At 46.1% G+C, this 71,258-nt stretch overlaps 3 protein-coding genes across 4 annotated transcripts in view; 1 reads left to right on the plus strand and 2 right to left on the minus strand.

The window, feature by feature from the left end:
• The first annotated feature begins 477 nt into the window (after window positions 1-477).
• On the plus strand, window positions 478-30,110 carry LOC310671504 (keratin, type II cytoskeletal cochleal-like). The gene is made up of 9 exons (XM_083427667.1): window positions 478-1,628; window positions 3,199-3,407; window positions 17,020-17,080; window positions 19,713-19,808; window positions 21,895-22,059; window positions 23,300-23,425; window positions 26,722-26,942; window positions 27,880-27,914; window positions 28,922-30,110. Exons 1-9 carry the CDS (start codon window positions 1,221-1,223, stop codon window positions 29,107-29,109), a joined length of 1,509 nt encoding a protein of 502 aa, XP_083283793.1. The 5' UTR covers window positions 478-1,220; the 3' UTR covers window positions 29,110-30,110.
• Window positions 30,111-39,821: 9,711 nt separating this feature from the next.
• Window positions 39,822-51,143, minus strand: LOC310671266 (keratin, type II cuticular Hb6-like; the record flags this gene model as incomplete). The annotated part of the gene is made up of 9 exons (XM_083427011.1): window positions 39,822-40,114; window positions 41,180-41,211; window positions 42,433-42,653; window positions 44,063-44,188; window positions 44,880-45,044; window positions 46,222-46,317; window positions 46,466-46,526; window positions 47,805-48,013; window positions 50,871-51,143. The coding sequence occupies 9 exons, from the start codon at window positions 51,141-51,143 to the stop codon at window positions 39,822-39,824; spliced, it is 1,476 nt and encodes a 491-aa protein (XP_083283137.1).
• Window positions 51,144-57,519: 6,376 nt separating this feature from the next.
• The window catches only part of LOC310671488 (keratin, type II cuticular Hb5-like), a gene marked incomplete at its 5' end in the record, with an annotated part of 15,539 nt that continues 1,800 nt past the window's right edge, over window positions 57,520-71,258 (minus strand). The window contains 9 exons of one of the 2 annotated variants that reach the window (XM_083427634.1): window positions 57,520-58,205; window positions 58,597-58,628; window positions 61,368-61,588; window positions 62,158-62,283; window positions 64,228-64,392; window positions 64,842-64,933; window positions 65,601-65,665; window positions 67,150-67,358; window positions 68,569-68,681. In XM_083427634.1, the coding sequence (XP_083283760.1) occupies window positions 57,943-58,205; window positions 58,597-58,628; window positions 61,368-61,588; window positions 62,158-62,283; window positions 64,228-64,392; window positions 64,842-64,933; window positions 65,601-65,665; window positions 67,150-67,358; window positions 68,569-68,649 (1,254 nt within the window). In that variant the 3' untranslated portion in view covers window positions 57,520-57,942. Of the gene's footprint in view, window positions 58,206-58,596; window positions 58,629-61,367; window positions 61,589-62,157; window positions 62,284-64,227; window positions 64,393-64,841; window positions 64,938-65,600; window positions 65,666-67,149; window positions 67,359-68,568; window positions 68,682-71,258 lie in introns of those variants that run through there. The other variant, XM_083427633.1, reaches the window with a different exon arrangement.

A 71,258-nucleotide genomic window follows, 5' to 3' on the forward strand; every position in this document is an offset into this window, starting at 1 on the left:
CTTGGGTCAGTTGGTTGCTCTTCTTCAGGCAGCAAAATGTCTTGGATCAGCCCTGCTTAGAAGCAGAACCCAGTGAGTTCAGTCGCACTAAGTCTGAAATTCTAAGCTGACTTGCTGAGCCCTATTGAACACAGTAGTGTGTACCCCTGAGTGGGGTTGTGCAGCCCAGGCAACAGAACAAGGTGATAAAAATCCAAAGGTGGAAGGCTTTATCATGTCAGAGTGGAGAGATAAGAATTTGCATTCCCTGGACGTTCCCCAACATGAAAACAAGCAAACAATGGACTCCTTGTGCTTAGAAAAATAGTGCAGTAGGGAGGCAGCAGACAGAGAAAAGGTCTCCCCGATTTGCTGATTTTCTACCTGTAGAGAGGCTTGCTTGTTTCTAGTGGGAGGAGGCATTCAGGAACATACTCTCCCCCTACTTGCCGGCCAAAGAGGGACATTCCAGAATTCCCCACGCCCTCCCACGCCCTTCAGCCAGCTTCCTCCGCTTCGGTGTGGACATTGCCTCTTACTTCCTGGTAATTGTGCTTGGAATGGTAACCCTGATATGAACTCTACAAGATAAGTGAATCCTCTTTTTTAGAAATAATAATAAAAAAGCCTCAGAAAAAGAGCACGTAAGTGAAATGTCAAATGTGAGGCAACATTTGAAGTATACCTCTCCCATCACATTTTGTCCATCTGTTTTTTAGTCTCCCTCGCCCACCTTGGCTTTGTCTGCTTCTTAATCTTTTTGCTCGCAGCAAGAGGTTGGAAAAAATGTGCGATAACTGCGGCACCCTTCCCTGACTCCCACACGGACATGGACAGATCGAGGAGGGAAGGGAGAATGTCCTAAGGCTATGGAAGTATTCAGAGTGCAACCTGCTCTCTCTCTGTGCAGCAACAAAGGGCGAAAGCCGCCTCTGAGCAAAGGTGGGGCGAGTGAAAGGTGCAGGGAGTGGAGCCGATAGGGTTTCTGTGGCTGTGTTTCTCCTGTGTATGCTCAGCAGGTTGAAGGCAAGCAGTGGGACGGCCGCCAGACACACCCAGTCCAGGCAGTAAAACGATCCCTGCTCTGCCCCCAAGCTCTTTCTAACGGATAAAAGGGGAGGAAGTGCCAGCCTGCAGGTTCAGAGGGACTCTGCTCTCTTTAACTCCTCCGAGCCTCACTTGCTGTTTCTTCCCACCCCCTCTCTCTCTCCAAAATAAGGAAAGCCCTGCTTGAATAGGCCATGTCGAAATTTGGTTACAGCTCCCGCTCAGCAGCTGGGTCCGGCGGGTTCACCCAGGTCAGAGTCAGCTCCGTCTCTTCATCTCGTGGAATCGGAGGCGGCGGCAGTTTCGGCAAGCCGGGGGGCTTTGGCAGCTCCAGCCTCTATAACTTGGGTTCTGGCGTCAGGAGGATTGCCCCCGCCAGCTCCTACAGCGTCCAGTCTTCCTACGGTGCCCTCGGTTCCAGCAGACATGGAGGGATGTATGGTGGAGGGTTTTCGCCTGCAGGCATTCAAGAGGTCACCATCAACCAGAACCTCTTGTCGCCCCTCAACCTGGAAATCGACCCCACCATCCAGAAGGTGCGCAAGGAGGAGAAGGAACAGATCAAGACCCTCAACAACAAGTTTGCAACCTTCATCGATAAGGTGAGCTATACGTAGCTTATTCTGGTCCTTCTCTAGTGTCCCAGCAATCGATAGGAGCTTTTCTACAGGCCTCATGGGGTGGTGGCTGTGCTTTGCTTAGAAGTATGGTCTTTTGTTGTAAGCTCAACTGTGGCTCTGCTAGATGTCTTATTTGAAGCAGCATCTGGCCTTTGTTCTCTGCTTTTGATTTGTAACTCGATGACCAACATGACCCTGCCATTGCTTTCTCGGTGATCTTCCTTATTCACTGCCTGGTTAATAGCAGGGTGTGTTGGTGTCACAACTTCAACATGATGGCTTTTATTCCCTCATGTGAAGGCGGTGACCAGCAGACCCCACACTGGGGAAAGTGGAATGAGAAGGGGATCCAAAGTAAAACATACATACAGTTATCTTTTGCTTGCTGCAGCTTCAGTTCTCTGAAATTAAGGTGGTTAAAAGATTTCATAGGTTCAATAATATATTTTTTTAAAAAAAATCAGTGAATTGAAGCTTCAACTCTTTTATTGATTGATCAATAAATCTCTGTTAAAGTGCACCACACTTTATAAGGTAAAAGAGGACAGATTGCAACCCCATGGCAATATAGTCTATCATCCATTTATTTATTTTCGATAAATGTTTTATTACACCTGCTTCTAGCTCCTGGACCATTTTTTTTTCTTTTTAAGTTCTCTCAGATACCCGGGAGTATCTTATTTGTTACCCTGTAGTATATCACAAGCATTCATTAGCCGTAACCTTCATGGCACATTGCAATAGAGTTTGCATTACTTACCCAAAAGGAAATGTGTTGAGTTTAATAGTCAGCCCACACTGACTACCTGTGAAGTATTATGTCCACACACACACACAATGAGCCCCAGTAACTTTGTGTATTCACATCCCTCCCCCATCGCAAGTGTGATACAGTCAGCAGGCTGTGAGTTTAGGCATGATGGTCCTGGGCAGTGGCGAAGCGTGGGGGGTGCAGGGGGGGCCGGCCGCACCGGGCGCAACATCTGGGGGTTAGGGTTAGGGGGCGCAAATCCACGGGTTAGGGGGTGCAAATTATCTGCCTTGCCTACGCCACTGGTCCTGGGGCAGGGGGTGGAATCAGTGATCAGTCACAGCCTTAACTGGGTTGTTTTGGGGAGGGGGGATGCAGTAAAAGGTATAGTTAATCAATCTTGATGTAGATCAAAAGAAATCTAAATAAATGTCGGAAGTCCAAAAGTTCTGCAAAACATGTACCTGAATCCAAGATTCTACTATTTACACTGTGCTCTGGATCTTACTCGCCTGATAAATGCAAATACTTGATATGAAAAACCTCCATTTTCAGCATAGTTTTCTCCAGAGTGTTGCAGTGTTAGCTGTTCCTCTCCCACAAATAATCAGTGAACCTTCTTCCTCCCACACCCTCATCTATCTACATTCCTCGGAGGGCTTCTTCCCCCAGCCCCATCTACCCCCATATCTTAGAGCTGAGAGCCATGAAGGGCCATAATCTTCTACTGTTTTGTGGTATTTCGAGTCCTGCTGGCAGAATGACAGGCTTTATGGAATTTGCCTCGGGGGCTTTTTTCAGGTCCGATTCCTTGAGCAGCAAAACAAGATGCTGGAGACCAAGTGGAACCTCCTGCAGGAGCAGAAGACCACACGGAGCAACATCCCTGCCTTCTTTGAAGCCTACATCAGCAACCTGCGGAGGCAGCTGGATGCCCTGGTGAACGACAAGGGACGCCTGGAGGGAGAGCTGAAGAACATGCAGGATCTTGTCGAGGATTTCAAGAACAAGTAATGTATTCATAACGGTTTTTGCAGAGATGAGCAGGTTCAGGTGGCCCATTCACAAAGCATCACCTGGCTCTAAAAAGGAGAGCTTAAAGCTTTGATCCTGTGCACATTTCTTTTGAGAGCAAATCCCATTGGTTTCAGTGGGAACAACTCCCAAGCAACCATAATTGCTGCACGCATACTCCAAAGTAAGTCCCACTAGGCTTCTCAGGTGCAAAAAGAGAGGTCAGGATTCCAGCACTTTTAATAGTTGATACCAAAGAAAGAATTTCGGCAGATTTAGCTGGCCAGTCAAGCTACACCCGTTGAATCCCCCTATTCTAAGGGCACATACACAACATACATTTAAAGCACATGGCTTTCCCCAGAGAATCCTGGGAACTGTAATTTATCCCACAGAGCTACGGTTCCCATCACTCTTAACAAAACACAGTTCCCAGGATTCCTTGGAGGAAGCCACATGCATTAAATGTGCATTATATCTGTGGTGTGGATGCGACCTAATGCAACCTGCAAAGGTGTAGAAGCCCTGTCCTCTTTCCCCCCCTGACTGCTGCAAGCCCCACGGAGATTGCTAGGGGTTACTTCTAAGCAGGTGTATGCAGAGATACCCTGAGATGACTCTCATGCAGTTTGCAGTGTGAGCATGCAAGTGTCTGCTCAAAACTACAAACTATTGAGTTCGATGGGACTTCCTCCCAGGTAAATGAGTGTAGAATTGCAACCTCAGTATGAGGGTTTGCTGCATCTTCCAAAGCATGCAAAAAATCCGTCAACTTTTAAAGAGACTGCACTGGATATCCAATAAACCTAGCACAGGCAACATCAGGCATTCATAATCTTGGAGTATTTTCAAGGGCCCAGGTAAGTGCAGGGGTGGGGAACCTTTGGCCTGTCAGATGTTCCTGGACTACAGGTCCCATAATCCCTGTCTATTGGCCATGCTGGCTGGGGCTGATGGGAGCTGGAGTCCTGCAACATCTGGAGGGCCACAGGTTCTCCACCCTTGATTGAAAGCATCCAAGATCTGGTAGCCTTTTAGTGTCTGAATATGTCTCGTTGTGATCCCCCTCCTTCCTGCATGGATGCCAGAAGCCTGCCTGCCTGGCACTGAGTGTCCCAAACTGAATATTGATGCAATGGTTTGATTGTAACCTTGTTAGACTCTTCTCATTGGAAGCCACACACTGCATGGTCCCTTATTGTTCTTGCTCCTGCTCCCCATCCTTGGAGCAGGACCTCAGAGTGCATTCATGTGGACACATATTTTGCTTAAGATAAGGGTGTTAAATAAATGTCATATACTTAAAGGTATGGAACAGGATAGCAGCAGAATGACTTTGCCTCAGCCAGTGTTGGGTACTTGCAGGACTTCAGGGTTTCTGAACTGCATCTTCCCTGACCATAGATCTTGTTGGCCAGAGTTATGGTTCATCAACATCTGGAGTTTTGAAAGGTTTGCACTCCAGTGTTTCTGTGTTCATGGGAATCCATGGTGGCTGAATCCACAGTTTTTATCTACATTAGTTCAAGGAAGAATGATTGAACAAACTTGTCCCCAACCTAGTTGAATTTTATTTATTTATTTTACTATAAAAATACTTATATACCACTCTACCACCAAAATGTATCAAAGCAGTTTACAAAAGCAATTATTTAAAAAAAAAGTATTAGAATGCAGTAATGTAATACATCGGCAATTACCACAAAAAGCACAAGGAAAACACATGGGCTGTATAACACAAGGATAGGAAATTTGCAATCATTCAAGTATTGCTGGACTACAACTCCCATCAAACCTAATCATTGGCCAATGGCTATACTTCCTGGGGCTGATGTTGCTGAGCTGGGAGTCCAACCACATCTGGAAAGTCACAGGCTCCCCGTCGGTGGTATAGCAGGTGTTGGTTGGTTAAAAAGCAGGCTTTTACCTTGCTAGAAGCTAGTCGTGGAAATCTTCTGGAGTCGATCTGGGATGGGCAGCAGGACTGTGCTGATAAAAACAGATTTGCGATGTCAAATTGAGAGGTATTTCTTACAAGGAGACATGAGAGGACTCTAGAGCCACATAAGAAGAAATAACATATTAGAGGAGAGACTTCAGATTCAGACTTACTCTTTTGTTAAAGTGCAAGAATATTAAACAGCAGCAGAAATGGTGTGGGTAAGTGTCAAAAAATTTGAAAGAATATATGGTTTAATCCCAATGGGCCTGCATGCATATCACATGAGACATTATTAAGCTCTCCTGATTTGCCTTTTAAATATCAAGCCTTGGGCTGATTTCCTTATGCTGAAATAGTACCAGGGCGTGGCACAGCCCACTATGGACTTCAACATTTTAGGCTGCGGAGCGGAAATCACATGTCTGAATGATACCCCCACCCATATGCTACCCTCACCCACACCTGTACCTCTCGTTGTATGAAAAGCAGTCCTGCTGAGCTAGGTTAAAGCCTTCTTCTCTAGCTTTTTTGGCATATGGCAGGAGAAGGAATTTCCAGCAGGTTTATGGGCTTAAACACCTCCATCTTCTAATAATTTCCTGGTATACATAACTTATTAGAGAGGTGCAGGGACCTTAAAGTTAAAAGCTTGCTCACGTCTACCCTAGCTGCAGTTTTAACAAGATTTGGCTTCTAGATTGTGGTCTGCAGATTGTTATGTGTGTGGTGGTGGTTGTGATGGTGTTTTACTTCCTTTTGCGTTATGTGCCTTTGGATTAGTTGCACGACTCTTCTGGGGCTGTTGTCACAGTCTCTCTCTCTCTCTCTCTCTCTCTCTCTCTCTCTCTCTCTCCTCCCTCCCTCCCTCCCTCCCTCTCCCTCTCTCTGGTTTGGATTAGGAGGGTCAGGTGTCATCTGTGAGGTTGTGGATCAAAAGGTTTCCCTGCAGAGTCACAACACAGGGTTGGGTTTTTGCCCCTGCCCTTCCAGCTTGGGTGGCTTATTCCATCTGTAGCCACCCCCATTATTTGTCCCCTCAAGGTGGGCTAAGCCAAGAGAGAGTAACTGGCCCCAGCTTGCCCAGCCAGCTTCAAGGTTGAGTGAGGATTTTCGCTCAGCCCTCCCCAGACCACTCCCCAGCCCTCTTAACTACTATGCCGCACCCTGAATCTACAGAACTTAAACCAAGCTCCTGCTCTATCACATATCCGGTGTTTTAAAGCTTTAGTAAATCAAGTTTCAGCTGTTACGCTTTCACTATGTACCCGTATGCTGTGTTCTTGCATGGCCACGCACTTAAAAAGCAATGTGTGTGCATTTCGTGTCCTCTAACAATTGAGATTAGCTGCTTTGTGCAATTAATTCAAAGAGGAAAATTCGAGCGAGTGAAAGGTAGCTCCCCCCCCCCCCGGATTTTCCCTCTCCCTTGGCAAAGAATTGCTACAAGGCCAGGGGGCGGGCGGAGTTTAAGCGTTGTATCTGTCGACAAACTTTGCAGCTCACAAAGGAACACACCTGGTGTTATTAAAAAGAGTTCCATGGAGATGAGCGGAGCAAAGGTTGGCAGTTTGATCTTATACAAGAGGTCCTTCATGCTCCTAGAGGAAGTCTCAATGGGAACCAACTTCTCACTCTAGCCCCCGCCCCACCTATAGCGCTTTAAAATATATATGAGTTGGCAAACTGGCTCAGACCGGAACGGAAAGCAAACAGTACTGATAAACCCCCAGGGTGTGACCCATAGAGGAGAAAAGTCAATAACTAGTAATCCTTCCCCAGGTGCAGCCGTATTATGCACAGCTAGGATAACTGGTGAGGGGGGGTGCAGAGAGACAGCGACCCTGGGTAGGGCTTGGTTAGGGTTGCTATATTATTAATCATCTGAATTACCCCTTTGAAACAGCTGCCAACGCTTTACAATCAAAGGGCGTTTTCCTGAACCAAGGGCATATCTATAATGCATATTTAAACTGGTGTAAAAGTCATTCTTTTCCAACAGTCAGCCCTGGGACACATAGTTCTGTGCAAGGGCGTACTTGAAGATATGCAATGTAGAGAATTCTCAGCAAAACTACATCTCCCACAATGTTTTTGGGGAAGGAAGAGAGAGCTATGACAATGAGCATCCTATAAAAGTGATATAGATTTGTGGAGTAGTTTTTTGAATTTGAAACAGCCTCTTATTTCTTGCCTTGTGATTTCAAACAGGGATGATTCAAAGACCAAGTGTGAAGCTGCACTCAGGCTGCCAACAATATTCTTGGGGAAACATAGACATGGGTAATATCTAAAAAGACAGGGGAGTAATTTGAATCAGTTTAAGGTGAATTTCCCATCTGTGTTGTTTACGAAATACAATGCAAACCGAAAGACAAAACTCACACTTCTCCGAATCGGGCAATGCTGTTCCCCTGCCAAGTTACATGTTCAAAAATGCACTTACAAGTGTGCATAGAAATGAATGCATTTGTGAAAATAACATACAGAAATGTCTTGCATTTGGGGAAACTGCTCTGCAGAAATGTGCCTCTTCAGAGAGATTCTCATGGAAATGCTGATGAATTTTTGTGAAGACTTTCTTTGGAAATGTGGCGAAACCAAAATTGACAGCTTTGTCCATCTGCAGATGTGGGAGACCTAGGTTTTTCAAAGGGAGGTGCCTTTTGTTCTTCCTCTCCCTTGCAGCATTCAGCACCTTAGTCCACATGGTGTGGGGAAGGTAAAGGTAAAGGGACCCCTGACCATTAGGTCCAGTCGTGGCCGACTCTGGGGTTGCAGCACTCATCTCGCTTTATTGGCCGAGGGAGCCGGCGTACAGCTTCCGGGTCATGTGGCCAGCATGACTAAGCCGCTTCCGGTGAACCAGAGCAGCACACGGAAACGCCGTTTACCTTCCCGCCGGAAGCACTTTGACGTGCTTTTGAACTGCTAGGTTGGCAGGAGCAGGGACCGAGCAACAGGAGCTCACCCCGTCACGGGGATTCGAACCGCCGACCTAGTGATCGGCAAGCCCTAAGCTCTGTGGTTTAACCCACAGCACCATCCGCGTCCCTTATGCGGTGTCCCTTATGGGGAAGGAGGAATAGACAAAAATCACCTTATCTTATTCACCGGTGGAATGTGCCCTGAGGAGAACTCAGGGGTTGCTGCTTCCACTGAGAGTTAAGCCAAGATTCAATCCATTTAGTTTAGTACAATTTTATCACGCCTTATACTGAAGTTGCTCAGGGAAGCCTTTCTTTACTTTCAGGGGTGGGCAGAGCGCAAGATAGCGAGATCCACTCTGTTATTTGCTAGAGGGATAAGGAGCAAACATAGAATTAAAGAATAGGGTGCCCCTAAGCACATGATCCAACAGGGAATATATATTCAGGGCCAGTCTGCTGACTCACAAATCCACTCCTGGTTTTCCCCTTAAGCTTTCTTCATTTCAGCAGCCTAATTCAGAAGAGCGTAGGTATGAGAGGGAGCTGCTATTGTTTTAGCACCTGCTAGCAGAAACCCTTAGTGATCTACTGGAAATCACTCAGAGATCTACCAGTAAGCCCCTAATCTACGTTCTGCCCCACCCCAATCCCACCCTTGATCTCTGAACTCCACTCAAGTCTTAGTCACAGAATGCAAATAAGGGTTGCCAAATTTTGATACCTGAGCAGGACCTGCGCTCAGCTGATCAGTGACCACATGGAAGAACATTTAGTTGTGAAAGTGCTGCTTTGTATTTCAAAGAAATCCTGTTCCCCAGATCACTTGTGTGCATGCAGCATCTGTCAGCCTGTGGTCCAAGAGGGTGTTCTTCGTGTGATAGCCACAATCTTGGATAGCTTTAAAGTGGGGTCAGACCAATTCATGGAGGAGAAGACTACTAGACATGCTGCCTGTGTTCTTCCTCCACCACCAGAGACCCTTTGCCTCTGAATACCAGTTGCTGAGGAGCCCCAGTGGGGGGAGAGGTGTTGTGACCATGTGCCTCTTGAGGACTTCTCATCGACATCTAGTTGGCCACTGTGAGACCAGGGTGCTGGACAAGAAGGGTCTTCGGTCTGAAGCTCCTTTTACATTCTAAGCAATGTTGAAGAGTTGTTCTTGAGACTAATATGTGCCACACAAGCTCCTTTAGGGAAGGGGAAGGTATTTTAAAATCAAAAGAGGGTTGGGAATCTATGTGATCTATGCTGGCTCAATAGCCAAGGGTTCTTGGTGTATAACCAGTGTGGTGTAGTGGTTAAGAGCGGTAGTCTCGTAATCTGGTGAACCGGGTTCGATTCCCTGCTCCTCCACATTCAGCTGCTGGGTGACCTTGGGCCAGTCACACTTCTCTGAAGTCTCTCAGCCCCACTCACCTCACAGAGTGTTTGTTGTGGGGGAGGAAGGGAAAGGAGAATGTTAGCCGCTTTGAGACTCCTTAAAGGGAGTGAAAGGCGGGATATCAAATCCAAACTCTTCTTCTTCTTCTTCTTCTTCTTCTAGGTTAGATTTGATATTATATATATTGTGGAAATAATTTGCCAAAAACAAAAGTAGTAGTAGCAGCAATTTATGAATTGCTTCCTGTGGTGCATCTCAAAGTGACTTACAAGACACTAAAAACATATATAAGGCAATTACATACATATAAAAAGTTAAAATATTGCATATATAAAATCGGTTATTTGCAAGAGGCCAGATAGGATAACAATCTCCACTGAGAAGGCTTGTTGAAAGAGGAAACTGTTCAACAAGCACCAACAAGACAATAGAAAGGGGGATATGAAGTACTTTGAAGTCATGATGGCTGTGGAATAAAAGCAAAGTCCGTTTACATGAATGCTGTAAATGACACAGAGGAAGACCTGCCCTTAACTACACTATCTTTGCACAAAGGCCTTTGAACTCTCTCTCTCTCTCTCGCTTGCCAATAACCTCATGAAAAGACACTGGCAGGCATCTGAAATGCAAATAGCACTGAAGGGGCAGAGAATATTATTGTTCTATCTTTTGCCTTTGGGGTTTTGCAACAGTATTGACCAATTATGGAAACTGAAATCCATTCCAGTCCTCTGGTATTTATGCTCAAGGGCCATTGCCAAACCAGTTATCCGTCTTCAAGAGTGGAGAGAAGGGAGGGGATGACTGTTTCTTCCTCTTTCTTTGAAACAGTGCCACATTCTTGACTCTTACATAGTTGAAGGTCAACTCTAATCCTTAGATGCTTCTCAGAAGGATGGTTGCCTGATTAGTTATCATCCATTTTGTACCTACTCAATCTTGTGTTTGTCAGTGTGGAGTCTGAATAGTGTTTCTTCTTGGTTAAGAGCAGAAGAAATTGTGGCCGCTGCAAACCACAGCACTATTTTCATGTTTTTTTGCCCATGTCTGGAAACTTAGGGTATCTAATTTTCACAAAGGTATTTTTTGCTGTTGTTCATCATCACACTTTTTCCATTCCATTCCATCTTGCTCTTCCATCTTTTGCATTTTCCCCCATGCTGTGAAATTGGTCTAGCTATGCAAAAGTGTTTCTTAGAACAACATCTTTCTCTCCCTCAATCTCCCCCTCCCCCAATTTCCAAATCCAAAATAACTGGCTTCCTAGATTTAGGGCACACCTTTGCAATTATGAACAGACCAGTTTTGCTCCTGAAAATGAAAAGTACAGATGTTTGTTGTGTTCATTTTTGGCAAGTTTGCTCAAATTGTAGAACCAGAGAAAATAGGGGTTCCACTGAATGATTTTGACAGCCAAGTAACAAAGGCTAAACCAGAATGCTATATTGATGTTGCATATTGCAGGTAATTGGTGCCTAGAATTTGTTTGATTTGACAAAGTGCCAAGACTGGTGGGCAGAGAAATTCAAAGGTGATTTCACCCTCAGCCTTGCTGGACTCTCACAAGCAGGCGGGAAGTGTTCCTGCAATTCTCTATCCATTTCTCAGGGGTTTTCTTTTCTTTCTTTTTTTGTTTCAATGGGGACACCGGGAGGGAAATTCGCAAGAGAGCTTTGGACCAACTTAGTGGGAACAACCAAGCTGTTTCCAAATCTCTCCCCCCTCCCCAACACATCCCTGAACCACACTTAGCACACATCCATTTTGGCCATACCAATGTCAGAAATCTTACGTTTATTTGAGCCAGGTTGTTGCCAGTTTCCCTGGTGGCAGGGAGGCTGGATCAAACACTCAGCGCTCCAACTCCAAGGTTGAAAAGGTGGAAAAGAATGCTCTCCCAGGAGCCACAGGATTGCACCCTTTAAACTCTGCAGCCCAACTTAATTAGTAGCTTTCAGGACTGGAGAATCTGGTATGAAGGAATATTTTACAAAGTACAGTTTTTCTGCAAAGGGAGGAGAGGGAAAGAGAGAAAGTTGGTTGTCAATGAAAAGGAAGGGGAATGAAATACAGTTAATGGTCTTGATTAGCTCGAGAACAGAACTGCAATCTGGTGTGCCATGATTTTTGCCTTGTTAGTTCAGTTGGTTAGACTATGGTGCTGATAACGGCAAGGCTTCAGGTTCGATCCATGTATGCAAGAGCTGCATATTCCTGCATTGCAGGGGCTGGATGTTGGTTAAAGCAGAGTTCCGTGCCCAGCGGAAGGATGAGGAGTACGTGCTGCATACTCTTGGTTGCTTTATTTACAGTTCAAAGCAGTTATATTACAGAAAGACATCTTGCCTCTGCCGGAGCAGAAAAGCATCCTCTCTCCTCGACAGCTTGGAGAGAAACAACACAGTGAAAAACAGGAAACCAGTGTACGTCACATCCAGTCTCCCTTTCCCGTGAGAAACTCCAACAGTACAGTACAGACTGTGGAATGTAAACACCTGTCTCGTGACAAGCCCTTTCGCTGCACAGTGAAGGAAAACAGAAACCAACATCCTCCCCCTTTCTGTGAACATCACTGGGCAGCGTGTTCGTACAATATCAGTACAAACCCAACTTCTGCACATAGGTACAGTGTTGATCCCTTGATACAATCTTGGATAATACATCAGCAGGAATTTTATTACCTGGCATATAGGACACCGTTACGAGTCCCTTCTGAATACATTCCCTAGCATGCTGCAATTTTAATTGCAAGTGCTTCGTGCTTTGCTTACAACTTTCAGACTTCAGCAAAGCCAAACATGCTTTGTTGTCCTGGTAAACCTGGAGTGGACATTTGACAGGAATTTTCATATCTTTGCACAATTGTATCAACCATTCACAATCCTTAAGTGAATAAGACAGTGCATTCAGTTCAGCTTCACAAGTACTTAAGCTAACTGTTGTTTGCTTCTTGCATGACCAATCAAACAGACCCTGATTGTACATGTAGCAAACTCCAGACGTACTTTTCCTGTCTTCAGTGTCACTTCCAAAACTTGCATCTGCAAATATCTCAAGACCACCAGACTTCTGATTGTTAAATCTCAGTCTGTAATGCATAGTGCCTTTCAAATACCGCGCTATGCGTTTCAGAGCTTTCCAATCCTTGACACTAGGATTGTTGACTTGTCTGCTTAGCAAATTACAGCTAACAGCAATGTCTGGTCTTGAACATCTGGCAATGAAGTTTAGCTTGCCTAGCACACTTCTGTACAGTGTAGAGTCAGAAAATGCTTCTCCAGTGTCATCTACCTGATAACCTGTTGTCATCGGTGTGTCTACAGGGTTAGCATCCATCAGGTTTAGTTTGCTTAACACATCAGCAATTTTCCGTGACTGGTGTACTAGAATGTTACCATCTTGATCTCTTTCTATTTCCAGAGATAGGTAGTTGTTTACCTCACCAAGATCTTTCATGTCAAAGTGCTCTTTCAGTTGAGCTAGGGCGTTATTGTACATTGCGACATCTTTCCAAAAGAATAATAAATCATCAACATAAAACAAACAGTACAGTTTCTTTTGCCCCTCCTCTTTGACAAATACACATGGATCAGCTTTCCCTTGCTGAAAACCTAGAGAAAACAATACTTCAGTGAGTTTTGTGTGCCAACACCGTGCACTTTGTTTGAGACCATAAAGGGATTTCTTCAGAGCACAAACAAATCCCTGTTTTACCTGTACGCCATCAGGTGGAAGCATATAAAGTGATTCATCCAGAGATCCGTACAGAAAAGCTGTATTAATATCATGGTGACTAATGTGTAGATTTTCCTCTGCAGCTAGCTTGAGCATAAGCCTAATGCTTTCATACCTCACTGTGGGTGAGTAGGTCTCGTGATAGTCTTCACCTGGTACTTGTGCGAAACCTCTGGCTACCAATCTGGCTTTGTGTCTGACTATCTTGCCATTTTGATCAGTCTTCGCTTTGAAGACCCATTTGCTTCCAAGCAGTTTCATTCCTGGAACTACTGGAACTAGCTCCCATGTTTTGTTCCTTTCCAAGGAATCAAGCTCAGCCTTCATGGCATTTAACCATGGTTCAGCTTCCTTTGAATCCAAACCCTGGATTTCTTGGAAACTTGAAGGTTCAAATACCTTCTTGGAGCTTTTAACAGTTGTTACTGCTATCGTAGCAAATTCATCAGCAAATCTCTTTGGAGGTTTGCCTTTTGTGGCTCTCTGTGACCTACGAATTAGCCTTAAGTCTTCAACACTCTCCTCTTCCTTCTTAGGAGAAAAGCGACCTATTGTGAACAATGGTTCTTCCAATTCTTGATCAGAGCTTTCAGAGGGTCGCATAGAGGCTTTCGCACTCTTGAAATCCTCTGAATCACCCGATTCAGTTTCAGATTCAGACTCAGAACCTTCATCAGTGGGTGTGGGTTGTTGTGGTTGCTTCTGACTATCCTCAGTCTCATCACTGTCATCAGGATAACATTGGAAAATTCCCACATTCTCCCCCCACTTTGCATTGTATTCAACACTTCTCGTGAGCTTAATTGTCTTAGAGTCAGTCATCATTATTCTGTAAGACCCTTTCTGATAACCTAGAAAGATACCATGCAATCCACGCTTGTCTAACTTTGAATTTTGTGGTGAATGAACCCACATGTCAGAACCAAAAATTTTCATGTGTTTGATGTATGGCTTCTTGCCAAACATCTTCTCATAGGGGGTACAACCAATCGCTGAAGATAACCTGCGATTGTAACTGTAAACAAAACACGAGAGAGATTCGGCCCAATAACTCTCTGGAAGATTGGCATCATGCAGCAAGGTTTTTAACCCTTGAAGCAATGTCTGATTTGCCCGTTCCGCAAGTCCATTCTGCCATGGCGAGCGAGGACTAGACAAATCGTGTTGAATTCCTTTCTCAGTCAGAAAAGCTTCAAACTGCTGAGAAGTGAATTCTCCCCCGCGATCACTGAAAAGAGTCTTTATCTTCTTACCATGCACATTTTCCAACCAAGCACAGAATTCCTTGAACCTAGGAAAAGCCTCTGATTTCTGCTTGAGATTGTACACAAAAATATATCTAGAAAATGCGTCAATGAGAACCATGAAGTACCTATTTCCACCCAAAGAGGGCGCTAGTGGTCCAACCAAATCAGCATGAATAATCTGGTATGGTTCCGTAGCTTGCCTACTAGACACCTTACCTTTCGCAGCCATTTTCACCTTGTTTGCTGCGCATGCTTTGCACTTCATGTGGTACCTGCAGGGTCTAATAGTCATACCTTCAACCAAGGCAGGCATTTTAGATACTGCCTCAAAATGCAAATGACCAAATTTTCGATGAAAATCATGAATACACCCTGCATGCAAACTTTTGTTAGAACCTGCAATGCAACAAGTGTCATCCTGCACAACATCATCATAATACAAAACAAACAAACGATCAACATATTCAGCATGCAATTCATAGTCATTTTTCTTTGTGATGATGCACTTCTTGTTCTTGAAGGAAACGTCAATGTTCCGCTCATTCAGTTGTCCAACGCTGAGCAGATTATGTTTGGCGTCTGGCACGTAAAGGACATTCTGTATCGATAAGTCCAAACTGTGAAGAACAACAGTTCCGTAGCCTTTACTGGGAATAGTGTGGTCATCCGCCTGGTGAATCGCACCTTCCTGCGGTGTAAAAGACACAAAAAGTCTCTTATCGTTGCACATGTGGTGGGTCGCCGCCGAATCAACAACGAAGAAAGATCTAGACGTCTTCTGGACCTCTGCAACCTTTGGAGTGAAGCGTGAAACCATAGCCTTGTGCTGCGTTGTCCTAGACACCGGACCTTTGCCTTTGCCTCGGCCTTTTCCACGCGATGAGCTTTCGCTGCGCTGCTCTGTCTTGGCCCTGGGATATCTGCATTCCCTCTTCATATGGCCTAGACGTCCACACGAGTAGCATTTCACTGCCTTCAAAGCTTTGGCGCCATCTGGTGGTTCCACTGCACTATGGGATGACGTCTGTGAAGACTCCCCCTTGCCCATGCAGCTAGCACCCCGGCGATCTGCTTCATTTAACACCACGGCAGTAACAAAGTCCACTGTTAGCTGAGCTGTTGGCTGCACAGCAATCTGGGTTGCAACAGACTCCCAACCTGAACCCAAAGATTGTAGTATCATGAAAGAATACACAGCCTCTGGAAAGTTGAGTCCTCTCTGTTGCAGCTCATGTCTCAGATTTTGCATCTCCATCAGATGTAAACGCACATCTCCACCTTCAGCAAGAGCCATATTATGCAGCTTGTTAAAGTAAAACATAGTAGATCCAGCTTCTGTCCTTAAGTGAGCCTCTCTCAAAGAATCCCAAATTTCTCTGGCTGAGGTCTTATCACGCAATAGACAGAGCTCTTCTGGGGATACTATCAATGTAAGTGTTCCCCGTGCTTTGGAATCCTTAACTTTCCATGCATCTGTAACTGGAGCTGGGGGGGTTTCTGTAATGACCTCAAACAAACCCTCTTTCCGCAGAATTGCCTCTGCATACAAAACCCAGTCGGCATAATTTTTCTTGTTGAGCTTAGGAATCCCACAAGCATCCTGAAGGGCCATCATGACTCTGGCATTAGCCTTCAGCGTCATATATGCTGCTTTAAATCTTGCTGCGTCACTGCTGCACCTGCTTTATTCCAAAAGCGCACTTAAAAGTTACTTTCGATTTCCCCAGCATAGTAACTTGAGCCTGGGAGCCATTTTCCTATTCCCGGCAAAACGGCTTTAAAAGTTCAAAGTCCAGCCATAAAGCCATTAACTAGAAGCTGGCAGGCTGCCCGGAGCAGTAGCAACATACCTCATCAATCATGTTTATGCGCAGAGCAGATTCCAATCCGATCTGTCCCTCTGCATTCCGATCCTTTGCCGGCACTCCGATTCGACTTCTGGAGCCCATAACCACGTGTTGGTTAAAGCAGAGTTCCGTGCCCAGCGGAAGGATGAGGAGTACGTGCTGCATACTCTTGGTTGCTTTATTTACAGTTCAAAGCAGTTATATTACAGAAAGACATCTTGCCTCTGCCGGAGCAGAAAAGCATCCTCTCTCCTCGACAGCTTGGAGAGAAACAACACAGTGAAAAACAGGAAACCAGTGTACGTCACATCCAGTCTCCCTTTCCCGTGAGAAACTCCAACAGTACAGTACAGACTGTGGAATGTAAACACCTGTCTCGTGACAAGCCCTTTCGCTGCACAGTGAAGGAAAACAGAAACCAACACTGGACTAGATGTTCCCTAGGGTCCCTTCCAACTCTACAATTCTATGATTCTACTAACCTACATGTACATTTAAATGATGTATTTTAATTCCCTTTCTCTAACAGATACGAAGATGAAATCAACAAGCGCACAACAGCAGAAAATGACTTTGTTGTGCTCAAGAAGGTGAGAAACCATAACTGTTTTTTTTACTCACAGTGTCATTGGTAATCATATGTGTTCTGACTCAAAACCTATGGTTGTGTGCCTTGATGGCCACACTCAAGATGCTAATGCTGCAAGCTTTTCCAGTAGTATTTCTGCAGCTCTATATGAATTGAGATCTGCTAAAGTGAAGGAGGTGACAAAACTGTTTTGAGACAGTGCACTACAAAGTGAAGATGAGGGGTCACATAGCTAAATGTTGGTCCACATTGGAAAAACCCACAATGCACATAGAAAATTAGACTTGCCTTCTCCCTGATATGCTAGCTTCCCATACATAGGGTCTTCCTCTTGCCCCATGAGAAGCATTCAGTGATGTTATCCCCATCTGCAATATTAAGTGGTACAGTTTTTGTATCACCGCTCCACTTGCTCTTTGTAGGAGCTAGAACTGAATGCAGCAAAGATTCTGAAAAAGCAACCTTAACGAAGATCAGGCTTACGTTCATGGAAGGTGGGGGAGATGGGCCACAGAATCATTTCTCAGAGTGATCAGTGTGCTGCAGACTTCGACTTCTACTGGGGGAAGGATGCTCTATCACCTTTGAAGATCATTTTCAGTAAAGAGAGAATTGTTGGGCACCTCTGATGCACTGAATCACACTGAATATTGCACTCGCTTCCTTATTATTTGGGCTGGACACCCAAAGCACATTTTCCATTGTGTAGACATGGCCTTTCTCTTCCCTTTGTTTACAAATCAAACAGACAAGATAGACAAGGAGAATAATAAAAGACACACAAAGAGGGAAGGTGACTTATCCAAAGTCAAACAGGCCGTTGGCAATGTTGGAAACAAACTAGGGCAAAGGCAGCCAACGTGGTGACTGTGGGCGCACATGTGCCCCCAGAGCCTTCCCTGGAGCCCACAGTGTCCCCTCCTCCCACTGAGGTTAGTCTTGAAATTAACTGTTGGAACCGAAAGAATAGATGGCTGTGTGTGCTTGGTTGATGTGTGGTGTGGTGCCTAGGAGAATTTCTCCAGGTTGGAAATGCACCTACAGACCCAAAAAAGGTTGGCAACCCCTGGACTGCCTGCTGAGGGCCTGAAGGACACCGCCCTTGCCTCTTTCCACCTGGCTTGGGGCGGGGCTTGACAGGCTTCACAAGAGCTGCGGCTGCGGCTAAGCACCGAGAGCTCCTCTTTTAAACTGTTTTCAATTTTTATCTGTGTTGTTTTAAATGAGACCATCTTGGCTGTGAGCCCTGGAAGACCTGCCCTTTCCTATCTGGTCAGAGTGCTGACTGACTCCAGCTACAAAAGCTGAGGCTGTTGAACAGATTCCTGGGCTGGAGTATTGTTTACGGGGGGTTGAGAGAGCTATTGCTGTTATTGATATTATCGTTGTATCTTTAGTTTTAGATCTTATGATTTGTGTGGAAATTGTTTCCATTAGGTTGTCTATTTTTGACGTGTTTTATTGTTTATGACTTCTGTTATGTTTGTAATTTTGTAGATCTTGTCATGTTGTAAGCCGCCTTAGTTCCAACTATGGAAAGACGGCATACAAATACAGTGGTGCCTCGCAAGACGAAAAGAATTCGTTCCGTGAGTCTCTTCGTCTAGTGGTTTTTTCGTCTTGCGAAGCAAGCCCATTAGCGGATTAGCGCTATTAGCGGTTTAGCGGCTATTAGCGGCTATTAAAGGCTTAAGGGATTAGCTGCTAAAAGGCTATTAGCAGCTTAGTGCCTTAGAAAAAGGGGGTGGGGAGTGGAAAAAAACCCCCAGGAATCGCAAGACATTTTCGTCTTGCGAAGCAAGCCCATAGAGAAATTCGTCCTGCGAAGCGCATTGAAAAACGGAAAACCCTTTCGTCTACCGGGTTTTCCGTCTTGCGAGGCATTCGTCTTGCGGGGCACCACTGTAAAATGATGATAATGTTGTTGATGATGATGGACTAGGACAGTTCATATTAAGAGCAGGGCACAATGGTTTTCAGTCTGAGGGTGATTAGCTCTTGGTACATGGAGGTGGAATTCCCCATCAGTTGCACAAGGTGACAACAGTTTTCTCTTCATCATAGTCCTCACTCCAGTGAAATCTCATTCAGTGTACCTGGTTTTCTTTATTTTATGTGTTTAGGGAAGACCATATACTTCAATAATACATAAGAATAATGAAAGACAAGCAGAATTAAAATTAAAAACACACACAATACAAATGTGGGTAATTTTGTTCACAGTCCCTGTGAAAAACCATAATTATTTTATTTATAAGTATCAGGATATTTTCCTTGATGTATTATGACAGTCTCACTTAAAACTGAAAAGTTATTAATTCCTATTTTCCAGCAATAGCTATGGACCAGATTTGACTGTACCATAAATCCTTATTTGATCCCTCTAAATATTTTCTTGCAATAACCAACCTGACAGCAAACAGTAATTAGAGAATCTATTCTTTTTTCAAACCATCTGCATTTAGCCCCACCCCATATCCCCGGTAATGAGTTGGTATCAATTCTTGCTTTGTTATTAGATTAAGTTCTAGGAACACCATCTCTCTCAAAACTGCCAATCAGTGACACTCCCACCACACATGTAAATATGTGCCTTTATGTTATGAAACTTGGTTTTCTGATTGTGTTTTTAGGATGTTGACGCATCCTACATGAACAAGGTGGAGTTGGAGGCCAGGGTGGATGGAATGACTGATGAGATAAACTTCCTGAGGGCACTCTATGAAAATGTAAGTAATCTTCCCTATGCTCTTTCCACCATTTAGGATATCCTTTTCCAATCTGATGCCCTCCAGATGTTGTTGGATTCCAACTCACATCAGCCTCCCAGCTTAGCATGGCCAATGGTCAGGGGTGACAGGAGTTGTAGATCAAAATAGCTGGAGGGCACTAGGATGCTGAAGGTCTCTGCAGTTCTCCAGAGTTTCACACTGTAGCCTTTCCTAGCCCTACTTGGAGATACCATGGATTGAACGCTGGAAGCATCTGCAGATGAAGCAGGTGCCTCCTTCCCAAATTGAGCTCTTAAAATGGGAGGGAATATTTTTCTCAGCCCTGACTTAAATATTCTAACATTGGTTAGGAAAAAGAAAAGAACATGGTTATGTTTGCTTGCGTCTTTTCAAGGAACTAAATATACCCATCAATAAGGCATGAAAGAATGTTTGAAGACTTTAATGATAAAGACGATCAATGCTCTTAAAGGCCAAATGCAAATGTAACAAGTAGACCTTGTTTCCTTTTTGAACCAAGAAGGTAAAACCTAAATGCCCCAGGTGGGTGGGTAGAAATTTTCAGCAGAAGCTTTGCTTGTTCTTCAAACAGCAGAAAACTGTTTTAGACTTGTGGTTAGGGGTCATGTTTTGCAGGATCATGGTTGATCCTGCCATTTGGATAGGAGGACCAATGTGCCATTTGCATGGGGCTGCATGCAAAGAAACATGAAGGGTTAGGATTAAAAGGCTTCTGTGAACAGTAGCACTTTGTTCAAAATGAGAATGATCAAGTCTAAAGAAATTTAGATTGGAAAATCCAGGTGCAATATATGTTGCTATATACACCACTGAATGCAAATGATGGTTATTTGTTCTCTGTGATGAAATGCAACAAACATTGAAGGCATATCATTCTAGTCGTCTGTATTTACTTTTTGTTGTGCTCACAACAAAAAGTATTGTTAAGTAATGTATTGTAGCAAAGAAGGCCATTAGGTCTTGCTTAGCATATCCGGTTGGTTTCCTCACGTTTCTCATCTGCAGCAGATGAAAGTCAAAAGGAGCTTGCAGGTCTTGTTGGTTTAATGACTCAATATTGATATTCTTGTGGCAGGATGAACTCAGTATAGGCCACGTTGCAGGAACGGGGGGAGATAATACCTTTGAGCCTGTACCAGTTGATAATTGAAACTGGTGTCTCGGCTTCAGTGGGACATGTGTCCCCATTATTCTCTGTGCATGGTAAGCCACATAACCCATAAAGATGCAATAATGGTTTATCTGGATATTATGTCCACCATTTTGCAGCAACTTTAAAATTTTGCATGCAAGCAGCTTGTGGTGAACTGAATAGATGAATCAGTCAGTTATCACCACAGGCACCCCAAAAGGGAAGTTAAAGTTGGTGTGCTGAAATTGGCTCATTTTGAGTTATAATTTGAACAAGAGGGTGTTCATGGTGTTGTTGGACATCAACTCCCATCAACCTCAGTCAGCATGGCTAATGGTCAGGGATGATGAGAGCTGTAGTCCAGCAACATTTGGAGGACCCAGCTGTGCTTTAAGAGTTGGTTCCAGATTCTCCCCCAGGTGGAATAAGGATAACACTGGAAAATGGTGGGTTCCAAATCTGCTCCTGATATCATTCTGTGTCAATGGAACCTGGGTTAAATTGGCACACACTTTCACATGACCATTAATTCTGGCAAAAGTGGGGAACTATTCAGTGATTTGCAGGGGCAAGGAAAATGTAGTAGCAGAGTGCCCTTCCTCCCTTTCAATACTGCCACTAAGAAATACCCTTAAGACTTTAAATGCAAATTGAAAATAAGCCAAGGGAGATGAAAATGATAGAGGATGGGATTCCCTTAACACGTCCTGTCAGCAGAAGCCTTGTGTCAGGTCTTCTGCTTGCACAACAGGGCTTCCCCCTTCCCACTGCATGCCTGCTGAAATTGCCTGGGGTGTGTGTGTGTCTCTCCCTCTACCCGCCAGACTTTAATTTTGTTACTCATAAACCCTAATGGTTCCTGATCGGAAGGAAAGGCAGGATGTTAAGAAGGATAACAGACAATGAATGCACGTCTCTTTAATTTTCCAGGAACTGCGTGAGCTGCAGAACCAGATCTCCGATACTTCTGTGGTGCTTCAGATGGACAACAACCGAAACCTGGACTTGGATAGCATCATTGCTGAAGTCAAAGCTCAGTATGAGGAGATTGCCAATAAGAGCAGGATTGAGGCAGAAAGTTGGTATCAAAGCAAGGTGAGCCATGGTGGCAAAGATGAACTCATAAGGAAACAACTGTTTGGGGATATGAATAATATCTTCCCATAATGAGTTGGCTACTAATTACAGTCTTGACTAATGAGAAGTCAATGTCATTTCATATTTGCTGCATTCCCTGATTTGATCTTGAAAGGAGACACTCCCCCACAATGATCACACCTACCTTTTAAAGCCTCCAGGACTTCTATAATGGAAGTGCATAGTTCCAAGCTCTCTGATCTGCCCATTGTGATGTCATAATTTACACCTTAACCAATTGTTCCTCATCCTCCTCTGCATTGTGTTATTGTGTGATGCCTGTTGGCTAATGCATTCAGGATGCTTCACACAAATAATCAAAGAGACGGATGAACTGATCGTTGTAACAATGAAAGGGTAACGTCATTTTTGTAATCTCTGTACTCGTTTTCCTCTTTCCACAAACACATTAACTCTTCCTGAGTGCATACAATGGGTTGCATTCACTGCAGTAATAAGCAAAACATTTCCATCAGTGCAAATTTCCCCTTGTGCAACAGAATGCTCTCTCCCTCTCCTCCCCCTGTGCCCACCCCCTAGACTTGGCAATGGTGCCAGGAGAAATCCTCTTGCACTAGCACATTATTTAGTTAAATGCCGCCCTATAGGTACCATGTGTCTTTGGCACTGGCCCTGTCACCAGAAAGAAGAGCCTGTGGTGAGGAAGGGAGACTGAATCATAGAATCATAGAATCATAGAATCATAGAGTTGGAAGAGACCACAAGGGTCATCGAGTCCAACCCCCTGCCAAGCAGGAAACACCATCAGAGCACTCCTGACATATGGTTGTCAAGCCTCTGCTTAAAGACCTCCAAAGAAGGAGACTCCACCACACTCCTTGGCAGCAAATTCCACTGTCGAACAGCTCTTACTGTCAGGAAGTTCTTCCTAATGTTTAGGTGGAATCTTCTTTCTTGTAGTTTGTATCCATTGCTCCGTGTCCGCTTTTCTGGAGCAGCAGAAAACAACCTTTCTCCCTCCTCTATGTGACATCCTTTTATATATTTGAACATGGCTATCATATCACCCCTTAACCTCCTCTTCTCCAGGCTAAACATGCCCAGCTCCCTTAGCCGATCCTCATAAGGCATTGTTTCCAGGCCTTTGACCATTTTGGTTGCCCATTTTGGTTGACTGTTTTGCTGCAACAAATCCCACTCCACCTTCAACAGCATCTCTCCTCTCTATTAATCTCAGTATGAAGCCCTGCAAGCCAGTGCTGGGAAGCATGGCGATGACCTGCGGAACACGAAGAATGAGATTGCTGAGATTAACCGTACAATCCTGAGACTGCAGGCTGAGATTGAGAATGTGAAAAATCAGGTGAGTAGCTGGAAAGAACTCTTTGTGGGGTTTTCCGTGATACAACACACACACACACACTGACTTAAATGAATTATGGGGATGTCCCTGCATAGGCCAAACAGGCCCTACTCCCCACATCTCTTGTGACTTTGTGCTTCTATAATTGCCAACTTGGGGTGTGTGTGTGTGTGTGAGAGAGAGAGAGAGAGAGAGAGAGAGAGAGAGAGAGGGAGAGAGAGTAGTTAGTTAGTTCCCTTTCCTCCACCCCTGGAAGAAACTGATGCCCCCCTCCAGAACAGGGGTCAGCAAACTTTTTCAGCAGGAGGCCAGTCCACCGTCCCTCAGACCTTGTGGGGGGCTGGGCTATATTTTGAAAAAAGAAGAAGAATGAATTCCTATGCCCCACAAATAACCCAGAGATGCATTTTAAATAAAAGGACGCATTCTACTCATGTAAAAAGATGCTGATTCCTGGACCGTCCACGGGCTGGATTTAGAAGGCGATTGGGCCAGATCCAGCCCCCGGGCCTTTGTTTGCCTACCCGTGCTCAAGAACTGTAATTTCAGTTTAAAGTTGTGGGTTTCTCATTAACAGGCATTGCATTGGCCTGATCCTGCAGGTCTCCTATGAATGTTGGCTCCATGACAGTTCTGGCCAGGAACTTTACTACTCTTTCCTTCTGTCTTCTGTCAATCATTGGCGGTTCGCTGAGTGGATGACATGTTGGTTTTTTGTATTTTTTTAAACGTACGGTAATTGTGTACCCGCAAGGACTAGATATTTCATGATGAATTAACCAGAAAGCTTGCTTGCTCAAAAGCTGGGGAGATAAGCCATTGTGAATCACTCCCCATAGTGTTTGTTTGGCTTTAGGGCAGGGCGGCTCCAGCAAACATCCACACCGAAGCAAACAGTGAGACCCAATTCACCGCCTCTGAATAATGAATGGAAGCCCAGATGCTCAGCAATACGCCCTTCCTCTCCTTTATATTTGCATTGCACGCTTTTACATTGCATTACAGGAGAGTCTAGTACTGATAACAGAGCAATGGGAGCGCAAGAAATAAATGAGTCATTGGCAGCAATGCTGTTGACTAGTCATCTTAGTCTCAGTCATCTTTGCCTCCTACAAGCAGCAATCTGATTGTAAGCATGGACATCCACTCCCCTGTTGCAATATATATTGTTATGAACCAAGTATCCAAGTATCAAAAGTCAATTAAGTCAGGACTGTCTGAGGTGTTAGCCCGGGGTAACGAGCCATTAGCACAACAAAGGGAAATTTTAGCAGGCAACAATAAGGTAAAGGGAAATGGATCCCTGACCATTAGGTCCAGCTGTGGCCAACTCTGGGGTTGTGGCGCTCATCTCGCTTTATTGGCTGAGGGAGCTGGCGTTTGTCCACAGACAGCTTCCAGGTCATGTGGCCAGCATGACCAAGCTGCTGCTGGCAAATCAGAGCAGCACACGGGAACGCCGTTTACCTTCCTGCCCCAGAGCAGTATCTATTTATCTACTTGCACTTCGATGTGCTTTCGAACTGCTAGGTTGGCAGGAGTGCAGGCAAGAATAGGTGGGACCTATTTATCACAGATAAAGCCAAGAGCAATGTGGATTGGCAGTGCCAGGTTTACGTATAAGCTAAACAAGCCGTAGCTTAGGGCCCCACTCTCTTGGCCTCCCCCCCCCCCCAAAAAAAAAATTAAAGGGAAAAAACCTGGATGTACATTTCCAAAATATAAGATAAAAAACAAATAAAATAAAACCTACATACAGCAACAGTGTTTTCTGTTGTGTAGGCTCCTATGATGTACATATTTTGTTATGTGCAAATGGCTTTAGATATCTATTAGGTCCATAAATTACCATATAGCATATATTCAACACAAAAAACAGCGACAATTTGTTGTTGAGAAAGGACAGCTGGACATATAAAGTGTGATAGGAATTCTATGGTCTTAGATATATGGTAATGTTCATAACTGCACATACATAGATCAACACAGGAAGACCAACCTGGAACCATTTTGATTCCTAAACTGACCAAATCCTTTCTCTGCAAGGTTAAACTGGAAAAGCCTCCCCATTGTCTCTTTCCTCACAAGATATGTCTGTTTGAATAAGGTGTGAGCCTGTGACCTGGCCCAGGAAATAAGTATTTTAACACTACAAAAGAATGGCCAGGCACCCCAGGCAATCCAATCAAGTAACTTGCCAGACAGGAGATAAACTGTGACAGGAGAAAAACAACATTTAAATTTCTCTGATGTAGGTGGGATGTATCTGAGGGGTGGTCTTAGGTTACACCCCTTCTGTGATGTATGCATAATGTTTCTGGGGGTGGTCTTGATCTACAGAATGGGAATTTCAAAGTCTTTATAAGCCCTTGCACAGCAATTCTGGGGGTCCTCTTCCTCTCCTGCTGTGAGGGGAGCACCCTGTTGCAACAGATCAATAAAGATCAAGCTTACTAGCTGCTTTGCTTCTCAATATTCTCTGGTTGGCCTCTGTTATTTTCTCCTACCAATAGGGAACCTATGTAAGGACTCTATATGGGCTCTTGGATGCCCCATAAGGGAAAAGGGCATATTTTTATTTACAACAAAAGGGCCCCATTACCTTCAGTAGCTTAGGGCAGCCATAGGCAAACTTGGCCATCTAGATGTTTGGGGACTACAGTTCCCATAATCCCTGACCACTGGTCCTGTTAGCTGCTCACTGCTGTGGAGACTGGAACAGGTGGCATGTAGCGATAGGAGGCCACTTTGCATTATCATACGACAGGCCCATCTAGGCCAGTGCTTTCCATTCTGTCTGGTGGTTAGAGTGACCGTATGTCCCAAGTTGCAGAAGGCAGTCTTGTGTTTGTCGAACTGTACAACCCAAGTCAAGTTGAAAGAGAAAGAGCCCTGAACAGGGAGGGGACACGAAGTTGCCCACCCACAGTTAGTGCTAGGACAGCAGGCTGAGCGGGCACACACTGGTAACCCAGCCACAGTCGTCCCTACAATGGTGAGCTATGCATACCAATTAGCACATGCAAAGGTTATGCCAATCCATGCCCTCTTTTCTCCTCGCTCTATGGAGAGGCTTGTGAGCCCAGCCTACTGGCAGTGGTTCTCCATGCTCTCAAGCAGAGGGTCCTTCTGGTTACCTGATTATTGACCATTTTGACTGGAGATGTCACTGGACCTGGAACCTTCTGCATGCAATTCATACCCTCTGCCATTTGGGCTGCTCTTTCTCCTTTGGGGCAGAGAGATGGAGAGGCAGGACTTCTGAACAATCTTATGCCTTGGTTTTTTCCCTCCAGCGTGCTAAACTCGATGCTGCCATTGCTGAGGCAGAGGAACGTGGTGAGATGGCTATCAAAGATGCCAGGGCCAAGCTAGCAGAGCTGGAGGCTGCTCTCAACAAAGCCAAACAAGATATGGCCCGCCAGCTGAGGGAGTACCAGGAGCTGATGAATGTCAAGCTGGCCCTGGATATTGAGATTGCCACCTACAGGAAGCTGCTGGAAGGAGAGGAGAGCCGGTGAGTGCCAGATGCCATGCTCAAATCATCTAACCTCTTCACTAGGGCTGCAATGTTTGATCCATCAGTTGGTTAGCCTCAACTGGGCTGCATCCAGCTAGGTCCTGCTCAGCAGACCCATTCAAATGAATGGATCTCAGTTAGTCACGATCATTCATGTTAATGTGTCTCCTCTGGGTATTACTGTTATGGGATAAAACCCATTGTTTATTTTAAAAGCAATAAGCTAAAGAGGTGTTCCCAAGCAGCAAATTTTTAAAATAGATAATTGCTTTTTATAACATGTACTTTTAAAGCAGTGCAGGTGGCGTGCCCTGTAAGATCTTAGGAGGGCATCACCCTATTTTAATGTCTTGCGTAGCTGCTGTCTGCTCTAGTGCAGGCACACATCATCCAAAAGCAAAGTTTGCTTCTTGCGTTCAAACTGTTGGTTTTACCCATTTGCAAATACACACAAATGTGACTGATCAATTGATCACGAAAAATTGTAAGGTTGCCTGGCTGAGATCTCTTGATTTGGGACAGGACTGTTCTTTACCCACTGTGCTTCCACAGTTCACATGCCACTAAGTGACAGCGGTTGGAAAGGCTTGTGTAAGCTGTTTCCTAATATGGCACGCCTGATTCGTTATTACTTCAATTTTGGCTTTCCACTTGCGGGCCATTTGCCCAAGCTGGTTGTCATTGAAAAGAGAAGATTGGAGGGCTAAGTGGACTTGTAGCCTGGTCCAGCAGGGAGGTTCCAAATGGTTCCCCCCAGGACTGGAACGTGTCCATTAATTATCGGTCGCTATTTACAGGCACACAGCTGTCTCTTTTGAATATTTTATATAGACAACTATTTATTTTGTGTTCCCTTTCTGTTGCCAAGATCTATAATCCTCCAGGCATTAAAAGTTAAGAACTAACTGGAGCTCTTGATTTCTTTTCTCAATAGGCTGTCTGGTGATGGAGCTGGTTCTATGAGCATGAGTAAGTTTGTTTTTCCCACCTCCTCTCTCCCTTCCTTTCCGCTTCTACCACAATTGTTTGTAATACATCTGGACTATTTGGCAAGCACAGCCTACTGTAAGCACTGCTTAGCAGAGAGAGAAGAGGTGGAAACTTAATACATATGCAGTATGTGTGTATTAATATGAATATACACAAATATAATGCAGCATCAGGTCTGACTCTTTTATACATATAACCATATAATTTTAATGCAAATTATTTTGTGTATAATTAAGTTGGGCAAACCAAACCAAAAATGCACAAAACATTTGGACATAAGCGGTTGCTCAATATAAGAATTGACTCAATGTGAGCAAAGCTTGATCTGGTCAGAACCACCAAATTCTGTGTATAAAACTATTTAAAATATATTCCTTCTCCATCATTAGAGGTTCTGCAGTTGCGGGGGAGATTCCCATCCTTGCTACCTGGTAGGAGTGTCAGTTGGATGTGGGTGGTGCTGTGGTCTAAACCACAGAGCCTAGGGCTTGCCAATCAGAAGGTCGGCGGTTCAAATCCCCACGACGGGGTGAGCTCCCGTTGCTCGGTCCCTGCTCCTGCCAACCTAGCAGTTCGAAAGCACGTCAAAGTGCAAGTAGATAAATAAGTACCGCTCCGGCGGGAAGGTAAACGGCATTTCCGTGCACTGCTCTGGTTCTCCAGAAGCGGCTTAGTCATGCTTAGTCCCTCGGCCACTAAAGTGAAATGAGTGCCACAACCCCAGAGTCGTCCACGACTGGACCTAACGGTGAGGGGTATCTTTACCTTTAGGAATGCCAGTTGGGGCCTAGATTGCTATTGAAATGAAAAGCATATAACCACAATCAGAAATGTTTGTAACGGGCAGTTGCTGCTGAGCCCTAGTTAATAAACCCATTCCATGTTATTGGAAACAGTCCCTTGTTATTGGAAATTCATTTCCCCAAAAAGAGGCCACACTGTTACTGTATCAAAGCTTAATATGCCGTTTCCCTGGTGTCCTACAGCTGTGCTCAACTCCAGTTCTGGTGGCTCCTATGGCAGCGGAGGTGGCTATGGTTTCGGAGGAGGAATCGGCTTGGGAAGTGGAATGGGCAGCGGCGGAGGCCTCAGCTTCTCCTCTGGAGGTGGCTCAGGTGCCGTGAAATCAACGTACAGCGTGACAAGCACATCCAGACGAAGTGTCAGAAACTAAGCTCAGAAAACCAAGGTCATCACTGCCTGAACACATCTCCATTCCCCCCCACCCCTTCCCCCAGAACAGAGGTAGATAAAGTAAAGAAGAGATAGGGAAGATGAGATCATTATCTCCCAAGAACCAAACTGGCTGCTAAATCCAGCAGTAATGAATGAAATGATGGTGCCATATTCTGCAAGCGCATTATCCCACCTCCCACACCAACAGCCTAAATCAGGGATGGGGAACATTCAGCCAGATTTGGCCCATGAGACCCTTTCCCCCAAAACCATGTCCACCTGCCCTACATCAGACATTGTATGTGATGTCAGGTTTGGCCCAGGTAGCAACATGGTTGGCTCAGCTGCTCACGCAGCCTGTCCTTGCAGAAAGCAGGATTGAACTCCTCGTAAACCAGCTGATGCCTTGAGTCCTGCTTGGTTCAAGTCTGCAAGAGGGTTCCCTATGGGCAGCTCTTTTGGGCATCTGAACCCTGCATAAATCAGGACTGAATCAGCTGATGTGCAGGGAGTCCAGTCCTGCTCTGTTGCTATCTTACCCCAAAGTTCCACGGACTAACTTTGACAGGGAACAGTTGGCCTGTAGGATGGTGGGAGATAAAGATCTGGCCTGTTGAACCAAAATGGTTCTCCAGTCCTCTAGGTGTTGTGGACTACAGCTCCCATCAGCCCCAGCAAGTATAGCCAATGATTTCTAGAGAGTTCTCCATTCCTGCACTTTTGAAAGAAGTATACTTATAGCGCAGTGCTATTATGGGGTGGCTCCACAGGTTCCCCCTCCCTGGCTTAAATTGTGGTGCTGCTCCCATTGAGATCAAGGGGAGTTTTGCTGTTGGTTTAACTGAGAGTGAAGTATAATTGGAAAACGAAATTCCAAACTATACAGCCAATTTCCATGTCCTCTGTTTTGGAAGCAGAAATCGATTCCCACCCTCTCCCAATTTTCTTGGGGAGGAAAATGTGGAAGTCACAAAAAATAAAATTCTTCTCTGAATGATATTCTGTTTCGTGATGGCTTTTTCTTCCTACTCCACATTGTAGTCAAAAACTACTTAAGAGTATCCAGTTCTCACATGGTGCCACATGTTCTCACATTCTGCTTTTTTTAAAAAAATCATGGATTTCAAGACACCATTTTAACTCTTTATATGTCACAGTTGAGCTATAACTTTAGTGAGTGCTTGTAGTGGGAGGTGGGGTAAGTAAGCAATCAATTACCCTATTTTCCCATGTATTTCTCCCCTAAAAAAGAATGTCAAAAATTAGGGGGGCATCTTATACTCTGGGCCATCTCCCCCCATCTTCTTAAATTTGAGTCTCTCAAAATAGGGGGCATCTTATACATGAGGATGTCTTACAGACAGAAAAATATAGTAACTTATTCAGAAATCTAGGATTTGAGAGCTGGAGCAATGACTTCACTGAGAAAACAACAGAAAGGTCTATTTCTGAAATTCATTACAAGATGATTCACACAGCACAGGGTTGCATTACTTCCAGAATTTCCCGAACATATCCAGAATACTGCTGTCTCTGGCAGTGTCCGGGTGGAAATTACAAAAATGTCAGGGAAAATTCAGACTCCCAGCATCCCTGACCTCTGGGCAAGCTGCTTAGGGCTCATGCAAGTCCCAAACATCTGTGGCATACCCATAGCTGTCAACTTACAGATTTGAAAATAAGGGACCAGCAGCCTTGAAAATAAGGGATCAGAAGCCAAAATAAGGGATTTTAGTCAACCAGCTGAAATACGAAGTTAAAAGGGACCAGATAATTTTGGAGAGCAGTGCTGGTTTTTAGCCCTTCGTTTCCAGAGGTTGCTGCTCAAGACACCAGCCGATGAAACACTGCAATTAAATAACTACAAGCAGCAACCACTTTTCGCGCAAACCAAAGTCCAAGCTACGAAGATGCTGCTGCAGTTCTGTATCTTTTCTCTTGTGTTCCATCTGCAGCTCTCAGTTCCATCAGGTGGGGCGGGAGGAAGGGGGGGGGGAATAGCGCCCAAAGTAAACCCGCAGATCAGACCATCTATGCTACCACTACAAATCTATGTGAGAAGCGCTTGCGGTCCTTCCCTTGTAGCCCTTGGAACACCTGCCCGCGCCTCCGCCTCCTCCTCCTCTCTCTGAACTGCTTTCTCTATGGTTGCCCTCGCTCTCCTCTCAAGGCTTCTCAGCAATTCATAGGCCGCGCCAGGCTGCCCATCTCATTTGGGTCCTTCGGTGGTGCAGCCGCAGTACGGCCTAGTGGGAGTGGCAGTGGCAGCAGGCAGAGGGGAGGCCCCTTCAGGGATGCTCAGTTTGGCGGCTGTGAGGCGGATGGCGGCGCCAGGGCCCGAGGCTCCCACCAGTCCCAGCAGAGAGGGGCTCCCAGGGGCCGAGGCTGGTGAGAGGATGCCGGAGGGGGGGGCATCCAAGCAACACAGTTGGAACCTCCCTCCTCCCTGGCTGGCAGGGAGGGAGGGAGAGGAGCTGCTTCCTTTGAAACCCGGGAAATTTAAGGGACATCATCAATAAGGGACAGCAGCAGGACACGGCACTGGGATAAGGGAGTTTCCCGCCAAATAAGGGACGGTTGACAGCTATGGGCATGCCATGCTCACTAACTGCAAGCACTTCTATTCTTATTTTACACCAAACATTCAAAGAAGTCCAAGCAAGAAAGAATTATTGGTTTGCATGCTTAATAGCTCCAGTTAAACAGGACCACTGAGGATACCTGGCCTGCTTGTGACATTTCATATATATCATTGCAGGAATCCTTACAACCCCCCCTGTGAAATAGGCCAATATTATTATTCCCATATTTCAGAAGGAGGATTGAGACAAGAAGGTAGTAGCTTGATTAAAAGTCAAAATAGTACTTGGGATAGTGGGTGATAGGATAAAGTACATTGTTTTGATAGGTGGGTTATGGGTATAATTAATAGGATAAGGACTGAGAATAGAAGGGCTAGAACACCACCTAGTTTATTAGGGATTGAACGAAGGATTGTGTAAGTTTAATATGTGTTGGGGTAACTGGGGGTTTGCAGGGGAGAAGTTTTCTGGGTTTCCTAGAAGATTTGGTGAAAAAAGAGTTAGGAAGAGGAGGCATGATAATATTATTAAAGCACCTAAAAGGTCTTTGTAGGAATAGTTGGGGTGAAATGGAATTTTATCTGTATTAGAGTTGAGACCTGTGGGGTTGTTTGAGCTTGTTTCATGGAGAAAGAGTAAGTGGACTATTGAGATACCCATAATAATAAAGGGCAGTATAAAGCATGGGTAGGCAAACTAAGGCCCGGGGGTCAGATCCGCCGAATCGCCTTCTAAATCCGGCCCACAGACGGTCTGGGAATCAGCGTGTTTTTACATGAGTAGAATGTGTCCTTTTATTTAAAATGCATCTCTGGGTTATTTGTGGGGCATACAAATTCATTCATTTCCCTCAAAACATATAGTCCGGCCCCCCACAAGGTCTGAGGGACTGTGGACCGGCCCCTGCTGAAAAAGTTTGCTAACCCCTGGTATAAAGTGAAGGGTAAAGAATTGAGTTATGGTTGCATTGTCTACTGCAAATCTGCCTCACACCCACTTACAGAGGCCAGGGTGTGGTGTGGAGGGCAAGGCACAGCAAGCCCTGCATGGTGTAGGTACGGTGTTAGAGCCAATCTGATGCTCCTGCCACTTTGTCCACACCACGCTGAACTCCTCACCCCTCTCGCTCTCCATAAGAGCCAGTGATGCTCAGCATCAGGAAGCCAGGCACTCAGCACCACTGCCAACCCCACCCCACCAACTGCGACTGCCCAATGGTCTCCTTATGAGCTTGCGGCTCATATCTGGGAATCTAATTGCAAGCCTTTGTTTGGCAAGTGGGGAGCCAATTACATTGGTACCTTGGTTCTCAAACGTAATCCGTTCCGGAAGTCCGTTCCAAAACCAAAGCATTCCAAAACCAAGGCGCGCTTTCCCATAGAAAGTAATGGATCAATCTGTTCCAGACTTTTGAAAACAACCTCGAAAACAGCCATTTAACATGAATTTTACCATCTAACGAGACCATTGATCCATAAAATGAAAGCAATAATCAATGTACTGCCGTCACACAATCAATTGGTAGCTGAACTGGATTCCACACAGTCACAAAAACAAAACAAAAAAGAGCCACAAAAGCAAAAATGCAAAATGAATAGCAAAAACAGACAGACCTCAGTGTAACACTCAAAACGGAAGTGTGGCACTCAAAACACAGCATGTTCAGCTTCTGAAAAAAGTTTGCAAACCAGAACACTTACTTCCTGGTTTGCGGTGTTTGGGTTCCAAGTTGTTTGAGAACCAAGGTGCCACTGTAATATCAAACTTGCTACACGGTGTGAGAAGGATTTCAGGCCGGAGCACACCAGCTATTATGTTTATTAAACTTGTAAATTTAGAACTTTGTTTTGCAGGCTCTAACATGCTAGGATTACTTCACCATCCTTACCTATGCCTCTTGCCTCTACCTGGGGGCCTGGAGATGTGGGGAGAATCGTGCTGATACTAATGACAATGCAATTATTACATTTAAAACTTGTGGGAAAGCTGGGAAAGGCAAATGAGATAATTTGTGTTGTCATCCTGCTTCTGCTGCCCCCACACCCTTCTTGGATAATCATAGAAGGATCATAGAATCACAGAGCTGGAGTCATCTAGTCCAACCCCATCCAAACACACAGTCCCCCATCCAATTTGAAACCATACTGGACCCTGCTTAGCTTTGCAAATGTGCCAGCAGTTTTACTGCAGCACCAATAGTGCTGGTGGCACATATGGAAGCAGAAGTAGCCCCAACACAGCTGTATGCCAGGATGCTGTAAGCAACTCCCGGCTGGTTGCCCAGGAAGGTATATAGACAAGGGAATGTTTCTTACCATTCTTTTTAATTTGATATTTACAGAGAGAGGCTATAGAAGCAAAACGGTTGCTTCTGTCTCACGGGTAGGTCAGCTCTAGCCATGCTATCTGGGGCTGATGGGAATTGTAGTCCAATTGGGCCTATTTACAGTGGTCATACAACAAGGACTGGGCAGGGGGAGGTGCTGTGTTGCCCACCCCCCTGCCCAGTCCTTGTTGTATGCACTAATGTACGAAGGGGGGGCAGGGGAGCGCACCGCCCTGGGGACCATTTGGGGCAAGAGTGGCATTGTGGCCACCCCCAGGACGCACGCCGCATGCCACACCCTCCCGGGACGCACGCCACGCAACCCTGGATGTGTGCTATGCCCCCACGGGCACCGCACCACTCCCCTGCACCGCTCGCCACACCCCCATGGGCACCGCGCCACACCCCTGGGATGCATGCCAGCCACGCCCCCGCCTGTTCTCTGCTCCGGGGGCTACAACATGCCCATCAGAGGACTGGCTAGGTCTCACCCAACTATGATTTAGCAGCAAACCACAGTTGTACCTTGGATTAAGAACTTAATTCGTTCTGGAGGTCTGTTCTTAACCTGAAACCACTTTAGCTAATGGGGCTCCCCGCTGCCGCCATGCCGCCGTTGTGTGATTTCTGTTCTCAGCCTGAAGCAAAGTTCTTAACCCGAGGTACTATTTCTGGGTTAGTGGGGTCTGTAACCTGAAGCGTCTGTAACCTGAAGCATCTTTAACCTGAGGTACCACTGTACTCTTGAACAAAGGTTGGAAATAATTTCAGAGACAGCAAATTGCTTTGGAGTCTCTGGACTTGGGGAGGGAACACGGCAGATATAGCATGGATCATAGGTTGCAGCAGTGTCAGGAGTTGCTGAAAGATAATTTTTAGGGACAGATTTGTCTTTGGTCCTATTAGCAGCGCTCTTATGTCTACAACCTGCCGCCTTCTTTGTGTTAACTCTGCTTGTTCTGTGCTTGCCTTTCCCACCCATATATGACAACCTCTGTTCCAAGACTGTGTGTGAGATTTGGGTGAGAAAAGTTCCTAATTGCTGTATGTGGCAGCATAACTCTCTACTTAGCACCATCGCTTTGCCCATACTTGTTTCCTTTGTATCCCTGCCAAGAAAATCTGCAAGGCACCGGAGTCAAAAGAAAATGAGAAAATCCCTTGGAAGGCTGCTTCCTAGACCAGACGTGTTCTTCTTCCCCTCAGCCAGTTTCATTCCCATGATTTTATCATAAGAGATCCTGATTTCATCCAACTGTGTAATTAGAAATGTTTACAAATTAACTATCACTCAGCCAGTCATTTTGGCTTCGGTATTTTGAATTTGGGACTGGTAGATATTGCACACAACAAATTGTTCCACACATCGCAGTCTCCAAGCGATGAAAAGCTCCAGCTTTTACCCAGGGTTCCGTTTCCTTGGAATGAAAGTCAACAGAGACTGTGGCGTCTTTGGGATGTATCATTTTATTTACACGTTAGGGGCTACCCCTTCTGTTTGCTCCACTCTAGTACAACCACTAGAGGTCACACCTCTCAGTTTGGCCAGGTTTCAGAACACACAGGTGTTTTGTGATATTCATCTGCAGACTTCAGCCAATGTCTGATAAAATGGTGGCTGCCCTAGAATCTCATTTCGACAAGGGGTTAACCCCCCCCCCAGATATTTCCTCTGACAGTCACGAAATATTTTGCTCCCAGGACAAACTGCTCTGGATCGGCTCCAGAACATAAAACCATGTACAGTATTTAGAAAAGGATATAGAATCATAGAATCATAGAGTTGGAAGAGACCACAAGGGCCATCGAGTCCAACCCCCTGCCAAGCAGGAAACACCACCAGAGCACTCCTGACATATGGTTGTCAAGCCTCTGCTTAAAGACCTCCAAAGAAGGAGACTCCACCACACTCCTTGGCAGCAAATTCCACTGTCGAACAGCTCTTACTGTCAGGAAGTTCTTCCGAATGTTTAGGTGGAATCTTCTTTCTTGTAGTTTGGATCCATTGCTCCGTGTCCGCTTCTCTGGAGCAGCAGAAAACAACCTTTCTCCCTCCTCTATATGACATCCTTTTATATATTTGAACATGGCTATCATATCACCCCTTAACCTCCTCTTCTCCAGGCTAAACATGCCCAGCTCCCTTGCATTCAGTTTCCATTTGCATCTAATCTGACCTTGTCTCCTGTGAGGTCAGGCAACATACATAGGAGGCATCAACACAAGAACCCTGAGAGGTCATTTGGGTCTAGTGAAAGTATTATTTGCTCAAGGCCAGTATGTTTCAGGAACTGCTAAAGAAAATTAGCAAGGATCGGGGCAGCCTGTAGCTTCCCAGATCTTGGTTATGTTGGCTGGGTCTGATGGAATCTCAGTTTCAATCACATGTGGAAGTCCATAGGTTTTACAACTCTGGATTAGATTTCCCTCTACAGTGGTACCCCGCAAGACGAATGCCTCGGAAGACGAAAAACTCGCTAGACGAAAGGGTTTTTCGTTTTCTGAGGTGCTTCGCAAGACAGATTTTCCTAAGGGCTTGCCTCGCTAGACGAAACGGCCCTGCCTCTCCTGTCATGGCGACGGTCACTGCACGCACGCACGCTCGCTTCCCCGCTCCTCCGGCTCCCTCCCACCTTCCGGCTGACGGCCGACCTTCCGGCTGCCTCGCGCCGCTGCCCACCGCCCTCGCACGCTCCTCTCAGAGAGCCGTTGCCGCCAGCAGCCAGCGTTGCAGCCAGAGTCGCGTTCCTGAGCCCCGCCGCCCTCCAGCAGCCGCGTCGCACGGTGGCCACAACGCGCGGGTGAGTCCGAGCTACTGGCTGTGGCAGCTGTCCTGCTTCTCCCTGCCCCTCCCTGCCATTGTTAGTGTTTAAATGCAGTGGTGCTTCACAAGACGAAAAAACTCGCACAACGAAAAAACTTGCGGAACGAATTAATTTCGTCTTGCGAGGCACCACTGTATTCTGCTTCTCTTTCTTTGTTGAATTCTTCACTATGTCCTGTAAATTCAGATTTAACCGGGAAGAATTCTTAAAATAATTGAGGAACTGATGCATGTGTGGTTTGCCACAGTGTTTGCTTGCTTCTCAGGTGGGATTCTGCACCTTCAATAGCTGTTTTTCAGCAGATGTAACTTACATAGCCATCACATTTTGTATCTGGCCATCATATCTTTGCATTATTTGTGCCCTCTGCAATAGCATTGAAATCCTCATTTTACCACATTCTACTCATGCAGAAATTCATGCTTGCTTGCTTGCTAGTAAAACCCCAAGCCAAAAAAAGAATTTCATCACATCAATGGGAGTTTTTGGCAGTCCTTTGTATCCAGGTCCACAAGCATACCTTAGGGCCCTTTGAGTCATCTTTTTTTCTAAACAAATAACACACACACACAGAGGGCCATCTTAAGCATATCCGGCACCGTAGTGCAAAGATCCCTCCACTCCCCCCCCAACCCTAAAATAAGGGAGTGGTGGTGAAAAATGTCCTCTGCCTCCCCTACTGCCCTAATCCCCAGCATGGTGGTGGTGATCAAGCAGGAAAACATGCTGGCGGACATGCTCTCCAGCATCGGGGCACCCGAGAAGGCATCCTGGGAAGGCTGCGTGCCGCCTTTCTCCAGGAAGCAGGAGGACAACTGTTGGTACTAAAGGGTTAAGAGGTAACAAGTCGCTCTTATCACTGAGCTGCTGGAAGTCATTAAGCATCCAGGAATGTGAGTTAGTTTGTATAAATAGTCAGTTCACCCGTGTGTTTCCCCCCCGCCCCTTTTTTGACCTGACTCGCAGACTCAGTTTGTGGCCATGGGCGTGTTTGCTGATATGAGTTAAGTTTAGAGTAAAGTTTTCTTTATGCCGGAGATAAAAGCATGTGTGCTTTATCGCCAGGGTTTTTTCTTTTGTAAATAAAGTTTTTTTTTCCTGAGTTCCAAAGTGCTTGCTCCAGGATTCTTCATTGAAAGGTACTGCCTCTCCTGCCTTCCTTCTACCGCTGCACGAAATTCTCTGCTGAGATAAGATTTATGGCGTTGGAAGCACACTGGAGGTTTACTTAACATTAAACTAATTAAAGTTTAATGGACAACAACGATTGGGAACAGGGCCGTCTTTAGCAGATGCAGAGGCTTGGGAGGGAAGCTGCACGCCCACCAGCCATATAGTTGGTGGGGCGCAGCTGGCGGGCATACAGGGAAAGGGGAAGCTGCTGGCAAAGCCGCACAGCTCCCCCACTCGCTAGGCCGCCCCTGAGAGGCAGGCGACCTGGCGCAACGAACCACTAACACCAATGAGAAAGACGGCTCTGTGCACGCGCGCGCACACACACACTTACACTTAAGTGCTTTATCCTTCCCTTTATAGGGACAATAGTCTGGCAATAATGAAGAGGGGGGAAACATGGAATCCCTCAAACCATTTTTTTATTTTTATTTTTTTTTTATGCTCAGCACAATCCATTTATTAGAAACAGAATTCCAAAATAGGATGGGAAACAAAATGCATGCAGAAATGTATTATACAGAAGCACTTAGGGCAGTCAGTTGGAGGTAGAATGGCACACTTGTCTCATTATGCATATTGCGGGGCAGAGATGGAGAACCTGTAGCCCTCAAATTGTTATTGGACGCCAATTCCCATCAGCCCCAGTGGGCAAAGACAGTGGGATCTGTAGTCCAGCAACATCTGGAAGGCCATAAGTTTATCCATCCTTGTTACAGGGAATGAAAATTGATCATTCTTCTATGTTAATGCCAGTTGCAATATTTAGAAAAGAACATGTATGTTTTCTGTTGTCTTTGTCCATGGAGGTCTTTTTTTTGTTAAAGCTATGGTTTTCCCAGTAGTGATGCATGGATGATGTATGGAAGTGAGAGCTGGACCATAAAGGCTGATCGCCGAAGAATTGATGCTTTTGAATTATGGTGCTGGAGAAGACTCTTGACAGTCCCATGGACTGTAAGAAGATCAAACCTCTCTGTGCTTAAGGAAATCAGCCCTGAGTGCTCACTGGAAGGACAGATCCTGAAGCCGAGGCTCCAATACTTTGGTGACCTCATGAGAAGAGAAGACTCCCTGGAAAAGACCCTGATGTTGGGAAAGATGGAGGGCGCAAGGAGAAGGGGACGACAGAGGACAAGATGGTGGACAGTGTTCTCAAAGCTACCAACATGAGTTTGACCAAACTGCGGGAGGCAGTAGAAGACAGGAGTGCCTGGCGTGCTCTGGTCCATCAGGTCACGAGGAGTCGGACATGACTAAAAGACTAAACAACAACAACAACATGTATGTTTTCACCCACGCAGGAGTTTCTGGCCATCTTTATACTTAATCACAAGTATTATGTGATCAGGTTTGGGCTTCAAGTGATTATTTTGGCTGGTAGGAGCGCAGAGACTGAAAGCACACAGCCATACTGACAGGTTAACGGAGACACTGCCATCCAACAGCAAGAGGAGGGTGAGAATTGCAAAATAGCTCCCAGTATCCATAGATGGTACAGCTGTGTTCTGTGGACCTAAGCCAATTTTCTATAGCTACCAAGAAGACACATTTCTGCTGCAACAGCCAAGTCATTAAGCAAAATTGGTAGTTCATACAGCTTGTAGAAATGTATGGTGGGAGCCATCACTTTAGCATTTCTGAATAAAAATCAGATTGACAGCAGGGCATTTGTAACATCTGAAAAGGGGTTTGTTGGTTTGTTTGGCAAATCTGCTGTTTTGAGTATTCGCTATTGGTAGGCAGTAATAGGGGGAGGTCGCCATTATTGGTCATCCGTGGTGCCAGCTACCTATTGACCTTCCTAGTATCTTCGTCCGCAGTAGCCAGCGGGTGCTGCGAACTTGACGCCGGAGCCCCTGCCACTCCCACAACTGAAACCACGTGGAGGGGGACATGGTTCTCCGCAAGGTGGGCCACAGGGAGGAACACACGGCACCCCATCCCTGCAAGGATGCATGGCATCCACACACGAATCTCTGCCTGGCCCGCAGGTTGTCACTCGAGGGCCACAGGTTGTCGTGATCTTGCCGCGGGGCCCACACACAGGTCGTGGGTCGGTGTCACACACAACTGCACCCTGGCTCCTTCGCACAGCTGGTGTGGAAGAGGGAGAAAAGCAACATGTTGGTTAGAGGTCAACTCATAAGAACTTAAGAATAGCCTGCTGAATCAGGCTGATGGCCCATCTAGGCAGAATCCTGTTCTCACAGTGGCCAACCATATGTCTGACCTCAAGCAGGAGCTGAGCACAAGAGCCCCCTCCCCTCCTTTGGCTTCCAGCTATTGGTATTCAGAAACATTACTGCCTCCAACTGTTGAGGCAGAGCATAACATGTATGTAGCCATTGATAGCCTCTATGAATTTGTCCAATCCTGTTTTGAAACCATCCAAGTTGGTCTCCATCGCTCTCCTCCGTGGAGTGAGTTCCATAACTGTGTGAACTCACAAAACTGTCAGGAGCAGGTCAGCAATAAATCACACGACGTCAGTGAAGTTAACTCTTCATTCAAAGAAACAAGACAGCTTGAGAGACCAGGCCCAGTGAGCAGAGCAGCGCTTCCTGGTAGATCTTACCCCAATGGGGCAGTTGTGAGGACTGAAGGTCCCCACCTTCCTACAGTTCCTTAAGCCTCCTGCTCCCCCTAGGTGCTTCCCAAGCAATCTGAGACTTTGCCTGTATTTGCTCTGCCCTCTTCATACCTCTACTGGTTCTAGGAGACCAGGGGGATGGGACGTTAGGGCAGAGGTCAGGTTCCCTCACATTTTGGAGTAACATCTAATGAATTTGATATTTAAGGGCGTGTATTTTGTATCTTCATATTTCTGAACCGCTCTAGGGTTTTCTTATGAAGTGGGACACAGAAATGTCATAATGACAGTAAAATAAAAAAATACGCACAGTTCCCCTAACGAAGGGGGTCCTCCTAAGTACCAAGTAAAGAGCCCCCCATAAGACCACTAAACCTGCCTAATTACCCCACTGTCTGACCTTCAACTCTCTGGCCTCACAGAAGTCATTATGTCATAGCTTGGGCCCCTGTCACTTTTCCTTGCCCCCCCCCCCCACAATGCACATGATGAAAACATGATCATATCTCACTTCTCTAATAACCATCACCCCCAATATCACCCAAGAAGGGGGCTATCAGAATACTTACAGATGTTCACAGCACATTCTCCCTCACCCAACCTAAAAAGCAAATCAGTAAATGGTAAATAAATGGGTTCTTTGCTAGGAAATCACCATCACTGCTGTGCATCATTCATCGACTGAAAAATCTTGGCCTGATATCACACATGAAGGATGTAGAATGGCCCTGCCCCCTTGTTTCTAATCTCATGGCCTCTCTCTGGGGCTTTCTGACAATGGCCACCAATGATTCACCCAAAGGTTCTTCCTATACCCTCCAAGGCACCATGGGGTAGAGCAGGGAGTGTTGTAACTCAATGGTGGAGCACCTGCTTTGCTTGCAGAAGGCCCCAGGTTCGAATCCTATCGTCTCCAGCTTACCTTTCTTTTTCTTTTTTAAAAAACTGAGTAGTAGATAATGGGGAAGATATCCTCCTCCTGAGGCTCTCAAGAGCTGCTACCAGACTTGAGCAGACAAACAGTCTGATCTTGTATAAGGCAACTGCTAAGTGCCACTGTCACTCTTCCTTGCTGGTTCCACTGGCAAGGAAGGATAATAACTGAACAATGTATCCTCTCCTAGTGTCTAAATCCATTTCTGCAAGGCTGAAGTTTACCCTAATGGGCCAGCCTCCACTTTGGGCAAGTGAAGTGATAGGAAAACCTAGCCTGCTGTACTTCTGCATTGCAGATTTCTGTTAAAGGAACTAAAACAACTTTTAAAAGCCTGCAACCATTTAGACAAATCCACAAGGATTCAATAATGGTTTAGTGATTTCATCTGTTTCCTTCTCCTATGGAGACTTAACAGTGATATTGAACAACTTCTGACCCATTGAGTCAAGCATGCCCCATAAAACTATTCTGTATTGATGATATATATTTTTTACTGTACTTATATCAGTGGCGTAGCGTGGGGGGTGCAGGGGGGGCCGGCCGCACCGGGTGCAACATCTGGGGGTTAGGGTTAGGGGGCGCAAATCCACGGGTTAGGGGGTCAAATTACTTGCCTTGCCCCGGGTGCTGACAACCCACGCTACGCCACTGACTTATATCAGTTGCCCAATAACATATGCTCTCTGAGCACCATGCATTACGCTCATCCAGGTGCTTGATATCCTCCTTTTTGCAGTTGTGGGCGGGCCCAAAAAACACACACAGTGCATTTATCCAGCCTCATGTTCACAATACGTAGCTAGTGTGCTACTTTGTGCTTGGTGGGCTCTAGACTGTGCTGCAGTGCAGCCGGTGTGCTAATTCACCCAGTCCTATGGGGCTCACCTGCATTCCTCTCCTTCCAGCAGCTTCCTGTAGGTGGCAATCTCAATATCCAGGGCCAGCTTGACGTTCATCAGCTCCTGGTACTCTCGCAGCTGGCAGGCCATATCCTGCTTGGCCTTGTGCAAGGCATCTTCCAGCTCAGCCAACTTGCATTTGGCATCTTTCACAGCTATCTCCCCACGCTCCTCAGCTGCAGCCACCTCCTCTTCCAGTTTTGCTTTCTGTGGTGGCAAAGGCAACAGCATCATAACAGCACATGAACTCAGCTATATTGGTCCCTGGACTGTCGTTTGCCTAGTTAATGTAATGCCTTATTTGTTGCAAACTCTAAAGAGCTAGAAGGAGTGGTTTTGAGGGACACCAATAATTTCTCTGCATATTCCACAACAATTCAGGAGTTCCCCTGGAGATTTTGTGAGCTGATGAAGTGATAGGCTAATTATTGCTTTCTATATTCTTTCCTACACTGTGATCATTCCTTTTCAAAATGGTTAAACTCAAGGGGGGGGGGAGGGAGCTTTGCTGGATCAGGCCATTGGTCCATCAATTCTAATGTCCTATTCTTTAGTGTGCATAAAAACTGAGTAAATCTCCCACCCCTTGCTCAGCCTCTCATCAAAGAACAATGGCTTAATTCAGATCTATGTTTCCTAACTATAATAATAATGATGTTGATGATGATGATGATGATGATGATAATAGTAATAATAATCTGGCTGAGTTTCCCAGCCATTCTGGGCGGCTCCCAATCAAGTGTTAAATATAATACAGCATTAAATATTAAAAACTTCCCTAAATAGGGCTGCCTTCAGATGTATTTTAAAAATAGGATAGCTGCTTATTTCCTTGACATCTGATGGGAGGACGTTCCACAGGGCGGGTCACTACCGAGAAGCCCCCTCTGTCTGGTTCCCTGTAACCTCACATCTCACAATGAGGGAACCGCCAGAAGGCCCTCAGTGCTGGATCTCAGTGTCCGGGCTGAATGATGGGGGTGGAGACACTCCTTCAGGTATCCTGGACCGAGGCCGTTTAGGGCTTTAAAGGTCAGCACCAACACTTTGAATTGTGCTTGGAAACGTACTGGGAGCCAATGCAGATATCTCAGGTCCGGTGTTATGTAGTCCTGGCAGCCACTCCCAGTCACCAGTCTAGCTGCCGCATTCTGGATTAGTTGTAGTTTCCGGGTCACCTTCAAAGGTAGCCCCACATAGAGCGCATTGCAGTAGTCCAAGCAGGAGATAACTAGAGCATGCACCACTCTGATGAGACAGTCTGCTTAACTAAGCTTAACACTCTTAGTTTCATTTAAGAGAATTCCCACCCCTAACTCCGTACTATTTATTCACATCAGATCTCCTACAATTTTACCTGGAATTGTTTTCAAGCAGTATTAAGGACTAAAAAAATTGGAACTTTTTTTTTTAAAAAAGATGAGAGTATCATTTATTCCACATGCTGAACTCCATACCCAGTAGTGATCTGTTGTGATCAAAGAAAATTCCTGCTCGCCTGAACTTGAAGTCACTTGGTTACTTGGTAAGCAGTTGTGGTACTTCAATTGCACGTTTCTAATCTGCAGCTAACCTCACAATTGTGACTTCCAAAAGTCCACACTGTCCCGTCTTACCTGGGCTTTGACATTTGAAACTTCTGCCTCCAGCCTGTGGACCATCCGGGTCAGCTCACTAAGTTCTTCCTTGACGCTTCGCAGGTTGTCACAGTGTTTGGCCGCAGTCGTTTTCAACTCTTCATACTAAGGGAAAATAGAAGACATTGGAACCACTGAAAGTTGGGTGTGGTGGGGGAAGTCACACAATTTCCCCTTGTTTCCCCTTCAGAAGCCCAGCTCTTACTGTGAAGCTCTAGCCAATGTATGTGGCCTCAGTGAGAAGAGATAGGGGCCAAGGAGAAGTGGATGGAAAGGCCTCACCCCAAAGCAATCTAGAGAGGAGGCTGTGATTGAATATCAGGGCAAATAGCTCCAGCAAAGGGAGATACTTCAAAACAATGGAAACTGAAGAGCACCCCTATAGCATCCTTTGACATCCACCCATCCCTGAGGGAACTCCCTTCTCTAGATTGCTTCCCATACCACGAGCCACTTCTATTTATACCATCACTCATTTTCCTTGTCTTATCTCGTGCTTCCCATCCACAGGAGAATCTGCTCTCCTTGCAGTACCTCATTCTGCCAGTCCCAATGCCCAGTGATTCCTCCCAGCCACCAGTTGTTCTCCCTCCCCCTCCTTCTCCAGTTCATTGACACTGTACACATCTTTGCATGTGGGGAACACAGTTCTGTCTTAAACCCAGCAAAATGCAAAGGGCACAACTCTCCACTGCTGAAGACAGAAATGTGGAAGCTGTATGTCCACGTTATGGAATGAGAGAAGTTTCCCATTCCTGTCTGAAGGCATGCTAGATATTTCCACCACAGGGTTCACCTGGCAATGGCACCAAGCTTCAGCCTCAGCCCGGCTCCGAGAGGCAATATCTTCATATCGACGCCGGAATTCCTCAATGACACAGTCCATATTCAGGCCTCGGCTGTTGTCCATCTGCACTGTGACACAGGTGTCCGAAATGCAAGACTGCAGCTCGCGGATTTCCTGTCAGAGGGACAGAAGATGGCCCGTCAATACTATGGAGTTTTACTTTCATGAAATTGCCTCCAGATTTGGCCTGCTCTTTTCAGAGAAGATGGAAGGATTCCTTTGAATATTTGATTCCACACCCCACTCCATGTTCTCTAGCCAATGTGGGAGGATGCCTTTGATGGCCTGTTTGGGACAGAGGTAGCCAACACCTTCCAGATGTTGCTGAACTCAGCCCTAACTAGCAAGGCCAGGGATGATGGGAGGTCAAGAACAACTGGCCAGAACCAGGCTGGTTTTGAATCTTCAGCTGCCCTGATAAGAGTTGATGGTGCTAAAGGTCAACTACCTTCCTATTATTCTGTGAGCATGATTTAAGGCGGGTGGCGCTGTGGGCTAAAGCCTCAGCACCTAGGGCTTGCCGATCGAAAGGTCGGCGGTTCGAATCCCCGTGGCGGGGTGCGCTCCCGCTGCTCGGTCCCAGCGCCTGCCAACCTAGCAGTTCGAAAGCACTCTTGGGTGCAAGTAGATAAATAGGGACCGCTTACTAGCGGGAAGGTAAATGGCGTTTCCGTGTGCGGCTCTGGCTCGCCAGAGTAGCGATGTCACGCTGGCCACGTGACCCGGAAGTGTCTTCGGACAGCACTGGCCCTTGGCCTCTTTGAGTGAGATGGGCGCACAACCCTAGAGTCTGTCAAGACTGGCCCGTACGGGCAGGGGTACCTTTTATTCTCTAATCAATTACGTTTTATTCCACCCAAGATGATGAAGTTGTCCCATGAACCTCTACAGAAGACCCTGGCCTAAGTCATCCACACCCACCATGCTCTTATCATCCACTGCTGCATCTCAATAGTTGGGGCCTCCACACAGCTGAAGAAATGTTTGATTTGCCTTGAGCTGGTTGAATATCATGGGCAGTAATAGCAGTTGATGATCTTGGCATCAAAAAGAATCCAAATGTTCTCTCAGCTACATGGAGGCTCACACCAAAGCTTCTGCTTTCTGCCTGAGAGGTCAAGAATATGTCTGTCTGATCTAGTTCTAACATGGTTTTCTTTCTCAGCTCTTACCCCAATTCAAAAATCTTTGTGTTTGCCTTTTGGGCTGCAACCTGTCACAAGGGATAGAAGATGTGGTCCAAAAACCCCACGGGTTTTCCATCTCTGTATGGAATGGGAGAGTGCCTTACCTCCTCAAAGGTAGCTCTGAAAAAGCAGATGTCTTTCCTCATGGCATCCACTTTAGTCTCCTTTTCTGACTTGTCCATGAAAACACAATCCACCTCCTACAGGAACATGAGAATGAAATGGGGAAATATTGATAAGAAGCCATGACTCTTAACAATTACCATTCAAGGTGCTAGGACAAAAATAGTGCTAAAACCCACTCAGGTCTAGAAACAAATGCCATATTTTGGAAGACTTGCCACTTGCCTTTTTAATAGTCACATACTCATTTTCAGCACAAGTGCGGCGGTGACACTCCTCTTCGAACCTGATGAGGTAAATGAAACAGTTTGGCCTCACATCTGAATGTTTATTTTATTTATTATAAAACCATTTACAGACTGCTCGGTATTTTAAAAACCTCTAAACCATTTACGGTATAAAATAAAACAAGCAATGTCATTAAAACAAAAAGAAAACCGAAAATCAATAAAATAGCAGCATAAAAACAAGTACCGTATTTTTTCCTCTATAAGACTCACTTTTTCCCTCCTAGGAAGTAAGGGGAAATGTGTGTGCGTCTTATGGAGCGAATGCAGGCTGTACAGCTATCACAGAAGCCAGAACAGCAAGAGGGATTGCTGCTTTCACTGCGCAGCGATCCCTCTTGCCGTTCTGGCTTCTGAGATTCAGAATATTTTTTTTCTTGTTTTCCTCCTCCAAAAACTAGGTGTGTCTTGTGGTCTGGTGCGTCTTATAGAGCGAAAAATATGGTAGATGCATGCAAAAAGAAATGTAACAAAAATTCAGGGGATTTGGGCATCTGAAACAAGATCTTTAAAGTAAAGGGGCAACCCAGGCCAAGAGTGAAACGCTGTATTTTTCCCTCTATAAGACGCCCCCCATGTATAAGATGCCCCCTATTTTGGGGGACTCATATTTAGGAAAATTGGGGGAGATGGCCCCATGTATAAGACACCCCCTAATTTTTTACATTATTTTTAAGGAAAAAATCCTAGTCTTATACATGGAAAAATATGGTATTTACAGGTGGTGCTTATCAGGTACTTGTGCGTATCTCATCCAAAATTATTCTGCTCATGTTCATTTTGGGATGACCTTTGAAGACTGACTTTGCTTAATGCTGAGTGAACTCTAGGCTTGACCAATCACAAAAGAGAGAGCTGGTCTATAGGGTTAGTCAATGTAATACCCTGCAGATGCTGATGGGCTACAGCTCCCATCATCCCTGACTGGGACAAGTGGGAGTTGGATTCCAACAACATCTGGAGAGCTACAGGCTCTCTGTCTCTGCCCCAGAGCATTGGCACATGAGGCAGAGTTGTGGCTTCTCTTGCCCATTCTGCCTTACATCCCCCCCCATGTCTTCTGTAATGAACAGGACTCCAGATGTGTCACACAGCTGGCAAGGAAGATTTCACACAAGGCCAGAAGAGGCATGACCAGAGGTAGCCACCATTTACTGATCTGCTGGTGGGCCACCATACGTAACTTATGACTGCATTTGGACTGCACAGGTCTGGTTTGGGGTCTGCATTTCAGCATGTCCTTCTGCTAGCAGGCTGAGATGATGGATCTCACTCACTTCTTCCTGTTGCACTCCAGGGTGTCGCTCCAGTTTTTCATTTCCGCCTGCAGCTGTGCCCTCTCACATTCCAAGCACTCCAGCTCTTTCTTCAGGTTGGCAATGTACTCATTAAACATGGGCTCCATGTTACTTTTGCAGCACTTCCTCTCTTGCAAGAAGTCCCATTTCGTCTTCAGCATCAGATTCTGTTGCTCTAAGAATCGGACCTGTCAATCAAAGGAAACAATATTTCTCCCCACCAGGACAGGAGTGCTTAATTTTAGGGCTGAATTAGAACTGATTCCAATATGAAAGGCAAAGAGGGTCATTCCAGGGGTCCAGGTGCGTGCCTGAGCCCCGTTAAGCTCAGTGGGTTTTGCAGAACTGTAAAGCAATGACAAACCTAGACAGCATCTTTAAAAGTAGAGACGTCACCTTGCCAACAAAGGTCCGTATAGTAAAAGCTATGGTTTTCCCAGTAGTGATGAATGGAAATGAGAGCTGGACCATAAAGAAGGCTGATTGCCGAAGAATGGATGATTTTGAATTCTGGTGCTGGAGGAGACTCTTGAGAGTCCCATGGACTGCAAGAAGATCAAACCTCTCCATTCTTAAGGAAATCAGCCCTGAGTGCTCACTGGAAGGACAGATCCTGAAGCTGAGGCTCCAATACTTTGGCCACCTCATGAGAAGAGAAGACTCCCTGGAGAAGACCCTGATGTTGGGAAAGATGGAGGGCACAAGGAGAAGGGGACGACAGAGGACGAGATGGTTGGACAGTATTCTCAAAGCTACCAACATGAGTTTGACCAAACTGCGGGAGGCAGTGGAAGACAGGAGTGCCTGGCGTGCTCTGGTCCATGGGGTCACGAAGAGTCGGACACGACTAAAAGACTAGACAACAACAACACATTCACCTCACCATTGAAAGCATAAGAAAAGCCCTGCTGGTGCAGAATGACTACATGCTCATTGCCAAACAAGATGAAATGCATCACTAAATAAGGGACATCCATGCGGGTGGCGCTGTGGGTTAAAGCCTCAGCGCCTAGGGCTTGCCGATCGAAAGGTCGGCAGTTCGAATCCCCGCCGCGGGGTGCGCTCCCCCTGTTCGGTCCCAGCGCCTGCCAACCTAGCAGTTCGAAAGCACTCTCGGGTGCAAGTAGATAAATAGGGACCGCTTACTAGCGGGAAGGTAAACGGCGTTTCCGTGTGCGGCTCTGGCTCGCCAGAGCAGCGATGTCACGCTGGCCACGTGACCCGGAAGTGTCTGCGGACAGCGCTGGCCCCCGGCCTCTTGAGTGAGATGGGCGCACAACCCTAGAGTCTGTCAAGACTGGCCCGTACGGGCAGGGGTACCTTTACCTTTATTTGCATAAAGGCGGGACGCGGGTGGCGCTGTGGGTTAAAGCCTCAGTGCCTAGGGCTTGCCGATCGAAAGGTCGGCGGTTCGAATCCCCGCGGCGGGGTGCGCTCCCGCTGTTCGGTCCCAGCGCCTGCCAACCTAGCAGTTCGAAAGCACTCTTGGGTACAAGTAGATAAATAGGGACCGCTTACTAGCGGGAAGGTAAACGGCGTTTCCGTGTGCGGCTCTGGCTTGCCAGAGCAGCGATGTCACGCTGGCCACGTGACCCGGAAGTGTCTCCGGACAGCGCTGGCCCCCGGCCTCTTGAGTGAGATGGGCGCACAACCCTAGAGTCTGTCAAGACTGGCCCGTATGGGCAAGGGTACCTTTACCTTTTATTTGCATAAAATGTGCATGTGCTGAATTATAGGTATAGATGCAAACTGAGAAACAACGACTAACATTTTATTAGCTATACAACGGGTCTTCCCATAGAGGAGGAGACTGTGCCCAGCTGGCTTGTGGGTCTGCTCAATCTGCTACCCCAGTGCTAATTGCTGAAGAGCAACCTGGGTCAGATCAAAGGCCTGTCTAATCTAGCAGGCTTAATTTAGCTACCATTATCCCCTGTATCAGGAAAGGGGAGCCTGTAGCCCTCCAGATGTTGTACTCCGGCTCCTATCAGTTCCAGCCAGCCTGCTCAATAGGCAGGGATGATGGGAGGTGTAGTCCAGCATCTGGAGGAAATCAGGCTCTCCAGCCCTACTATATGCAGAAGAATGTCAGAAGTCCCATGTTGGATGATCAGAACAAAGGCCTTTTTGGTCCAGCATTTTGTTTCCTGATGACGAACTGGATGCCTCTGGGAAACCTACATGAGTGCAACAGTGCTCTATTTTCTCTCCTTTTGAAAAGACATATTGATCAATCTCCAACAACACATTTTGTGGCACTGTCTTCACAATACCACGGAGGAAGCTGATGAGATGCCACCTGCCTCCTCCACCCTGCTGCAAGTAACAGGCCAGCTTAGATTCAGATCATCCGTGATGTGACTTTGGCTGCTTCTGAAATATATCCAGAGAGTGATGCTGGATATTCCAATCTCTGGCACAAGCATTCTGTATACATTCCCTGCCAAACTCTTTGAGCATACCAGCCTTATGCAGAGCCAGAACATTTGTCAGGAGTGCATGCAGGAGCCAAGCCCTGTGACTGGTAGGGCCTCGCAGGACTGGGGCCTTCCTGAGTTTGGCCTGGAAGGGCAAGGCGCTGCCACACAGGTGAGGCTTGACAGAAGACGCGGAGCACCTGGTGTCAAGGGCCAGGAGGGGTAATAAGACCAGCATTTCCCTCTGGCTCTTTGCCACAGCAACACGCTACCCACCTAGCTGTGCTTTGGCTTCCTGGCATCCTGGCTCTTGGACCCTTGAGTTCCTGACTCCTGGTTTCCTGATTTGTGGACTCTTGGCTTCCTGACCCCTGGACTGCTGACCCTGGACTGCTGATTCCTGCTTCCCGACCTCTACCCCAGTCCCGACGTACTAAGCTGGGACTCCGACTGCCTGTAACCCGGACCGTGACACCATTGGTACAACTAGGTCAGTATTGCAGTGTCTCTCTCCAAGGCAATGGACATTCCTGTGCTATGTGGAGATGCCAGGGATTGAAGCTAGGATGGTCCTTCTGCATGCAATTCAGGACCTCTACCACTGAGCTATAGCCCTTCCATGACTCACCTTGTCAATGAAACAGGCAAACTTGCTGTTGAGGAACTGGAGCTCATTCTTCTCTTGGCATTTTGCTGCTTGGGCTGTGGCATCGATCCCCAGATTGAGAGGTTGAAGCAGCGTCTCGTTGCAAGTGACGGGGGTGATGCCAGGTGAACAGGGTGGGCAGACTCCAGAGCGCCTGAAACCGTAGCCGTATCCAGTGCCGCAATAGCCGTATCCAGTGCCGGCACCATGACAGCTATATCCACACCGCGGAGGCAGGCAACTGTTGGCAGCCATCCTGGGGCCACATGAACCGGCGCCACCCAGGCTCCTGCTGCTAAAATGACCCTCTCCTCCATAGCTGATCTCAGTGACCTTAGCAGAGCAGGAAGTGCTCATCCGGGAAGCATAACCTGCAGGATGCAGGACAGCTGAGCAGGAGCTGAAATTCCTGGGGCCACATGCAGAGTTTGAGTGGCAAGACATGGTTTCGTAGGAGAGCAGAAGCTGGAAGAAGAAAGGGGGAAGCGAAACTGCAAAGCAAAAGAGGCAGAGGTAGTGTGGTTTACTGCGGGGAAACGTTCCCTTTATATCTGTTTGGGACAGCTGGGTTTGGCCAGCATTGAAATGGAAGAGAAAGCAACTTCTCTGACATTTATTAGCTTGGGACATTTGGGAACCAACTCCCCATGTCCTCATTCATCCACACTGTTTGATGGCTGATCACCTGGTAGATGAAAAAGAGTTTTAGGGATTTCACAAAGGCCTCTTTTTTTTTACAGCGCCTACAATGCTGTATTAAAAGGGCTGATTCCACCTTCCCCTTTTTATACATGGAGGAAACTAGACTTGTAATTATGACACGGATATCAAGAAGTTGGGATTTGAAGTTGACACCCCTTCCTGGTTTTGTCAGCAGTTGGCTGTGTGACCTCTGCATCTCAGTTTATAGACCTCTTAGCAAAGATAATGAGGGGGTTGGACTAGATGACCCTTGGGTCCTTTCCAGCTCTAAGGTGCTATGATCTCCACACACACCCACACCCAAAAATGTTGGGAAGCTTAATTATCAGACATGCTGCCTGGAGATGAAAGGTTGCTTTGATGTAGCAAAGTCATTGCTGTGCAACATAATGGGACCTTTTGCAAAATCCCTCTAAACTGCTGAAGAAGCAGAGTCTTTGTGAAGTGGAAACAGAATTAGGAATGCAATGACAGGCATGGGTTTCACACAGTCTCCCTGAAAACTGTGACCATCAACACATCATGCCACAGATTTATGGGGTTACTTTCAGTGGAGACCCCTCCCCACCCCCAATAAGTAGCTGTCAGGTGTTGCCTTCACTGTGTTAGTATCATCTCTTACTGCATGTAGTATTTAACTTTCCCCTGTCTCTCATTCCTCTTCAGCCTTGGGTTGAAATATGGGCCACCCTATGCTCTTCTTCAGGGACATGGGTGGTGCTGTGCTCTAAACCACAGAGCCTAGGGCTTGCTAATCAGAAGGTCGGCGGTTCAAATCCCCACAACGGAGTGAGCTCCCATTGCTCGGTCCCAGCTCCTGCCCACCTAGCAGTTCGAAAGCACGTCAAGTGCAAGTAGATAAATAGGTACCACTCCGGCGGGAAGGTAAACGGCGTTTCCATGCGCTGCTCTGGTTCTCCAGAAGTGGCTTAGTCACGCTGGCCACATGACACAGTAAAATTGTCTGCGGACAAACGTCGGCTCCCTTGGCCAATAAAGTGAGATGAGCGCCGCAACTTCAGAGTCGTCCACGGCTGGACCTAATGGTCAGGGGTATGTTTACCTTTACCTTTTTGCTCTGCTTCACTGAAGACAAATTCTCCTACCCCTTCAGGATTATTTAAGCTGTGAGGGGAACTTGCCTTTCAGAAAGGGGTATAAGAGGTCTCTAGCATGTGGGCTCCAGGCCCAGTTATTGGAGTTACTTCCCAGGCTAAAGGGTGATGTGGGGTAGAACTGTCTCAGGGGGTACATGTGATCTCTGTGTCTCAACCAATCTCTCTCTCTCTCTCTCTCTCTCTCTCTCTCTCTCTCTCTCTGTGTGTGTGTAGTAAAGTGGTAGCTGCCCACCTGCCATACTCCTAAGCCCTCTGGCCATATTCCACTGCTGGCAGAGTATGACATTCAGCCTGCCCTCTGTCCCCACAAGCTAGGCTGCTGCCCTCAGGTGTTGAAGGGCCCTGCCCTGCCATCAGTGTTGAAGTGTGATATGACGGTCGGTCGGTCGGTCAGTCTGCTTGTGTGTGTAGACTAGGGTGGGTGCCTTTTCATCCTCCACTCCAAGCAGCAAAACGTCTTGGGTTGTGTTTGTGTATGTGCACTCTCAAGATCCAGTCTTCATAGCATAGTAGAACACCTGCTTTGCATGCAGAAGGTCTCAGGTTCCATCCCTGGCATCTCCAGTTAAAAGAATAAGGTTTCAGCTTATGGGAAAGACCTTTCAGCCCCAGGTCCTGGAGACCCATGACAATACAGGTCTAGATGGACTAACAGCACGACGTCGTAGAAGGCTGCTTCCTACGTGAATAATCCAACTGCATTAGAGTCTTTAAATTGCAAGAGGGAATAGCCCATCACCATTTAAAGGATGCCAAGTCAGATTGACCTTGGAAGATGTGCCAGCTACGTGGCATCAGGGGTGGGGTTAGTGCAACAGTCCCCTTCTTTGCTCTATGCATGGACTGCACCTATGGCTATCATTGGCCAAGGGGCTAGAGTTGAATGTGAATTTCATGTAATGGGCAATTTAAGAAAGTAAGCTATCCACAGGAGATTCCCAAAAAGCTTTAAAATGTTTCAATAATATTGCCATTGAATTTCAGGTAAAGCAAAACTCAAGCACACGAAAGCTTTGCGGGGATTTTAAGGCAAAAGGAAGAAACATTATTAGAGATAGAGGGATCTCCCTTTTCCCTTCTTAAATTCTCTCTGTTTCCACAGTAATCTTTGGATTTATTTATTTTAATCCTCATGAAAAATTGGCATCACTCTAGAGCACATTTCTCCTAATCCACATATTTTTTGCAAGAAATGTTCCTAATGCAATGCATTTTTAATGCCATTTTCACTAATGACATCAATGTTTGCATGCACTTTTCCTTAACATATGTGCACGTTGTTTCATTGGAGAACTGCTTTGTAAAACTCAGAGAAGTGTGCATTTCAATAGGTAGCTGTGTTTCGGTTCATGTATTGGATCGAGAAGCATGAATTGGGTAGTTTTTCATCAAAATGCAAGCAAAATCAAATCTGTCTCCCATCCCTAAACATCAGCAAAATTTATAGGAGTCTTGTGTGCCTATATTTTTCATGTAGTTGTAAGCATAATAGCAGCACCTCTCTCCTAACTATTAATGCATGTGATCTTGAGCAAACACTCTTAGTTTCCATTGTATTGTGAAGCTGCACTTCTCTGAATGCTTCACACACCACAGAAATTTAGTACTGCTGGGCTAGCAAGTAAGTTGCTAATAATGACTAGAGGTGTTGATGTTGCAAATGATACTGCCCTACTTAATGTTTTGCAATGATACTTGCACAATTTCAAGACATTAACTTCTCCCATTGTGATATGACACATTCACCATAAAAATCTATACAGCCTATCATTTATTTCTCAGGGCAGTCCAAAAGGTGCCCGTACAATCGGAGTTGGGCTTCTGTTGATTGTGCGTGTGTGTGTGTACTCGAAATATACAATGGCTACTAGGGAGGAGTATACAAGCTCCCCACCCCACCTCTTTGGATCAGGAATGGGAACATCTAGTCCTCCAGATGTTTCAGAAGAATAATTCTTTGAACCTTGGCCATGCTGGTTGGGATTCCAGCTGTTTCACTTGCAAATTCCCCCAAATATATGGTACATATGTCTGCTGCTGGCATCACATTAAAGGTAAAGGTAGAAAGTGGACTTAATTGTTAATGGGATAAAGTGGAAAATTCAAAGTTAAAATGTGTTAGGATAAATTACAGAACAAAAATTGAAGAAGAGGGAAAGGATTTGTTGAACCAGCAATTTGAACTAGAATACAAAAAAGGGAGGTGTGAGGAAGTCGAGGAAATAAGCAAATGAAAGATATAGATATAAAATTTGGATGTGTGTTTAAATGTTTTTGTTTTCTTTATGTTGTATTGTTGTATTGTATTCTTTTTATTGTTGATGTATTGTTTGTTGAATTTATGTATTGTTTTTCTTTATTGTCTTTCTTTTCATAATTATAAAATATTCAATAAATATTATTTAAAATAATAATAATGAAATGTTTTGTTTTTTATCAGGACCATGGCAGGGAGAGGAAAAACTAATATTCTCCTTCCCAACCCAGCCCCATGCTCCCAAGGTTGTTCAGGATTGCCTCATGAAGATGGAGAGGAAGTTGGATTAGCTCTGCTGTTGTTACACATGGAACACAAGCCATTTGAGACTGGGTCATGTTGGGGGGCTGGTTTTAAAGTAGTAAGTGATTCCATTGTTAGGATGGGCCATCCTAAGAGGTGGTAACTATAGCTACCCTAGTTGGAATGACATGATGCAATGTTGTCCACTTGCTGAGTGTACCAACTTCATATTTTACATTATGTACGTGGTTGTAGGCTGTGGGATAAGTTTCAGCTATGCAGGGCTAGCCCAAAGCATTTTGGCACCTAAGCCAAACCACAAAATGGCACCTTCCCTCCCCCAAAGAAGAAAGGGTAGGTGAAGATCTACAACAGGAACAAGAGGGGAATGCAGATCTACACCAGGATCTGCTGTCCCTATGGATCTGGCCACCTGAGGTGGTCACCTCTCGTTACCTCCTGGGTGGCCCTGCAGCTATGTATAGGATAGCATTTGAATGGTTGGAAAGACTTCCCATCTTGATGAGAAGATAAAAACACACCCTTCTCAATACCAGTGCCAAGCTGTTTCCCTCACCAGGGTGTGGTGTGGTGGATGACACAAAGAGAGGACACAGATGAGGGAGGGAACCCATTCATTGAATGAGGAGCACCACATTGGAATGGACACAGGGATGGAGAGAGTAGACCAGGGTCATCACAAGCTTGGACAATATATGCATGTGTGCATCTTGGAATTACCCAGCATGATGCTTGTCAGTGGACCCATAAACTATGTCCACTAGAAAGCAATGTCATTAAGGCAGGCATAGGCAAACTTGGCCCTCCAGATGTTTTGGGACTACAACTCCCATCATCCCTGACCACTGGTCCTGTTAGCTAGGGATGATGGGAGTTGTAGTCCCAAAAACACCTGGAGGGCAGAGTTTGCCTATGCCTGCATTAAGGTGATGTTTTTGCAAGTAATCATTCAATCAAGTAACGGAAGTGCATATGGGAACCAGCTGCCTGTAGATTCATCAAACAGTCTTAAAACTGAAAAATGCTACCCATAATGTAGCTGAACCATAGCATTCATTCTCTGCTGCATGGTTAAAGCTAGTCAGACTGGAGTCATTGCTTAGCTGAACTGATTTATTTAAAATAGAAGTTCACATGCACACACACAAAAGCAGAGGTTCACATTTTTAAAAAGCAACCCACCAGACGGTAAAAGGCATGCCCAAACCTGAAACAGTTTCCACTTTCTTGTTGGGCTATTCTCTGCTAGCAGTCATGCAGTGCTAAAGCTCTGTCACTGAGATATAATTTGGCAGATACACAAGCAGCTGAAAAGCAACCCGACTCCCTTCCTCATTCACCAAAGACTGGTTATTCAGTCTCATTTAGGCTGTCTGAATACCTTCACCTCTATCATTCACAGAAAGCACTTTGTCTTCTTTTGCAAACCGGTTTTGGTTATACATTCTTGGCTTGCATGAACACACAGCTTTGTGCAAACCAGTGCCTAGATCGGGCATTTAAAAAGGGCTGGCAATGCAATTCTGTGCATGTCTACTCAGAATCAAGCCCCACTGAATTCATTGAGGCTTACTCCCAGTCCCTGCCAAGGTAAATGTGTACAGGACTGCAGCCCAAGAAAAATTCTTAGAAGATAGATGTCTCTGGCTATTAACCATGGCATCAAACTGCAGGTGCAGTATGTATTTAACTACTGCTGGACAAGCAATAAGGAAAGGCCATAAAATGTTTTGTAGCATCAACAAGACATTGCTGGAATCAAAATATCAGTCAATATCCCCACCTCCCTTCCAGGGAAAATACAGCAAGTTTTTTATAAAAAAATCTAACATATGACCCATTTGAGATACATATATATGATCATTTACAGTATTAAGACCCTGTCTGGAAGCACCCAAAGTTTGTATAAAGAAGCCATTTCCCAGGACAAAACAAAAGGAGAGAAGCAAGAAAGGGTGCGAAAGTCTGGGTAATTGCAAGTAAGAAATAGACCTTTAACACAATATTTTCAGCAGGAAGCTATGTACCGTATTTTTTGCTCTATAAGACTCACTTTTTCCCTCCTAAAAAGTAAGGGGAAATGTGTGTGCGTCTTATGGAGCGAATGCAGGCTGTGCAGCTATCCCAGAAGCCAGAACAGCAAGAGGGATTGCTGCTTTCACTGCACAGCGATCCCTCTTGCTGTTCTGGCTTCTGAGATTCAGAATATTTTTTTTCTTGTTTTCCTCCTCCAAAAACTAGGTGCGTCTCATGGTCTGGTGCGTCTCATAGAGTGAAAAATATGGTACTTATTTTTTTATCATCAGAATACACAGCATTACCAAATGAAATAACCCTTCCCTTTCACTGTAGGCGTTGGAACTTGCTTTCGTAATCAGTTACCCTGAAACGACAACATCCTCTTAAAATCAGTGTTTTGGGTGATCAAGGGGTTTAACTGGAGCTGGAGGAAAGCCCCCGGGGGCTCCTGCCTTACCTCCGTTTGATCTTAGAATAAGGGACCACAAAAATAGCAACAGTCTTTATCCTGGTTATGCAGAAGTTGGTTGATACTCAGAATTCACTGTGAATTGAAAGTGACATAAGATTAGGGAGCCAATAAAGGTGGATGGACCTGTCCCCAAGGATTGTCCTGAAAAGTACAAGAATTGCTGAGTCAAGGTACAAATGCTGAATCAACAACTTCAGGCATGCAGAAACCCAAAGTCTAGATTTAACCTCTTGATGCGCAAGGAGAAGCCGCTGCTGCTACATGTTTAACGTTGGAGCTCTTCACGCTCTGGGTGCTAAATCCTTCGGGAGGAGGGGTATGGCTGTCTCCACATGGGAGACCCGCATCTCCGCAGGGACTCATGCCTCTTTTGAAACCTGCTGGGCTGCAGGGATCTCTTCCATTTGTCATAATGTGCCCACCTCTTCCGGGTCCACAGTGGTGGTCAGGATTGCACACAACGGCGCCCTGGCTCCTCTGTACAGCTGTGGAGGGAAAGGGAAGGAAGGGGCCACATGATGAAAGATATAGAAAGGATCCACAAAAACAGAAAGAAATGAAGAAGAAGAAGAAGAAGAAGAGTTTGGATTTGATATCCCGCCTTTCACTCCCTTTAAGGAGTCTCAAAGCGGCTAACATTCTCCTTTCTCTTCCTCCCCCACAACAAACACTCTGTGAGGTGAGTGGGGCTGAGAGACTTCAGAGAAGTGTGACTGGCCCAAGGTCACCCAGCAGCTGCATGTGGAGGAGCAGAGACGCGAACCCGGTTCCCCAGATTACGAGACTACCTCTCTTAGTCACTACACCACACTGGCTCTCAATGAATGAATTAAATTAGCAATGACATTTCTGGAGGCATCTCTTGGAGGTACTTACAGATGTTCACAGCACATTCTCCATCGCCCATCCTAGAAGGAATTAAATAGATTGAAATATCTCATTAGCTGAATATTAGGCCTAAATCACCAACAGTTTCATAGCTAGAAATAGGTTGTGCATGTATATGTGCATCTCTCTCTCTCTCTCTCTCTCTGTGTGTGTGTCTGTCAATCTATCCATCTGTCTGTCTATTTATCCCTCTGTCTGTCTGTCTGACTGACTGACTGACTTACTGACTGTCTGTCTAGGTATGGCCTTTTAAAGAAGCAATCCAAACTACCCAGAGAGGGGGACAACATACAGGGGGGAAAATGACTTGGCAAAGGCCAGCATTAAACAGCACCCACAGCAGTAAATTCTCAGTGAGAAAAGGTAAAAGGTAAAGGATCACTGGACGGTTATGTCCAGTCAAAGGTGACTACAGTGGTAGCTCTGGATGCAAACAGGATCCATTCCGGACAGTGGCGTAGCGTGGGTTGTCAGCACCCGGGGCAAGGCAAATAATTTGCGCCCCCTAACCTGTGGATTTGCGCCCCCTAACCCTAACCCCCAGATGTTGCACCCGGTGCGGCCGGCCCCCCTGCACCCTCCACGCTACGCCACTGGTTCCGGAGCCCTGTTTGCATGCTGAGTAGAGTGTAACCCTCGACTGCGCGTCTGCGTGTTGCGCAGGTCACAATTTGCCGCTTCCGTGCATGCACGTGATGTCATTTTGAGCATCTGCGCATGCACGAGCGGCGAAACCCGGAAGTAATGTGCTCCGTTACTTCTGGGTCACTGCAGAGCACAACCCGAAAATACTTAACCTGAAGCTACTTCAACCTGAGGTATGACTGTATGGTGTTGCGGCGCTTATCTTGCTTTCAGGCCGAGGGAGTCTGCATTTGTCCACAGACAGCTTTCCGGGTCATGTGGCCAGCGTGACTTACCCACTTCTGGCACAACAGAACACAGTGATGGAAACCAGAGTGCACGGAAACGCTGTTTACCTTCCTGCCGCAGCAGTACCTATTTATCTACTTGCACTGGTGTGCTTTTGAACTGCTAGGTTGGCAGGAGCAGGGACAGAGCAATGGGAGCTCAATGAGAAAGTCACCACCCAAGTGCAGGTAGGAAAAAGCCTGGGAAAAGTCAAACTAGCAGGTCCTTCATGTTGTGAATGCTACCTGTCACCACCTGGGAGCACGTTTATCAGAAAATATTCTAGCTTGTACAATTGGTGAGTTTAAATCCTCCTGTATTAAATTTTCTCATTGTGCTGCTTATTATTTTTTAAGCATGTAAGAAAAATAAAATGAGAACCTGGCACAAGGTCACGTTACATTCATTCTCCCCTCCTTTATTCTGATCACTTGTGCATTGGAAAAAAATGCACACAGAACATATATACTTTGTTGTGTTTGCTTCTATACTTTTTACGAAGTGCTTTGCACATGGATAAATGTCAAGGAACCTCTGCATCTATGCTATGGAACTTCTGTACATTGCAAAGGATTCTGTGGATTCTGAGGCATATTCCAGGTGTACATTCTAGGTGTTTGTGTGTGTGTTGCTACCATCTTAGACAGACTGAAAGCGTGGCCTACAGAATAGGTTCTCTGTTGTGGCTGCATATGGCAAAGGAGGTTAAATGATGGAGAACTAGCTGTCTTCCAGTGAATTTTGAACCTTTACTGATTTGTTTGTGGACCTTTATATGTGCAGTGCATGTCTAACACTCTCATTGCCTTCTGATAGCTTCCTGCAAGAATTGGAATCTCCCTTGCCCCACAACATACCGTATTTTTCGCTCTATAGGACGCACTCCCCCCCAAAAAAATATGAAGGGGAAATGTGTGTGCGTCCTATGGGGCGAATGCTGGCTTTCGCTGAAGCTTGGAGAGCGAGAGGGGTCGGTGCGCACCGACCCCTCTTGCTCTCTAGGCTTCAGGAAGCTATTCGCAAGCCTTCGGAGCGCGGCGGGAGTTCCTGCCGGGCTCTGAAGGCTTGCAGATAGCAGCCTGCAGCCTGAAGCCCGGGGAGCGCAGTGCCAACTCCCGCTGTGCTCCCTGGGCTTCAGGCAGCTATCCGCAAACCTAAAGCCTTCAGGCAGCTATCCCCCCCTAAAAACTAGGTGCGCCCTATGGTCCGGTGCGCCCTATGGAGCAAAAAATACGGTAAGTATATGGCAGGGGTGGGGAACCTGTGACTCACCAGATGTTGCTGTGCTACAGCTCCTGGTTTTTGCGCTGAAAACTGTATCACAGAATTTGGAGAAGTGTGAGATCTGAAGACTAATTACATCTCAAGCCAAGTATTAGTCTGGGAGATGTGAATTAAGTCAGTTCACTTAAAAATGTGGACCAAACAAAAATAACCTTCATCCCTATTTGTGATACAGTTACCAGCCCCTCCAAAAAACACACACATCAAGGTACATTTTTAAAAGCATAGTTTGAAATAAAATATATTTAGAAATCTGCATTTTGAAATAAAGTGATATAGGAATGTATGTTTGGAAAGAAAACATGTTTACAAATATGTATTCGTCTGGAGATTTCCTGTGCGGATCTTTTTTATGCAGATTAATTCAGAAACAACACAATAAGGGTATTCACATGTTACATTCAACAACTGTACAGTTTGCATATCTGTGCATGCCATAGGTTGATTTGTATTATACAAATCAACAAATGTACACGCTTAATATTGCAGTGAAACTTTGACATTTGCTTTTCTGGGGGAGCTTTTCTAAAATAGACTTTCAAATGGGTCCAGAAGTGTCTCACCTGAACTCCTCTCCTTCCAGCAGTTTCCTGTAGGTGGCAATCTCAATATCCAGGGCCAACTTGAGGTTCATCAGTGCCTGATATTCCCGTAGCTGGCAAGCCATGTCCTGCTTGGCTTTATGCAAGGCCTCCTCCAGACCTGCCAGTTTGCATTTGGCATCCTTCACCGCCATCTCCCCACGTTCCTCAGCTCCAGCTACCTCCTCTTCCAGTTTGCAGCGCTGTCGGCACAGAACACACAGAGGGAAGGCGAGAGACAAAGAAAAGAGCACACGACAACAAGGTTCTGTAGCATGAACAGTCTAAGATGAATCTCCATTCTCCTTTGGTTTCCACATGGCTATCAGATGGGTGGTGGCACGAGAAAAGTTCTTGAACAGCTTGTGAGTGGCTGTTCCCCAGGCTTGCACAACTCTACACTCAGGTCCAGTGGCACAGATTCAGGAGGCAAAGGAGGAGAGAAGAGGGAGAAGTTCCATTGCAGAGTGGAACTCCTTGCACTTAGGAGATGTGTTAGGTACCACCCAATGGACATCAAAGGGAACAAGATAGTTCTCATCTTGATGTTTTGGAGCACACATCCAGCTCACTAAGGATTGCACATAATGAAACAACCCTTATCTCTTCTTCCAACACAGGCAGAATGGGTCTTGAATAACATATCCCCTTCTTAAGATGACATTGTGATAATCAGCCACAAGAACTGTTAATATCAGCCCCATCACCGTTATGACACTCCTCAACAATAGTGGTGATCTTGTTGCAGCCAAGCTCCACTGGTCATTCTCACCTGGGATTTGACATTTGAGATTTCAGCCTGCAGTCGGTGAACCATCCGAGTCAGCTCACCAAGTTCATCCTTGACATTGCGTAGATTGTCACAGTGTTTGGCAGCCGTTGTCCTCAGCTCCTGGTACTGCAAGGAGAGAAGTGATGTGGCTGAGCAAAATACCAATACATCTGAAACCCATATGGATAAGTTGAACCTGCTTGCCAAACACATAGTCTCTCACTGAGCTATAGATGCCACCTATCACAGGCAAGTGTTCCTCTACACCAGCGGTTCTCAACCTGTGGGTCCCCAGATGTTGTTGGACTACAACTCCCATCATCCCTGAGCTCTGGCCTTGCTATTTAGGGGTGATGGGAGTTGGAGGCCAACAATATCTGGAGGGCACCAGGCTAAGGAAGGCTGGCCTGCATTATGGAACCAACAAGGCGAAACTGGCAGAGGGAAACTGTTCATAGAATCATAGAATCATAGAGTTGGAAGAGACCACAAGGGCCATCGAGTCCAACCCCCTGCCAAGAAGGAAACACCATCAGAGCACTCCTGACATATGGTTGTCAAGCCTCTGCTTAAAGACCTCCAAAGAAGGAGACTCCACCACACTCCTTGGCAGCAAATTCCACTGTCGAACAGCTCTTACTGTCAGGAAGTTCTTCCTAATGTTTAGGTGGAATCTTCTTTCTTGTAGTTTGGATCCATTGCTCCGTGTCCGCTTCTCTGGAGCAGCAGAAAACAACCTTTCTCCCTCCTCTATGTGACATCCTTTTATATATTTGAACATGGCTATCATATCACCCCTTAACCTCCTCTTCTCCAGGCTAAACATGCCCAGCTCCCTTAGCCGTTCCTCATAAGGCATCGTTTCCAGGCCTTTGACCATTTTGGTTGCCCTCCTCTGGACACGTTCCAGTTTGTCAGTGTCCTTCTTGAACTGTGGTGCCCAGAACTGGACACAGTACTCCAGGTGAGGTCTGACCAGAGCAGAAGACAGTGGCACTATTACTTCCCTTGATCTAGATGCTATACTCCTATTGATGCAGCCCAGAATTGCATTGGCTTTTTTAGCTGCTGCGTCACACTGTTGGCTCATGTCAAGTTTGTGGTCAACCAAGACTCCTAGATCCTTTTCATATGTACTGCTCTCAAGCCTGTTTTAGGTGGTCATCCCATGGCATGCATACCAGGTGATTCCAGCCTTATTACCTGTGTCACCCAGAAAACTATTGTCGCTAGGTGACTAATACACCAATGTGGTGTAGTGGTTAAAGTGTCAGACTAGGACCTGGGTGACCAGGGTTCAAATCTCCACTCAACTACAAAGCTCATTGGGTGACCTTGGGCCAGTCACTGACTCGCTGCCTAACCTACCTCACAGTTATTGTGGGGAAGACCTTGGAGAAAAGGGAGGGATATACTGTAAATGCAACAAACAACCAGGAGGAGGAGGAGGAGCTGGTCCATCTACTCTAGCATCCTCCTGTCAACACAGTGGCTAACCAGAAGCCTCTGGGAAACCTACAAGAAGGATTTGATGACAAGAGTACTCTCCCTCTCCTGTGTGTTCCAGCAACTGGTATGGAGAAGCACTGCTGTCTCCAGCAATTTAGGTGGAGCATAGTCGTAATCAGTGGCGTAGCGTGGGGGGTGCAGGGGAGGCCGGCCGCACCGGGCGCAACATCTGGGGGGGGGGCACTCGCACTCGCAGCTCTCTGCCTCTACCTGGCTCACTCACTCTCTCTCACTGCAGTGCTGGCTGTGCGAATCCGATCCGAGCCGCCGGGTCGCCGCCCACTGTGGAGGGGAGGGTGCCAGGCGTGTGGTGCGGTGCGGAGAGAGAGCGAGGGACTATCTGGGGGAGGGAGACAGTGCAGCGGGGGGGGGGGGGCGCAAATTACTTGCCTTGCCCCAGGTTAGGGGGCGCAAATTACTTGCCTTGCCCCGGGTGCTGACAACCCACACTAGGCCACTGGTCGTAATGGCTAGTTTGGGGTACACACACACATACACACACACACACACACACACACAAACATATATAATGGAGATGTTCAAGAAGATAGATCAATGAACCTGGCACTGGCACCAAGCCTCAGCCTCGGCTCGACTCCGGGAGGCAATGTCTTCGTACCGACGGTGGAACTCTTCAATGATGCAGCCCAGATCCAGGCCTCGGCTGTTGTCCATTTTCACTGTGACACAAGTGTCTGAGATGCATGACTGCAACTCACATATTTCCTATGAATTACACAGAACACGTTCAGCCTGTGGCTGTTGAATTTCCTTTTTTAATGTCACAATTCTGAGTTGGATAGTAAAGTGTTTTACTTGGGATAAGTTTTTTTAAGTCTAAAAAAAGGATGCTTGCACCTAGACCTTAAACATGTTTATGTCTACATAAAGTGGTATTCACACATAATATTCAACAAGTATACAATCCGAATTCCTGTGTACACAAATAGTTGAGGTACACATTCAGGTGTGACAATGACCCTGTGTACATATCAGTTGAGCTGTACAAGTCAAGAAGGGTACATTTATTTCCACTTATTTCAGGGGCTCTTAGGATGACAGCCTTCATCTTAAATAAGAAGGGAGGGGAGCCTCTGACCTTCGAGACGGGACCATGAGAACCATTTTGTGATGACAACCAAGCAGCATGATCAAATATAAACATTCCTTGTTACCTCTTCAAATGTATTTCTGTAAAAGCAGATGTCTTGCATTAAAGTTTCCACCTTGGCTTCTTTCTGTGACTTGTCCATGAAGACACAATCCACTTCCTAGGAGAAGACAAAAAGGTACAGTGCTGAAGCAAAGTTTCATCACAGCTCCTACTATCTGGGTTGCCTAGACAGCTAGTTAGTGAGGAGTATTGTTGTACAGCACTTGCACTCGGTTACAGCTGATGTAACCGAGTGCTTTGTCAATAAAGAATTAAAAATCCAGTTGCTTACCCTCATTGTTCTGGTTGCGCTCAGTACATTTATGAATAATTTGCACTTTCATAAAAGGTTTATCTAGCTGGTATACAATATGCAAAGCTATAATAAAATCATCAAAAGCATCCATGAAGACATTGTTAAAAATCAATAAAACGTAAATAAATACTGATCTGCTTGAAGTGCTTCAAGCCAGGTCTCTTGAGTCTTCACCTAGACCAGGGAAGGAGAACCTGAGGCCTTTCAGATGTTGCTGGACTCCAGCTACCATCAGCCCCAGGTAGCACGAGCAATGGGGAAAGATGATGGAAATTGTAGTCCCTCGTCACATGGAAGGCCACAGATTAACCTCCTTTGGTCAAGTCACTACACTGCATTGGTTCTCCAGAACAAAATGACCATATTCTTGCGATACTTCTTCTCTACAGCTGATCCATTCTGATACCATACCAACAAACCACCAACAATTCTCTCAAGGTCTTTAGCAGAAATATGGCCCATCACTTGCCTTTTTAAGTGCAACATATTCGTTTTCAGCACAGGTCCTTCGACTGCATTCTTCCTCAAACCTGGGGAGGTTATAAAGACAGACTTTGTGCGTTAGTGACTAATAATTAATATCACCATGTTGAACCACAAAGAAAGGAAGGCCTTTCTAAATAGAAGGTCAGTATGTCCTCAAATGACTAGCCATATAGTGACTTGTTAAGGCTTGGGGTCTCATTGAAATAGTCCACTTATGGGTAGGCTGGACCACTTCCTAATCAAAGCTGGCCCTAACATTAGGCAGAGTGGTGGCAATGGCAAGGAGTGGCAACAAGTTGTTGGAAGACAGAGCAGTGAGTTTTGTGTGATCTGCCCTGCACTGTCTAAGCTAGCCAGCTGTCCCATCACCAATGTTGGAATAAGATTCAACTGCCTGTCTGGCTGGTTTGTGTATACAGAATGGTGGTGGTGTCAGGAAGCCACCATCATTCCTTTGCATCGGGCAGCAAAATGTATTGGGCAGGCCATGTTGTTCATATTCCAGGCACAGGCTCCATGGCTCACATGACTCAAGGTCCCCCCCTCATGCAAAGGTCCCAGCATATAGAAAATGTAGCCAGCTGCATATGCCCATGTAGCCAGTTGGGGAAAAGTGGGAAATGAATGAATGAATGAATGAATGAATGAATGAATGAATGACAGGAGTTTGGGCCATTGGTCATCATGACCCACTACCAGGTTGTGGCCTGGTCTGATGTGGGTCACAACAGCAGCACAGCCACCATACAAATATCTATTGGCACTGGGTCACCCAGTGCATCAGGGACGCAGGTGGCACTGTGGTCTAAACCACTGAGCCTCTTGGGCTTGCCAATCAGAAGGTCAGCGGTTCAAATCCGCATAATGGGATGAGCTCCCATTGCTCGGTCCCTGCTCCTTTCAACCTAGCAGTTTGAAAGCACATCAGAAAGTGCAAGTAGATAAATAGGTACCGCTCCGGCGGGAAGGTAAATGGTGTTTCCGTGCGTTGCTCTGGTTTCGGTGTTCCATTGCGCCAGATGCGGCTTAGTCATGCTGGCCACATGACCCGGAAAAACTGTCTGAGGACAAACGCTGGCTCCCCCGGCCTGCAAAGTGAGATGAGCACAGGAACCCAAGAGTCTGCTACTGGACTTAACTGTCAGGGGTCCCTTACCTTTTCAGCACCCAGTGCATGATTGGGTTAAAGGTGGGTGCCAGGTCTGAAAAAGTTGAAGAGTTCTCAATGTGAGCATTGAGAGCATTGAGCCAATGGCCACCTGCTGCCAAGCAGTGCAACTCACGCCACACGGCTTCCCACAAAGAATCCTTGGAGCTGTAGTTCAACCGTCACAGAGCTACAGTTCCCAGCACCTTTAACATTCTACCTTGAACCCAGATTTACCACTTCATTGAGGAAAACATGGTGGGCCTAATGCAGAGAATAACCTGCAGAGAATAACCCTGTTATTCAGCCATGCTGCTGTTGCGACCCACCTCAGACCAGGCCACTTAGAAGAAAAATGCCGAACCCAGCCCTGGAGTTCACCTCTTCTTGTTCCCTTCCATGCTTTCTCTCCAATTGTTCATTTCGACCTTCAGCTGATTCCTCTCCCATTCCAGGCACTCCAGCTCCTTCCTCAGCCTACTGATGTATTCGCCAAACAGGGGCTCCATGTGGCTTTTCTGGCGCTTCTTCTCCTTCAAGAAGTCCCACTTGGTCTTCAGCATCAGGTTGTGCTGCTCCAGGAACCGGACCTGAATGGAGAGCAAAAGCAGCTTAAGGGAGACCATTTTTTATTTTTTAAAAGGGTGATGTATTGGTTGATCATGTTATTTATTCACATGCTACATAGGAAACTAGACAGCTTCTCAAAAAGCAGAGACATCACCTTGCCAACAAAGGTCTGTATAGTCAAAGCTATGGTTTTCCCAGTAGTGATGTACGGAAGTGAGAGCTGGACCATAAAGAAGGCTGATCGCTGAAGAATTGATGCTTTTGAATTCTGGTGCTGGAGGAGACTCTTGAGAGTCCCATGGACTGCAAGAAGATCAAAGCTAGCCATTCTGAAGGAAATCAGCCCTGAGTGCTCACTGGAAGGACAGATCCTGAAGCTGAGGCTCCAAGACTTTGGCCACCTCATGAGAAGAGAAGACTCCCTGGAAAAGACCCTGATGTTGGGAAAGATGGAGGGCACAAGGAGAAGGGGACGACAGAGGATGAGGTGGTTGGATAGTGTTCTCGAAGCTACCAGCATGAGTTTGACCAAACTGCGGGAGGCAGTGGAAGACAGGAGTGCCTGGTGTGCTCTGGTCCATGGGGACACAAAGAGTTGGACATGACTAAACAGCAATGTGAGAAACTAAACTGGAGAAAAATGCTTGGCTGGAGCGTTCAACCATCCAAACCCCCCATGCACTTTGAACTGGTCCCCATGTGCACTGTGATACAGACACAGGAAGGTCCTACATGTACTTCAGTTGAGAAGGCAGATATATGTGCAGAGAAATGCTTCTGCTGATCTGCCTCCATACAACACAGAATGTCTATAAGGAAATAGATTGGGGTTGAGGATTCCCATGTCCTGGGTGGACCACATGTAACCTTCTGGAGTTCCCTATCTGGCCCTTGACAGTCCCCCCAGGCCACATCCAATTCTGTGCAACACCAGCCTTTCTTTGCACTTCCCTTGCATGTTTTTGCCTAGCTGGAATATGTTCTCGAACTCTGATAATGCTGCTTGCTTGCCTGGGCAGAGGATAGAGAGGGATGTGTGAGATATGAATAAACCAGGCTATGGCTAAAAAGTAAAATTCCCATTCCTTGCTCTGCCCACTTTTGCTCTAGCCTTCACTAACAGGTGGCCCCCAGAAGGTTGCCAAGAAAGGAATGTGGCCCTTGAGCTAAAAAATGTCATCACCCCTTGATTACGGTATCAGAGAGCATTATTTTCACTCTTTTTTGTACCATGTGACATAGAGGGCCACCCCGGCCATGCCTTTCTCCCATGTAGCTGATTTGGATGTATCCACAAGGAGGAAACCACATGCAAAGGGATTTCACTGGGACTGAAACCCCCATATCAGTTTTGCAGAAAAGTTCTGCATGAGGACTATCCTATCTGCCATTGCAACAGATCCTTACATATGTTGTTTCTGTATCCATTACAACAACCCTGTAAGGAAGGCAGATGAATATATTTGCAGAGGGGAGCAGGGATTGAAACTGAAAGAATACTATCTCTAAGTTGAGAGAGGAACAGGGGCATTTACCGTATTTTTTGCTCTATAAGACTCACTTTTTCCCTCCTAAAAAGTAAGGGGAAATGTGTGTGCTTCTTATGGAGCGAATGCGGGCTGCGCAGCTATCCCAGAAACCAGAACAGCAAGAGGGATTGCTGCGCAGTGAAAGCAGTGATCCCTCTTGCTGTTCTGGTTTCTGGGATTCAGAATATTTTTTTTCTTGTTTTCCTCCTCCAAAAACTAGGTGCGTCTTATGGTCTGGTGCGTCTTATAGAGCGGAAAATACGGTGAATTCACAACGCCTATCCATTAGCTCCTGCCTGCAGCCAGCAAGTGCTATGCTAAAGGAGTGCAAAATGATCTCAGCAAAATAAAGAGAAAGAAAGTTCCAATTTCTCCCTTCTCCCTCATGATTACTCTGCATCTTTCAGCATTCTCTATCTACACACAAATACAGAGCCAATGACCTGCGATTTTCACACTGTTAATGCTTGGGTCAAACAGAATTCCCCCTTTGTCTTCAACCACATACAATTATCTGACCACTGCTTGATTGGCTTGAAAGCCCATTCAGCTCAGCATCCTGTTTCCATAGTGGCTAACCAGACACCTCTTAAAGGTAAAGGTAAAGGTACCCCTGCCCGTACGGGCCAGTCTTGCCAGACTCTAGGGTTGTGCGCTCATCTCACTCTAGAGGCCAGGAGCCAGCGCTGTCCGAAGACACTTCCGGGTCACGTGGCCAGCGTGACAAGCTGCATCTGGCGAGCCAGCGCAGCACACGGAACGCCGTTTACCTTCCCGCTGGTAAGCGGTCCCTATTTATCTACTTGCACCCGGGGGTGCTTTCGAACTGCTAGGTTGGCAGGCGCTGGGACCGAGCGATGGGAGTGCACTCCGCCGCGGGGATTTGAACCGCCGACCTTTCGATCGGCAACTCCTAGGAGCTGAGGCTTTAACTCACAGCGCCACCTGTGTCCCTTAGACACCTCTTAGAAGCCCACAAACAAGCTATGAGTGCTACACTGCTCTCCCCACCTGTTCTTCTGGACAATTTCTAATCTGGATTTTTCTGTTGCCATTGGCATGCTGAAAAAGTTGCTTCAGGTGCACACAGGTCATTCTTGATTCCACACCACATGGTTTCTAGAGCCACAAATCCAATAAGCTCTGAACAGACCAGAATCTAGTAGAAAAAGAAAAAAAGAAAACTCCCAAAGCTTCTGCAAATAAGCTATAGGAACTTGGGAAGCTGCCTTATGCTAAATCAGACAACTAGTCCATTGCTCCAGGCATGGCCAAACTTGGCCCTCCAGATGTTTGGGGACTACAGTGGTACCTCGGGTTACAAACTCTTCGAGTTACAAGCGGTTCAGGTTACAGACTCCACTAACCCGGAAGTAGTACCTCGGGTTAAGAACTTTGCTTCAGGATGAGAACAGAAATCGTGCAGCAGTGGTGTGGCGGCAGCAGGAGGCCCCATTAGCTAAAGTGGTGCTTCAGGTTAAGAACAGTTTCAGGTTAAGAATGGAACTCTAGAATGAATTAAGTTCTTAACCAGAGGTACCACTGTACAATTCCCATCAATCCTGACCACTGGTCCTGTTAGCTAGGGATGATGGGAGTTGTAGTCCCAAAACATCTGGAGGGCCAATTTGGCCATGGGTTTCAAACAGGGGATACTCCCAGTCCTATCTGGGGATGCCGGGGATTAAATTTGGGGCCTTCTGCATGCAAAGCAGATGCTCAATCAGCCAGCTGTGGCCCTTCCCATTTTATCCCCTTTTCTCCTTTCTGCATTTGATTCCTAGGGTAATCTGTTTCCACACACCCCAGGAACTGGCCATTGAAACAAGTTGAAAGGGTGCTTCTCTTGCAGGGGGTGGGCCATTCAGCTGATTTGCTTATCAGTACCAGCTGCTGCTGGGTACACCTCCCATATTCTTACGCAGCCATCCCTCTTTGTTTTCAAAACCCCAGCTTTCCAAATGTGTTTGGAACATGACTGAGTAACTTGCCAGTGAGGCCAAGAGAGCAGCTGGTGCCACTGGAGTAGGACTTCAGGGCACAGGCCAAAGGGCCCACTCAGCAGAATGAACACTCACACTTTACATTGTGGGTGCCCTTTGCGGGGTCTCACGCAGTGCTACAGTTCCCAGGGAACTTACTGGCAAACAGGGACTGGCCTGCTTCTCAGTGTTCTTTTTTGGAGGTTCATGCTCAGTAGTCAAGTTTCATTGCTGGGAGGTGGGGCCAGTCCCATACATATAAGGGGGTAGAGCTGACAGTATCCAGGCTTAGGAGATTCATCCTCCCTGCCCTCCCTTAGTTTAATGTTTTCTTGTTTGCAGGTTAGCTTTTTCTTCCTGTTTAGCGGGCGCTGCTACGGTCTATGACTGGTTGCTGTTGAAGGACTGG

Source organism: Podarcis tiliguerta, assembly GCF_965153285.1.
Source record: "Podarcis tiliguerta genome assembly, chromosome: 2".
Classification (NCBI taxonomy): Eukaryota; Metazoa; Chordata; class Lepidosauria; order Squamata; family Lacertidae; genus Podarcis; species Podarcis tiliguerta.

Bases quoted from the DNA above. Each gene is read 5' to 3' on its own strand.
- LOC310671504 (XM_083427667.1), top strand. From the start codon at position 1,221: ATGTCGAAATTTGGTTACAGCTCCCGCTCAGCAGCTGGGTCCGGCGGG. The intron at 19,809-21,894 runs GTAAGTAATCTT...TTAATTTTCCAG, and splicing joins TGAGGGCACTCTATGAAAAT to GAACTGCGTGAGCTGCAGAA. The intron at 23,426-26,721 runs GTGAGTAGCTGG...TTTTCCCTCCAG, and splicing joins TTGAGAATGTGAAAAATCAG to CGTGCTAAACTCGATGCTGC.